We start from the raw sequence: 56,875 nt of genomic DNA, 5'->3' as shown, positions 1-56,875 counted from the left end.
GTTCCCACATGTTCCACGATGATCTCATCGGATGAACCACGATGTCAAGGACTTAATCAATCCCGTATACAATTCCCTTTGTCTATCGGTACGATACTTGCCCGAGATTCGATCGTCGGTATCCCGATACCTTGTTAAATCTCGTTACCGGCAAGTCTCTTTACTCGTTCCGTAACACATCATCCCGTGATCAACTCCTTGGTCACATTGTGCACATTATGATGATGTCCTACCGAGTGGGCCCAGAGATACCTCTCCGTCACACGGAGTGACAAATCCCAGTCTCGATTCGTGCCAACCCAACAGACACTTTCGGAGATACCCGTAGTTTACCTTTATAGCCACCCAGTTACGTTGTGACGTTTGGCACACCCAAAGCATTCCTACGGTATCCGGGAGTTGCACAATCTCATGGTCTAAGGAAATGATACTTGACATTAGAAAAGCTTTAGCATACGAACTACACGATCTAGTGCTATGCTTAGGATTGGGTCTTGTCCATCACATCATTCTCCTAATGATGTGATCCCGTTATCAACGACATCCAATGTCCATGGTCAGGAAACCGTAACCATCTATTGATCAACGAGCTAGTCAACTAGAGGCTTACTAGGGACATGGTGTTGTCTATGTATCCACACATGTATCTGAGTTTCCTATCAATACAATTCTAGCATGGATAATAAACGATTATCATGAACAAGGAAATATAATAATAATCAATTTATTATTGCCTCCAGGGCATATTTCCAACAGTTCCCTTGATTTTGATTCTGGACTATCAACTGCATCAATGTGTTCTGCTGCTGGATCAACTGGGTGAGCTCCGGTGGAAAGGCAAATCTGGGGTCACATCTCGGAGGCATCTGATGGTTTAGAAAAGATGAGATGTAAGAATAGAGGGGGTCTAAGGAGAAAACACTACCCATATGCACATGAGGCAAAAGCAAACAATTCACTTCATTCAATCAAACAAGGGCATACAATCGATCTAACTATCGCAAAAGTGCTCGGACTACTATATTTACATGGTGGACTACTACTACTGATGAGGTGGTCTACTAGAAATATTCTTCGATTGCAGACTCCATGATATCTGCTCCAGCTTCATCAATATAGTCATCATCGCTCTCATCTGGATCTGTGTCGGTGTCCTCGATGATGATGTAGTCTTCCGGGCTAATCTCCTTGGGTTCTTCGTCTTCATCTACTGGTGTAGGGCCTCCCATAAATATTCCAATCTTCTTGATTAGGTCGTCATTCTTCTCCACCAATATTTCAATTTCCTCTTCAAAATATTCACGTGTAGCCTTGAGTTCTTTCTCCAGTTCCTTGATTCTAGTCTTGGCCTTCTTCAGATCTATCATGTCGGTGCACATCTGGTTCTCCTGTCGTCGAATGTGCTGGTTTAACTCCTGGATAAAAGCTGCGATTGATCTATCCTTCCTGGTGCTGATCATCTCCCAGTGCTCATCTCGGCGCCCACAAATCTGGTAGATAGTGTCCTTGAGATCATTGTGGTAGACTTCTCCAATGCGTCCCATGGAGATGTGAGCTGCCATGCTCTTTCCTAGACTCCAAGTTGGTGCATCAAAAGAAAACTCTATGGGCTCAGTGACTGGCATGAACGTCCTTCCTGGAACTTGAACTTGAATCATCCAACGCTCTTCTTCACGTAAAGTGGCGTTGTAGGTTCTGGTGAAGCTTGGTACTCCTATGTTCAGGTATCTAGTGACTTCCTTCAAGTGACGTCCAAAGGGTATATCTTCATCCGGTTGTGTGAACTTGTTCCTTGCATCGCCATCCTAAAGAGTAGAAAAGATGAGAAGTCAGAAGAGAAGAGAGTGAATAGTGATCTAGGTCTTTAGCTTAGTGGTCGTGTCCTACAGTCAGTGTGTGCTCTGATACCATCTCTGTAGCGAACAGACCTCAAACAGTCTGATCTCTGTGCTCCGGTGTCATCCCTGGATCAGTAATGCTGACACCACATAGTACTCGGAGTATTTATAGCAGAGTAGCAATCACACACTTATTACATCGAGTGTCTCATAGAGAACTTAATACAATAAATATGGCTTAAGGCCATCTAATAACGATAATAGCGGAAGGCTTGGAAGATAAGTGAGTCCATCAACTCCAACGGCATCACTGAGTATAGAACCACGACCTAAAACTCCTTAATCATCGTCTGAAAAGTCTGCAACATTAACGTTGCAGCCCAAAACGGGTCAGCACATGGAATATGCTGGCAATGTAACATATAGAGAGTAATGGAATGAAACAGCTATACTATATGCATATTTGGCTGGTGGAAAGCTCTATGGTTACAGTTTTGCGTAAAGCCAATTTTTCCCTACTTCAAAGAAATAAATTTATTTAACTATCATGGTAGTTGTTAAACATTGAGAATGGTTGACAACATTCTCAATCCCAATTAAGCATCATCATTAAACAAAACAAAACAAAATTAATTTAGGGTAACATGTTGAGATTCACACGATAATCCAGGTACTAGATACTCAAGATGTCCATAACCGGGGACACGGCTAATCATGGTTAGTTTATTACACTCTGCAGAGGTTTGCACACTTTTCCCCACAAGACTCGACCGTCTTCGTTGGGTTTCTCGCACTACAGGATGTTTGAGAAGACGGATGACCGAGACATAGTCTTTCAGAAGCGCTAGCACCTTACGATCGGGTAGACCGTACCACCTACATCCCTTAAATCTGCTAGTCTACCACTGTAAGAGTTCGCACGACTTAGTTAACTATGCTAGAGCCCATAATAGCTTGTGGCTGCACACGGAAGTTTCTAGTATGAATAATCTCATGATCCCTTTGAGCCTGGGTGGCGGTCTAAAAGAAAACAGGCAAGTCCTGGAATACCCATGTGCCTCAATCCACCCAGATGTGTGTTTAAGTTGCCACCTTAGATAAACCATTAATTAACAAACTCACATCTGTCATGAATATCACTCACCCAATCCACGTCTACTAGCATAGCATGGCATAATAAACAAACGCAGAAGTAACTCCCAAAGGTTTGATAATAAACTGGTAATAGGTACTACCTCATCTACTTCCCATCCCATAATTTAATTAGATCCTAACCATGCAATGTGTGAGGATTTATCTAATGCAATAAAACTGGGTAGTAGGAAAGGTATGATCAAAGTGTTACTTGCCTTGCTGATGATCCGCGAAACCTAGAGATTCGAAGTAACATGCGGCATACTCCGGGTATTCTATCGCAGACAAACAAACAAGCATACAATAAGTACTCATCTAATGCACAGATAAAACTCCAATAAGAGATCTAACCAGAAGGTTCAACTTAAGAACTCCGGTTGGCAGAAAGAATGAAATCGAACGAAGCACGAAAGTCAAACGGCGAAAGAAAACAACTTCGTTCTACTAATCTGGATCTAGGGCAAATTTTACAGTAGCAAAAACTTGTTTAAGTTGATTAAACGGATAGAGGGTTTTGAGACGAAACTCCAGGCGTTTGAATCGCCTGATTCCGATAAATGAGCGAAAAGTTATACTAAAAAGAAAATCGGATCAGGAATCGCGATCAGAAAAATCACGGATTTAATCCGAGATAAAGAAAAACGACGAACGTTCGCTGGAACGAGCGAACGCTCGCTATTTAAATAAACCGGAAAAATCGATCTATTTAAAAAAACCAAATCTAAAAAAAACCGACGGAAAAAATAAAAAAAACCGGCACGTATTTCGAGGCGGCGGGGCGGCGGCGGCGGGAGCGGGCTAGGGTTTCGGGGCTGGGGCACTGGCTCGGCTGGGCCTCTCCCCCGGCTTTTAAAGCCTGCCCGGGCCGGTGTCCAGGTCGGACACGGCCGTAGGTCGGTGTGCGTTTTTTTAAATAATTACGCGCAGAAGAAAAATAAAAAGAAATACTAAACGGATTTCAAAAATTCCGAAATAAATTTTCACGGGCTTCTAAAACCAAGCCGCACAAGGTGAACATTTATTTGGGACCTAAATGCAATCTTGGAAAACACACATTTTTCCTAAATTCAAATAAAATACCGAAAAACTCCGAAATAAAATCTTATTTGATTTTGTTATTTAACCCTCAATATTTCTTTATTTTGGGAAAGTCATTTTATTCCCTCTCTCATATTTTTGTAATAGAAATAATTGATGATAAAATAAATAAAATCAAATGATCCTATTCTCAAAATTTGAGAAAACTCAAATATGGAAATAATGAAATCCCCAACTCTCTCCGTGGGTCATTGAGTTGCGTAGAATTTCTAGGATCAACCAAAAAGCAAAATAAAATATGATATGCAATGATGATCTAATGTATAACATTCAAAATTGAAAATTTGGGATGTTACAGCCCATCGGCCCGGCGCGCATGTCCGGCGGCGCCGGGCTGGAACAGGAGGCAAGACTCATGTTCGCGGAGCGAGCGGCGGCCGAAGCCATTGGCCGCCGCCTCATCTCCAGGGAAATGCTCGGCCATCGGGAGAGTGAGGTAGAGCGAGGGCTCGACGATGGTGCTCGGGAGAGGGGGGCTCGGCGGCGGCTCTCGGGAGAGGCAGAGCTCGGCTGCTAGGGCTAGGGCTGGTGTGGTCAGAGGCGAGGGAGGCTGCCGGCTTTATATAGCTGCGCCGCGCCCATGTGTACGCGTGCGAGGAAGCGGAGGCGTCGGCGCCGTCCCGTGACGTGCCGCCCATGAGGAATAAATGGTAAGGCTGACCGGCGGCAGCCTTGCCATTGATTCCCCGCCGCAAACCGAGGCGTGGGGGGAAGATGACGCGCGGTGTCGCTGACGCGGCGGGCCCACGGCTCTTTCGCGCCAAAACCGCTCGCCCCGGCATCCCCGAGCTCCCCCCAGCGCGCCGGGTTCGGCCTGGGTCCGCCGGCGCTAATTTCGGCCTAGGCCGGCGAAAATCGGGTTCCTGGGGGCGCGACTGGGCCGATTTTTCTGCGCCGGCGCGAAAAAATTGTTGGAAATATGCACTAGAGGCAATAATAAATTGGTTATTATTATATTTCCTTGTTCATGATAATCATTTATTATCCATGCTAGAATTGTATTGATAGGAAACTCAGATACACGTGTGGATACATAGACAACACCATGTCCCTAGTAAGCCTCTAGTTGACTAGCTCGTTGATCAATAGATGGTTACGATTTCCTGACCATGGACATTGGATGTCGTTGATAACGGGATCACATCATTAGGAGAATGATGTGATGGACAAGACCCAATCCTAAGCCTAGCACAAGATCATGTAGTTCGTATGCTAAAGCTTTTCTAATGTCAAGTATCATTTCCTTAGACCATGAGATTGTGCAACTCCCAGATATCGTAGGAGTGCTTTGGGTGTGCCAAACGTCACAACGTAACTGGGTGGCTACAAAGGTACACTACAGGTATCTACGAAAGTGTCTGTTGGGTTGGCACGAATCGAGACTGGGATTTGTCACTCCGTGTAAATGGAGAGGTATCTCTGGGCCCACTCGGTAGGACATCATCATAATGTGCACAATGTGATCAAGGAGTTGATCACGGGATGATGTGTTACGGAACGAGTAAAAGAGACTTGCCAGTAACGAGATTGAACAAGGTATCAGGATACCGACGATCGAATCTCGGGCAAGTATTGTACCGCTAGACAAAGGGAATTGTATACGGGATTGATTAAGTCCTTGACATCGTGGTTCATCCGATGAGATCATCGTGGAGCATGTGGGAGCCAACATGGGTATCCAGATCCCGCTGTTGGTTATTTACCGGAGAGGTGTCTCGGTCATGTCTGCATGTTTCCCGAACCCGTAGGGTCTACACACTTAAGGTTCGATGACGCTAGGGTTATAGGGAATAGATATACGTGGTTACCGAATGTTGTTCGGAGTCCCGGATGAGATCCCGGACATCACGAGGAGTTCCGGAATGGTCCGGAGGTAAAGATTTATATATGGGAAGTCCTGTTTTGGTCACCGGAAAGGTTTCGGTTGCTATCGGTAATGTACCGGGACCACCGGGAGGGTCCCGGGGGTCCAACAAGTGGGGCCACCAGCCCTGGAGGGCTGCATGGGCTAAGTGTGGGAGGGGACCAGCCCCAGGTGGGCTGGTGCGCCCCCCACAAGGGCCCAAGGCGCCTTCAAGAGGGGAAGGGGGCAAACCCTAGGCTCAGATGGGCCTAAGGCCCACCTAGTGGTGCGCCCCCCCTCTCTCCCCCCTTTGCCGCCCCCTAGATGGGATCTAGGGCTGGCCACCACCCCTGGGGAGGGAACCCTAGGTGGGGGCGCAGCCCCTCCCCTCCCCCTATATATACTTGAGGTTTGGGGCTGCCCAACACATGTGATTTGCTCTCCCTGTTGGCGCAGCCCTACCCCTCTCCCTCCTCGTCTCTCGTAGTGCTTGACGAAGCCCTGCTGGAGTCCCGCGCTCCTCCACCACCACCACGCCGTTGTGCTGCTGCTGGATGGAGTCTTCCCCAACCTCTCCTTCTCCCCTTGCTGGATCAAGGCGTAGGAGACGTCACCGGGCTGTATGTGTGTTGAACACGGAGGTGCCGTCCGTTCGGCACTAGGATCATCGGTGATTTGGATCACGACGAGTACGACTCCACCAACCCCGTTCACTTGAACGCTTCCGCTTAGCGATCTACAAGGGTATGTAGATGCACTCTCCTTCCCCTAGTTGCTAGATTACTCTATAGATTGATCTTGGTGATGCGTAGAAAATTTTGAATTTCTGCTACGTTCCCTAACAAAAATCGCCTGGGGAGGCCTTTGTGGGGGCGCGGCTGAAGATGCTCTTACTTGGTCCTCTCGCCGTAGTAGGGGAAGTGCCTGGGCAGGCCGTCCACGAAGAAGAGGACGGTGGGGTATCCGTCGACGCCGTGCGCGCGTGTGAGGTCACGGTCCTGAGTGGCGTCAACCCTGGCGAGTGCGACGTCGAGCCCCTTGTCGGCCAGGTGCGCCGCCGCCGCCGCGTACTCCGGGGCGAGCTTGCGGGACCAGTAGCATGTTAGGGAGATTGAGCTTTTTTATAGGGCCATTTGCATTTCTGTCCCTAACTCGAACCACCTAATCAGATATACCCCTAATTCCAAAGCCTACTCAAAAATGCCCCTCCGCCGTGATGTGCCCTTATAGAAATGCCCCTCCGAGCCGTTTCCATCCAGTCAAGGTTGTTTGACCGCTAACGTGCCGTTTCTTTGACATTTTCCCCTCCTGCCGTACATCTGGGCCCAACTAACCAGTTCACTCTCTCTCCCCTCTTTCTTCTTCCTCGCGACGACAGGGGCATTTTTGAGCACGTACTGGATCGGGCGTTTCCGCGGTCGGAGAGAGAGAGGGGCATGTCAAGCACGGCGTGGTGAGTGATGTCTACGGCGGGCACGGCGGGGATGTCTTCTACGAGCTCGTCCGTGGCCGCCAATGTAAGTTTCAGTGTCGATTTGGGGGAGAGATGGGCATATTGCGAAATTAGGGTTCATCAATTTGGGTTTTTTTGCTGTTGTTTGGTTGATGGTGTCGGCATAGTTCAGTTTCAATCGGAGTTTTACATCCCCGATCTAACATTCTGTGGCCTTGAGGTTCGCTCGATGCAGCGGTGCCCTGGCCACAGGCTTATTCCTGCTCGTCGTGTCGCCTGGGGAGGAGCAAGCTCCGGCAGAAGGTTTCTCGGCTGCCCTCTTGATGTAAGTGTTTGGCTTTTAAGCTTGATTCGATTCTGCTCTTTCCCCTCTTTCTAATTCGATCATTGATTTTGCAGCTTCCTAATGAATGTGAGTGGGTTGTATGGATTGACCCGCCACCGACCGAACGTGTTGCTCATGCATTTGAGGAGCTTCATGCAGGATTGGAGAAGAGCTGGCTAAAATCTCATGATTTAGAGAGGAGAGTGATGTATCTAACCGAGAAGAACAAGAAACTGAAGCTGAAGATGAAAAAGAGGAACGAGCTTATGCAAGCATGGGGATTTATCATAGTTCTTGGTATTAGCATTGTGGCCACATTTGTTTCTGGGTGGTCTAATAATCCATACTAAATGGATTTCTCTTTGTAGTGTATGTTGTGATGGAGCTTGGTGTGGGTATGTATTATCACAGGACAATGCTGTGATTTGGGAATGTTGTGATGTTGCTATTTGGAAATGAATCAAGAATCTTGCTTTGATCGATGACTAAAAAAATAGCATAGATTGAAATATTTGAACAAATGATCTGTTGTGACAAAATAGGAGCTCACAAAAATATTTGAAAGTAGCATCTCACAAGATAGCAGCTCACATAATATTCCAAACTAGCAGGTCACAAAAGGAGCATTGCACATTCAAGATAGTAGCTCACAAGTTCACCATTACATAAGTTCATAATTTCAGCATCACACACTTAAGGTAGCAGCTAACAAGTTCACAAATAGTTGTTGAACAACAAAAACAGCAGTGCCCTAAATGATTCCAGTCACAGGTCTTTCATCTTCTTGCTCCTGGTGTTGCAAGCAGGGTTAGTTAAGAGCCTTGAACTCCTCCTTGTGGTGACAGTTTTGCTCACTTCTTTGCTTAGCTGGTTGCTTCCAGTTACAGATCCTACTGTAGGATCTGGTGCAAACTTGAGCCTCTTCTTGGCTGGTGACATCCCTCTATCAGCTGCCCTTTTGTAGTTCTTCCTTGGGCTACAATTGAAATGAGAACATTAAATGCAGCAAAAAGGAAATGAGAACATCAAATAAAGCAAAAAAGAAAATGAGAACATCAAATAAAGCAAAAATTGAAATGAGAACATCTATAGCAGTTGCACCTTACAGCAGATGACACTGTTGGTGCATCTGTAGCAATTGGAGCATCAGGTTCAACCTCTATAGCATTTTCAGCATCAGGTTCAACCTCTGTAGCATTTTCAGCATCTGTTTCAACCCCAGTAGCATTTTCAGCATCTGTTTCAGCATCTAAATGAGCATCTGTTGCATTTTCAGCCCCCCAGTGCTCTTCTTCCCCAAAAGCTGGGTCAATGGATTCCTTGCAGTGAGTGCCACGATGGCCAAGCCTTCCACACCTGCCACATTTCTTTCTCCTTCCTCCAAGTCCTTTTCCCTCGTATTTTTCCCTAATTCTTGTCTTCCTAGGTCTACCAGGGGCCCTGTTTTGCAATGGAGCAGACAATTTAAACCCAGGGTCCACCACATCCCACTGTTGTTTGCCCTCCATTGCAGGCAAATTTTCAGCATAAGTAGCATTGAATCTAGCAACAGAAAAGTACTCATGTACATACTGATCAATCTCACTTACTGGGCCTCTCATTGAAGTAATAAAATACAAAGCATGTATGCAAGGCTGTCCAGTTAACTGCCACTTTCTACAACTGCAAGTCCCAGTGGCCAAATTTACTGGATATCTCCACTCTCTCTTTTCCTTGTCAACTGCTGTGATCTCTGCCTCATATGTGCTTCTCTTCACTATCTCCATATCAAGGTCCTTAGATTTTGCATGAAGCATTTTCATGACTTTGGGGATTATGATGTGGCCAATGAATGTAGCAGCTGCAATCTGCTATCTGAGATCAAACTTCTCCATTATAAACTGTCTTATTTTGTCTAGCAAGTCCACAATGTGTACACCCTTCCATTTTTTAATCTTTGAATTAAAGGACTCAGCTAGATTGTTATTAACATAATCTACTTTACATACTTCATTGAACAGTGACCTTGCCCATAGCTTGGTATGATGCTCCTCTAAGTACTCCTTCACACCAGCCTTACTGTGCAACTGCCTAAGATGGTAGTTGTGTTTCTTTATGCTGTATGTCAATGAACAGGGCCATAAATTTTCATCAAAGAATTTTCCTCTAAACTTTTTTGTGAAATTTGCAGCCAAATGCCTCATGCATTCTCTATGCTCCACACCTGGGAACACATCTTCCACTGCAGTCTCCAGGCCTTTACATGCATCAGTGTGGATAACAAGACCTGGTGGGTGTCCTATAAGCTCTCTTAAGTTCTGAAAAAACCAAGTCCAACTGTCTATGTTTTCACCCTCTAGAACTCCATATGCAACTGGGAAGATCCAATTGCAGGCATCCACAGCACATGCACTAACTAGTTGCCTCTAAATCTGCCATTTAATGCAGTGGCATCTACTGCAAGATAAGGCCTACATCCATTCAAAAAACCTTGCCAACATGCTTTGAAAGAAACAAATACTCTTCTAAAGCACTCTTTCTGTCTACTCTCCCCATTTAGTTTGTACCACACAGTGTGTTTATCAATGGTAACTACACTACCAGGAGATGCTTTCTCCACTTCTGCCTTGAAGGTATACAGTAACTGGAAAGAGTCAACCCACTTACCATAGATATTGTCAAGTGCCATTTGCTTCCCATAGAATACTCTCATATATGGAACTGCCAGGCCATACTTCTTCAAATTTTTCTGCAATTCTGTTGGTCCCACTTCTGAATCCTCTAAAACCCAGGTCTTCACAGCATCAGCAACCCATCTACTCTTAGCCGACTTCAATCTTTTTCTCCTGTTCACACTGGGACATGTATGAGCAGTTTTGTTCACCTTAACCTGCATTCATGAAAGTTCAGACACATGTTAGAACCTATGTACTGCAACAAGAAAACAAAATACAGTATCAATGCTGCTAACTATAAGCACAATGCAATGTTAGTTGCTATATATAAGATACCTGAAACAGTGTGCTATGTCTCATTAAGGAGGCATGCATCCTCCATTGACACCTCTTATAAGCACAATGCACTGTCAACCTAGTACTGTCACTCTTGTCTATCACAAATTCACTTTCAGTCTTTATTGAGAAGGTTGCAAGAGCATTTCTACAGTCTAAAGCACTGGAAAATATTGTTCCCTGTGCCAAAGAAGGATCATCTCTATTATATTGCACATCTGGTCTTTCCTCATCAGATGTTTCAGAGTATCCCATGTCCCTGTCCTCCTCCTTCTCATCTTCACCTGCCTCAGCAAACATGCCTTCATGGGGTGGAACATAATCTTCCCCCTCATCATCTTTCTCCTTGCCCTTCTTCCTTGTTACAAACTGTGGAAACAACTTTTCATCCTCATCATCACTTGGCCAATCATCTGGTAGTCCCTCTTCAGTATAGGGGTCAACTGAATCTCTACTCTGAGAGGGACATGCATTCTTAGGAACTTCTACAGTAGGTGTTCCTGGTGCCTGCATGGAACTGCTGCTGCCTCTACTATGAGCATTTTTTTCCTGCCCCTTGATTGGCTGGTCCTACCTTTATCTCTAGACCTAGACTGAGATCTTGTTCCTCTGCTCTCTGGCTCTCCTCTCTTCCTTTGTATGACACTGATTTCTAGTTTAGCAGGGAAATAATCATGTATTGCAAACATGATACCAAGCTCATCATCACACTGGACAGGGACCCAAGCTGTTTTGTCAATGTCCCAGTACCTGAATTCCACTGCATCATATAGACCCCATGGATATTGAGCACATATGGCAGATCTAAACTGATTAAAAGTCCATTGATTGCCAGCAACAAAAGGAAAAGAGAATCCTGTATTGGTTGCTTTTGTGCCAGCTCTAGCTAAAAGTGTGGTTTCCATTCTACATTCCATCCGAACTGCTCTATCGGGGTCGATCCTACGATGACCATGGAAAACAGAGACAGATCCCAACGCCATGAGCACTATGAACTAGGTCAACAAATCCCAAATCGAACTACAAATGGCATGAGACTCCGCCAGATTAGAAGAGAAACTTACCCCGCTGAAGCATGCTTCTGTGGCTGCGGTGTGCTCCCTCGTTCGCCGCCGCCGCCGCTGCCGCCGCAACTGCTATCCCCATCCATCCGTCGCAGCCGCTGCCGTAGTAGAGTGTCGCGCAGAGTCAAATCTGAAGCTCCACCATGGCTGCCATCAGGAGATCGAGCCTTGCGAGTTGGATCGAGTGAGCTAGGGTTAGGGTTACGGCGGGAGGCGATTTGGGGGAGAAAGAGAGAGCGTGCGGCTCAGGCAAGAGAATGAGAGGGAGAGAGAGTGAACTGGTGACCTGGGCCCAGGTGTAAGGACAGAGGGGCAAAAATGTCAAAGAAACGGCCGCTTACCAGTCAAACAGCCTTGACTGGACGGAAACGGCACGGAAGGGCAATTCTATAAGGGAACATGACGGCGGAGGGGTATTTTTGAGCAGGCTTGCGAATTAGGGGCAAATGTGAGTAGTGGGTTCGAGTTAGGGATACAGATGTAAAAGACCCTTTTTTATAATCCGTGAATATTTTTCCAAATCTGATGATTTTTTTAAATTCACATTTTTTTGTTGCCAAAAAATCTAAATGATGAACTTTTCTATTTTTGTGATTTTTTTATTGCATGATATTTTTTAATTGTTAGTTTTTTCCTTTTTCACATATTTTCTTATTTTGTGAACTTATTCTGAAAAGTAAACGGTCAATAACGACTGGTCAACTAGGAACATGCCAAACCTGGTGAACCAGGAAAGTAAAAAACCGAGCAAATAAGGACCAATTTTTTGAGCGAACGAATGAAGAACCGAGCCAGCGCTCACAAGATATATTGGGCCAGGACCGGCCCATGAGACAGGTCCGGTAGGGCCAGCGCGTCTGCTTCAACATGAGCCGTGCTCAATTGTTCATCAGTCACAACTCATAAGTACTATATGCTTGCTTGCGAAAACAAGATACTAATATGTTAAATCCAGTGGCGGAGCCAGGATTCGAGTATAGGGGGGGGGAGTACGTATATTGATCGAATCTTGTTGATAATTACTAGTTGCTTCTACTAAAATTGTTGATCGTTGGGGGGGGGGGGGGGGGGGCAGGCCCCTGCTCGCCCCCTGGCTCCGCCCCTGGTTAAATCATCAGTAAGACTGAGTGGATCATGTTAGGGAGATAGAGCATTGCACTAATGAGGTCGGTCTTTTTTTTTGTGAAATAAGAGCTTCCACACATTAAACAACGGGATCACAATCGTTTTGCAGGCAAACAACTAAAAAACATGGTACATAATTTATTCAAAGACATCTTCTCCTAGTTGATGTTGCCTGCTTAGCACACAAATGTGCACCTTCGTTAGCCTCACGACCAACAAAATTTAATTGAAAGACTACAAACTTCCGCTGAGCTCTTCTATTTCCTGGAGGATCGGAGCTATCACAGAACGATTTTGGTTTCTGTCCCTCCATAACTTAACAACCTCCTGGACATCAGACTCAACGATAACCTTTGATAGACCAATATCACAGGCGAGTCTAACACCATCACGTACGGCAAGGGCCTCCATAATTAAAGCATTGGCCGTCTGACCATACCAGATGGCTTGGCCCCGAAGTAAGGCACCACAATGATCACGAACAATCACACCTGTAGCTCCCTCATTATTGTTTGGCGAGAAGCTAGCATGCACATTGAGCTTAATAATGCCAGAAGCTGGAGGTTTCCACCTTGGCCGCTGCTTATGGTGTTGCTTCCCTGAAGCCTGTCCTGTTAGTGTAAGATCATAGGCAATATCAGCAGTCCACTTCACAGATTTAGACACGGATCCTACTCTCTCTTCATGGTGTCGAGCATTCCGCTCAGACCATACAGCCCATCCACCACATAATATAACAGCCGCATCTTCACAAGAAACTTTGCTGCTATCAATCAGATCTACAGTCCAAAAATCTGGGTGAAGCTCCGGCACCTTGACTGAAGTGAGATTCTTCAACTCCTGCCAGAAAAATTTGGCCCATGTACAGACGAACAAGGCATGTTTGATGGTCTCCTCTCTACCACATGATTGACAGAATGAGATACGATCCATATGCCTCTCATGGAGAATCGCTTGACAAGGTATAAATTTTTTAATGACCCTCCACCAGAAGTTACGTACTTTTGGCGGTACTCGTATTTTCCAGAGCTTTTTCCAAAACAATTGTTTGTCGCCATTCGATCTAGATATTGAACTGATAGAGTGATTCATTTCCAGAAGAGCTCGACAGGCAGACCGTACTGAAAAATTGCCATTTCTCGCCAAATGCCATGCCCATCCATCTTCTGCTAATCGGGCAGTCGGAATTTGCAAAATAGCCTGAGCATCAACCGGCATAAACTTTGCTTTCACCAATTCCACATTCCACTCACCCGAGTCCGGGTTTAATAATTCTTCCACCAAATTTATTCCTGATGATTGCCAAGCTATTCCGACATATTCCATGAGCTGTTTCAAGCTTTCTAAGAAGCTGTGTAAAAAGATAATAGCAGCAATTGCCCGGTTCTGGTGTGGTGGTGGGGGGGGGGGGGGAGATGAGACCAAAAGGAAGATGCATTGGGTCAAATGGAAGGATCTCACCATACCCAAAGTATGCGGTGGCATGGGTTTCAAAGACTTAATCCTCTTCAATAAAGCTATGCTGGGAGTATAAACTTAGAAAAATCGCTAAATGGGTACTATCTGTCGCAAATGCTAAACTGGGAGGTAATAAGTGAAATTAACTCTTTCTGCTATTATATGACAACCATTGGACACACGACACATACTACAAGACAATACATAATGACTAGACCACTACATGCACAAACAGTAGATCATGTAATATTTATTTCATTACCAATAACTGAGCATAGATCCACACGTACACAAGACAAACCCAACGCCACACCAGTACTACAAGTCAGTAATTAACTGTAATCCCATACATCCATGTCTCGTGGTGTGCTATGGAGTCTGATGACTACTGAGCTGACATGACAATCTGCCGAGTGACTCACCGGTGTGTATGCCAGCCCTGAAGACTACTTCCTAGAGAGATGCTAGACTAACAGGCTGTTTATGGGGGTTTATCTGGGTGGTTGGCATTGATTGGCTGAGATTTGGTTTAATGAGGCAGGCACACTAGTGAATAGGGGGGGGGGGGGGCAATTAGTGGAGGCATGTATTATCGCTACTTCCCACCACTCATCATCTCCGCTCTCCCTTGCTTGGTTTGTCGAGGAAGCGGAGCACACCATCTATAGGGATGTTATTCCAATGCTAAGTACAAATCATGCGTATATTGCCAACTTATTATTCAATCCAGCCGTCAAAGCAAATTTGCTAGAAGTTCAGTTTATACTCTATAACCTTCATTCTAGAACTCTTAGTATTTGTCTTATGAAATAATACACTAGAATCACAACTATGATAACAAATAAATTGCACGCTTAGATCTCAACCACGCTATTGAAATATCCATGAACAAATACATAGTCAAATATATATAATTTATGAAATTTTCTAAGAGAACTTTTGTTACACAAAATTAATTAAAGTTATCAAAAATAAAAATAAAAGTAATACACATGATGTTTTTAATTGTAAAGCAAAGAACAATATAATTTTTTGTGAGAAAATACATATACTAATATAATTAATATTTAGCGGCATTATTATATGGTAACTATTTTAGCAAAATTATAGAACATTATTCTCATCAAGATTGGATTATAGAAAAAATAACAATTTTAAATAAGTAAAAAAGTTTAGCATAGAAATATTTGAATACATTCATTTTGGCTGGTTATGCCACCGCCATGCTACAGATCGAGGCCTCCCCTACATTGCCATCGCGCTGCTGCTGAGGATTGCATCTGCTGGGGATCTAACCCAAGTCGTCCTATTGATGTATGCGCTGAGCTAGCCACTATGCTTAACTAGTTCTTATGCTAAATTGGCAGCGGAAACCTAAAAGAAACTAACAGTAGCGACAAAACTTAAAATATCAGTTCGGAATCTCAAACATTTTAAAAAAGGAAAAATAAATTGAATACCAAATTTTTTTCGACATTACGACGCAGCGAGCGGCGTATAGGATTTCCGCTAGAACGCGTGCTGGCTTCCACCTTAAGCGCATGTTAGAACCTTTTTTGTAAAAGGCGCACAACCCCTTCCTTCGCCATTCATGTAGAATGGGCCTGCCCACCATTTAGGCACGAGTGGGAAGCTCCCGGTTAGGGAAGCTTTAGGCCATTTTTTCTTCTTCTTTTCTTTGGTTTTGTGGATGTTTTTTTTTGGTTTTGTCAATGATTTTATTCACAATTTCCTTTTTCTCTTATCTTTTTATTTTTTACTATTATTTTTCCCTTTTCCTTTTCTTTTTTAAATACATGATTTTTTGAAATTTTAAACTTTCTTCAACTTTCTGATTTTTTCTCAAATAAGCAAATTGTTTTAGATTTTTTTACTTAAATTCATGAACTTTCGCCCCTCAAATCCGTGAAATTTGTTCAAGTCCATGTTTTTTATAATTCGTGATAGTTTTTCCAAATTTGATGATTTTTTAAAATTTACATTTTTCTTCAAATTTTGCGTTGTTTTTAAAATGATGAACTTTTCTATTTTGTGATTTTTTATTGCATGATCTTTTTTTTTGAATTTGTGAGTTTTTTGTTTTTCACGTTTTTTCTTACTTTGTGAACATATTCTGAAAAGTCATTGTGGTTCATCTCTCTAAGCCAGGGCATTGTGTGAAATCCCTTGCCGTTTCTTTGGTCTTGGCGGTGGCGACAAGTATGGTTTCTCTCATGCGAGCAATGTCGTGGAGCCTAGGCTATCTTCGACGTGCCGCGCAGCCATAGACCCTATCTTGAAGCTTCTTTGGCGCTGGCATGGAATGGTTGCACTTACCTCCTTATCTCCTACATGGGTCCTCATTGGCACACTCCTATTCCTCGATGTCCGTAGGCAGGCTTAGCCTCTACGATCCGAAGTGGGAGCGTGGAGGGCCTCTCTAGCGACAACTTGGTTGTGAGTGTTGCAAAACTAGGCCCGGTGCTTTCCCTTGGAGGCGTTGTTCCGTCCCTTGTCCGTAGTCTAGGTTACTTTGTTGTAGGGTGTGGATATTTTCCTGTTCTATTTGTTTTTTGGTTTGATCTGATTTGTAAGAGGATCTTCTCATCTCTTTGTATCGGTCTATATGACTTTATATATATAACGGGGTGGAAGTGTTTTGGGGCAAGTTTTTTGTTCACCCGTGACTACTATAGGGATGCTATTCCAATGCTAAGTACAAAATAGGCACATATTGTCAATTTACTATGGAATTCAGCTTCCAAAACAAATTTGCCAGAAGTTTAATTTATACTCTACAACCTTCATTCTAGAAGTTTCAGTATTTGTGTTATGAAATAATACACTAGAAATCACAACTAAGATAACAAATAGATTGTATGCTTACAACACATACATTGTCTTTTTTTGAAGGATCAACACATACATTATCAAATATATATACTTTATGAAATTTTCTAAGAGAACTTTTGTTACACAAAATTCATTAAATTTATCGTAACAAAAAATAGTAATACACATGACAATTATAATCTTGAAACAAAGTACAATATAATTAATATTTAGTGGCATTATTATGTGGTAACTATTTTAGCAAAATAATAGAACATTATTCTGATAAAGATTGGATTATGGTAAAAATAACAATTTTAAATAATTATAAAAGTTTAGCATGGAAATATTCTTTTAAATTTGTTCGGGCTGGTCATGCCACCGCCATGCTCTGGGCCGACGCCTCCCCTACCTTGCCATCTACCCGCTCATGCTAGGACGCATGTTGGCTTGCGCCTTAAGCGCCCGTTACAACCTTTTTCATAAAGGCACACACCCCCTCCTTCGATTCATGTAGAATGGGCCGGCGCACCATTTAGGCACGAGCGGGAAGCTCCCGATTTGGGAAGCTTCTGGCCGGTTTTTCTTTTTTCTTTTTTGGTTTTGTGGATGTTTTTCTTTTTCTGGTTTTGTCGACCATTTTGTTTGGGGTTTATTTTTATCTTTTTATTTTTTCCTTTTCCTTTTCTTTTTAAAATACATGAACTTTTTAAAAAATTTAAAATTTCTTCATATTCATGAACTTTTTCTCGAATCAGCAAAACAACTTTAAACGTATTTACTTAAATTCTTGAACTTTTTCCCCTCGAATAGGTGAATTTTTTTCATGTCCACATTTATTATAATCCATGATTATTTTTTCAAAATTGATGATTTCTAAATTCACATTTGTTTTCTTCAATTTTTGTGATTTTGTCGAAAATGATTTACCATTTCTATTTATGTGAATTTTTTTATTGGATGATATTTTTTTGAATTTGTGAGCTTTTTTGTTTTCGCATTATTTGAATCGAACTTATTCTGAAAAGTCAATGGTCAACGGTCATTAACGTCTGGTCAACTAGGAACCGGCCAAACCTGGTGAACCAGGATAGTAAAAAACCGAGCAAATAAGGACCATTCTTTTTGAGCGAACGAATCAGGAACCGAGCCAGTGCTAGCAAGGTATATTGGGCCGGGGCCAGCGCATGAGTAGGAGGTGCGTGAGCGCCAGTTCTCCTAACCAGCACAGAAGGCGTCCTGTCGAGTGTGTCTACGTACCCTCATAGACCGAAAGCGGAAGCGTTTAGTAACGCGGTTGATGTAGTCGATCGTCTTCGCGATCCAACCGATCCAAGTACCGAACGCACGGCACCCCCGCGATCAGCACACGTTCAGCTCGATGATGTCCCTCGAACTCTTGATCCAGCTGAGGCCGAGGGAGAGTTCCATCAGCACAACGGTGTGGTGACGGTGATGATGAAATTTACCGGTGCAGGGCTTCGCCTAAGCACTACGACGATATGACCGAGGTGTGTAACTGTGGAGGGGGCACCGCACACGGCTAAAAGATCAACTTGTGTGTTCTAGGGTGCCCCCTCCCCACGTATATAAAGGAGGGAGGAGGGGAGGGCCGGCTGGCCCCTAGGGCGTGCCCAAGAGGGGAGTCCTACTAGGACTCCTTGTACTAGTAGGATTCTACCAAAAGGGAGAGAGGGGAAAGGAAGGAGAGAGAGGGAGTAGGAAAGGGGGGCACTGCCTCCCTTCCCTTGTCCAATTCGGACTGCAAGGGAGGGGGGGGGGGCTGCCTGGCTGCCCTCCTATCTCTCCAATAAGGCCCATGGTGGCCCATTAGTTCCCTCGTGGGGTTCCGGTAACCCCTCCGGCCGGCACTCCGTTTTTACCCGAAACTATCCGGAACATTTCCGGTGTCCGAATAACATGGTTCAATATATCAATCTTTATGTCTCGATCATTTCGAGGCTCCTTGTAATGTCCGTGATCTCATCCGGAACTCCGAACAAACTTTGGTACATCAAATCACATAACTCATAATATAAATCATCATCGAACGTTAAGCGTGCGGACCCTACGGGTTCGAGAACTATGTAGACATGACCGAGACACATCTCCGGTCAATAAACAATAGCGGAACCTGGATGCTCATATTGGCTCCTACATATTCTACGAAGATCTTTATCGGTCAAATCGCATAACAACATACGTTGTTCCCTTTGTCATCGGTACATTACTTGCCCGAGATTCGATCATCGGTATCATCATACCTAGTTCAATCTTGTCACTGGCAAGTCTCTTTACTCGTTCCGTAATGCATCATCCCGTGACTAACTCATTAGTCACAGGCTCATACTGATGTGCATTGCCGAGAGGGCCCAGAGATACCTCTCGGATACACGGAGTGACAAATCCTAATCTTGATCTATGCCAACTCAACAAACACCATCGGAGACACATGTAGAGCATCTTTATAATCATCCAGTTACATTGTGACGTTTCATATCACATAAGGTGTTCCTCCGGTATTCGGAAGTTGCATAATCTCATAGTCTAAGGAACATGTATAAGTCATGAAGAAAGCAATAGCAGAAAAACTAAACAATCATTATGCTAAGCTAATGGATGGGTATTGTCCATCACATCATTCTCTAATGATGTGATCCCATTCATCAAATGACAACACATGACTATGGCTAGGAAACTTAACCATCTTTGATTAACGAGCTAGTCAAGTAGAGGCTTACTAGGGACACTCTGTTTGTCTATGTATCCACACATGTACTAAGTTTCCGGTTAATACAATTCTAACATGAATAATAAACATTTATCATGATATAAGGAAATATAAATAACAACTTTATTATTGCCTGTAGGACATATTTCCTCCAGTACCATGTTCATGCGTGCCTGCGTCCGTGTTATGTGGTGTACCCCTGTACCAATTCTTCTTCTTCTATCAGTGGAACTAGAAGTTGTCCCGTTTCTCTCTCTAGGGCTTCTCATCATACCATTCAATAGAGAACCCTTTTTTGTTTGTTATATTGCTTGGCATTTGATTCTTGATAGGTTGCTTGGTTTTTAGGGCGCAGTTGTCCTTGGGCCAGGCATCGTCTAAGTCACTTAGCCAACCAATCAACCGAGCCAAGGTCAATAGAGAAGAAATCATATGATCAAATACAGAGAAGAGGGGACCTTATAGATGAGTACATTGCAATCGTTGCAGCCAGCATAAATGGCTATTGGTGTGTGTGCAGTGCACATCAAAAGTAAAATTCCTAACTATCAATTGCACTGGAAAATTGTCTATATATGCTCATTGATTTGAGGAATAAAATCCTTGGACCAATGCAGGATTGGATTACATTCTCAAGAAATTTTCCGGTGTATTCAATTAATCTATTTTACTTCATCTCCCAAAAAATAGAGACAGAGCGCATTAACAACTCACGACAGTTGCAGCGGAGTAGTCATTTGCATACTTTGCATGACAGTACACAAAATTTGATCTATGTGTTTAGTTAGAAATACGAAGAACCAAAACCGTACAGGTTGTCCTTTAATTGAAATAACTTCTTTTGGTTCGTTACGATCTATTACCGCGAAAGGCATATATGAGACCGAGACCTAATTATACAACATATCTTGTAATTGCAAGAAAATGAACAGAACACTGAAAGTAGAGGTCACCAACATTTTTCATGGATATGTACGGTAGTTTGACTGTTTGAAAGATACTCCCCCCGTTCCACTCCCACATAGCCTGAAAAACAAACTTATATTGTGGTATGGAGGGAGTAGAAGATATAACCCTTAGATGCTTTTTCAGTTCACAATGAAATACCAGCATCCATACATACATTACAGGAAGTGAAATAAAATAACATCTATCTCAAAATAAAGGAAAAGAAAGTGAAAAAAGGGTATCCACGATGTTTCAATCATGTATGCTCTATCGTTGTACTACATAAACCTTTGAAAGCATGAATGAGGACTTCATATTTCTTTTTGGTGACAAAACCACACTTGATAGTTTTATCTCTTCAAGTCTTTTGGCAAACCACAAGGTTCTTCCATAATTATGAATGCTCTCTTCTTGACCGCTCTCCTTTCTAGATCAGCAAATCCTAGAAAAACACATAATTAATAAGTTGATAGTTGAATGACATGCTAGCTAGCAAAATGACCATAAAAGCCAGCAATGTGAGTGAAGTGAAAAAAAGTCACACTCGAGAACATGGGAACTTGACTATAATTAGATAGATAGCCAGTATAAACTAACTCTGGTGTAGTTTTGTCTTGGTACAACATCATTGTACATGCCAAAATGATATACCATAAAGCTCAGTAAGCAATTCCCATATATAAGAAATGAATCATGAAAAAGGAGAATTTGTTTTAACAAGCTAACTCTCTAAGGTGTACATAATCTTTCATTGTCAACGTTAGTACATAATGTTGGTTTCCCAGGGACCTAGCATAATTGACAATATCATCCTATATGAGGGCCATACTGAAGATCTACATATATTGATGGACATGTTTTTAGCCCCAGTTACCATATACAAAACTAGGCAATTAACAAAACAGGTTTGCTATTTCACATCTAGATGTGAAATAGCTATCTCACATCTAAGTCCACAGCCATTAGATCTCGTTCTATCTTTAGGATTCGCGCAAGTTGTTTCTCAGTTCTTGTCGCGCTTTTCGCTCGCGTCGCGCGTTGTTCGTAGGTGCGCGCGGCCCATCTTTTTAGCGGGTTTGTGTTGTTTTTTGCCTGTTGCGGGCCGTGTTGCTTGTTGGGCTGGCGGGCTGTTTGACTGAGATTTGTTTTGCCTGTTGCGGGCTGGCGGTGCTTTGTTGGGCTAGCGGGGCTGTTCTGAGCAGTTTTGATGTTTGAAGTAGCGAAGTCTCAGCCGGCCGGCTGTGTAGTTTGTGCGTTCAGATAATTCAGTGGGATTTCTGTCTTTTTCAGCACAAGTTGATCTTTTCTAGTTTTTAGTGATTTTGACAGTTTTAGTGGGGGTCGGCACGAAGCACATATTTTTTCCCCATATGAAGTGTCTTGTCTCTGTAGGTAGGAAATGGGGCATTAAGCATGCGGTTTTTAAGTTTCAGTACAAGATGAAGTGTCTTGTGTCTTGCTAAGCTAATTTTTCACACAGAGCTAGTTTACATTTTGTACGAAAAAGGTTTTCATTTTGTTCTTTCTTTTTTCAGTTTATATCCATGTTTCATGACAGTTTCTTTATTGTCAGCCAGTGGCGATTGTGGGGATCAACAAGGGAAGAGGAGGAGAGCGCCAGTTAAGTATCTGAACTACATGCGATTAATCTATATGCGTTTTTTTCATCTTTGTTAGGTTATATGTGTGTTTAATCTACTCTAATGTGGGGGATTAAGTGGGATGTTTGGTAGTTTGATTTTTTGTAGTGTTGTTTATATCTAATAGTATTCTACATATATAAGTTGGAGCACCAGCTAATGATTATCTTGTCTTTTGTAGTGCCCTGTACATCTACTATTTTTTTTTGTGGATGTTAAAGATGGTATGCTCAATTAAATAATCTTATCGGTCACCCCAAGGGTAGCAATAAATCGGACGATAAATCGTTGAATCAGAAGATTTTTTTTAACGGTGTTAAATACTAGTTGTGTAATACACTCCTAGCTTTTCTTGCTTATGTTTTTCTACCCTGTTTTGCTTGTTACTAATCTCTAGTTCCTAGTTTCTACTTGCTAGTTTTCGACAGCTTTGCCATGAGTACTTTTGACATTTTTCCATGGTTACTTACTAGTTACTGGTTCCAACAGTTTTCATTAGTGTAAGCATCAGCATGAGCACCATCAGTTACACTCTTGCGCTATGTTGATCTTTTGTTGTTTTTGGTATTATTTAGGATGGTGTGCCCAGTTTGCTTTGCTCATTGCGAGGCGGACAGTGGTGAGAGCTTTGGCATGTTTTTTCATGATGCCAACGAAATCTTTGTGGTAAAAAAATCTTGCCATCTTTACTTTGTACGTGTGCTTTTTGTGTGCTCTAGTTGATATGCATTTTTTCAGAGACTCCCATGCTCTGCCATGCAGCGGTTCCCACATAAGTTTTCCGGTGGGTTCTTGAACTTCAGTGCTCATGGCCGCCGATACGTTGTGGATGTTCTGATTGCGCATGGCAGCACACGCATCGGCGGCGATGACTTAAGGAAGTTCATCAAGGACTTCAACCTTGGCCATGGGGAGCTTGTTGTTTTTCTCATGATTGGACATATCGCCAAAACATTTGTGTGCTATTTCGGTGGAGGTTTTTCTGTCGGAGATCAAGCTGAAGCGGCAAAGGGTGTTGTATTCAATCATGATGAGGAAGGAGGAGAGCAAGGGCATGGTGGATAGGTGGATGAGGGGTTTAACAATGTCCAGAATGTGAAGAAACCGCTCTAGACATCATCTACAGCAGAGATGCCATTTTAGTGGAGCAGGAGGCAGATCGGCTTTGGTACGCTCATCGCTATCGATGATTGACTCGCAACTATGGGTGCCCGCATGCCACTTGCAGGTAGACAATTGAATTGCAACTGGTTTATTTTTTGTATGTAGTTTCCTAATTGCCCTAGTTGCAAGTCCATCATCGACTCACAACTATGAGGCCTGCATGCCAATTGCAAGTAGACCATCGACTTGCAACTGGTCTATTTTTTGTTTGTACTTTTGTACTTTTCCTAGTTGCAAGTCCATCATCAACTCACAACTATGGGGCTCGCATGCCACTTGCAACTAGACCCTCGACTTGCAACTGGTTTGTTTTTTTGTCTGTAGTTTTGTAATTGCCCTAGTTGCAAGTCCACGGTCGACTCGCAACTATGGGGGCATGCATGCCACTTGCAAGTAGACCATCACCTTGCAACTAGGGTTGTTTACTCGATGCCACTTGCACTCGACCATCGACTTGCAACTCATTTTTTTGTAGTTTGTAATTGCACTAGTTGCAAGTCCACCATCGACTCACAACTGTGGGTGCCTGCATGCCACTTGCAACTCAACCATTGACTTGCAACTCTTTGTAGTTTGTAATTGCCCTAGTTTGCATGTTCACCATCGACTTGTAACTAGTCTGTTTTTCTGTATGTAGTTTTGTAATTGGCTAGTTGCAAGTCCATCATCAACTCGCAACTGTGGGGGCCCGCATGCCACTTGCAAGTAGACCATCGACTCGCAACTGGTCTGTTTTTTGTCTGTAGTTTTGTAGTTTCCCTAGTCGCAAGTCAACCATCGACTCGCAACTGTGGGGGCCCACATGCCACTTGCAAGTAGACCATCGACTCGCAACTAGGGTTGTTTACTCGATGCCACTTCCAACTCAACCATCGACTTGCAACTCTGTTTTTTTGTAGTTTGTAATTGCCCTAGTCGCAAGTCCACCATCGACTTGCAACCGTGGGGTGCCCACATGCCACTTGCAACTCGATCATCGACTGGCGACTCAGTTTTTTTGTAATAAGTTTGTAATTGCCCTAGTTGCAAGTCCACCATTGACTCGCAACTGTGCGTGCCCGCATGCCATTTGCAAGTAGACCATCGACTTGCAACTAAGGATGTTTTCTCGATGCCACTTGCAAGTAGACCATCGACTCGCAACTGGTCTATTTTTTGTTTGTAGTTTTGTAATTTCCCTAGTTGCAAGTCCACCATCAACTCGCAACTATGGGGGCCCGCATGCCACTTGCAAGTAGACCATCGACTCGCAACAGGTCTATTTTTTGTCTGCAGTTTTGTAACTGCCCTAGTTGCAAGTCCACCATCGACTCGCAACTGTGGGGCTCGCATGCCACTTTCAAGTAGACCATTGACTTGCAACTGGGTCTTTTTGGTTGATGCCACTTGCAAGTAGACATTCCGCCAGCAACTGGGTCTTCTATTGTTCATGCCACTTGCAAGTGGACATTCGACTTGCAACTGGGTTTTTTTGTTTGATGCCCACTTGCAAGTGGACACTCGACTTGCAACTGAGTTTTTTTTGTTTAATGTCCACTTGCAAGTGGACCCTCGACTTGCAACTAGATCTTGTTGGTTGATGCCCTTGCAAGTGGACCCTTGACTTTTGCAACCGGAGTCCTTTGTTTTTCATGCCACTTGCAAGTCGACCCTCGATGTGCAACTGGGCTCTTCTATTTTCATGCCACTTGCAAGTGCACCTTCGACTTGCAAGTGGGTCTTCTAATCCTGATGCCCACTTGCAAGTCGACCCTCGACCTGCAACTGGGTATTTTTGGTTGATGCCACTTGCAAGTCGACACTCCACTTGCAATTGGGTCTTCTATTTTTCATGCCACTTGCAAGTGGACACTCGGACCTGCAAGTGATTATTTTTGTTGGATGCCCACTTGCAAGTGGTCACTCGTCTTGCAGCTAGTTTTTTTGTTTGATGCCCACTTGCAAGTGGACACTCAACTTGCAACTGAGTTTTTTTGTTATCCACTTGCAAGTGGGCCCTCAAATATTGCAATTGGGTCTTCTGTTTTTTCATGCCACTTGCAAGTGGACACTCAACTTGCAACAGTTTTTTTATTTTGATGCCCACTTGCAAGTGGACACTCGACTTGCAATTGTTTTTTTTGGTTGATGCCACTTGTAAGTCAACAGTCAACTTTGCAATTGGATTTTCTTGTTTCATGCCACTTGCCAGTCGAGGGTTGACTCAGAACTGTGGGACCATACTTTTTTTGTTTCTTGCCACTTGCAAGTCAAGTGTCATTTTTTGCAGTTTTTGTATTTTGCGATCTTGTAGTCAACCGAGTTTCCAAGTCCACCATTTTCTTTTGACTTGCAACTGAGGTTCTTTGTGTTCATGCCGCTTTTTTTGCAAGTCTTACTCACTCGAAACAGCAAGTCCAACCTTTCTTGATTCGATAGTTTATATTTCACAAACATTTTTTTCCGTATCTTTTTTAAGCTAAACTTTTGCAACCAAGCGCCAACTAATAACTTGAGAGCCCTTAGTTGTTACTCCTTAGTGAACACACAACTATGTTTTTTTTCCTTTTCATCTATTTTTTTCTTGATTTTTTTAGGCGCACTAGTGTTTTTTAGTGACCCTTTTTTTTAATCTCAATTTTTAGTCTCGCAATTTTTTTACAAGGCAGACCCCCAAAATGCTTTTTCTATGTGTTTTTAGACTAAACATAGTGTTCTGTACTCAACTGCCCCTTTTAAAGTTTATTAGGGGGGTTTTCTGCAAGATCTCCAAAACAACAACGGATCTCCAATGTTTGTCCACACAGACACATTTATTTTCGCATTTATTTTGTCTCCCACTGCACTGTTTGAATCGGCGGAGCAGATGAGGAGGAGACGGGGACGACAAGCTCGAAGCCTCTGGCGACAGAGATGGCCGATGACGAGCCTCCCGCTCCGCACCTCTCCTCGACGCACGAGGCATCCCAAAATGATATCTGCTTGTTCATCTACATGTAGTCTGCTTTTAGTTCTGTTTTTTTCCTCGAGAAATCAAAGCAAATTCCCTCTTGCTACACACTGACGGCAGTCAACTGCTGTGTTGTTTCTCTACAGACCAGAATCAAGTTTGTACAGTCAACTGCAGTCAACTTCTTTTACAAGCAAGCAAGATCTTTTTCTACTAATAACAAACAAGGGCCAGGCCCGTGAGCAAATTTTTAGACAAAGAAAGAGACAAAACAAAAGCCCAACTAACAAGGCCCACAGGTGGGGGGGAGTCGGGATGGGTGGCAGAGTGTTGACGATAGAGAAACAACAGGCCGGGTGGGAGATCGACAAACAAACAAGCTGGATTTTTTGTTTGTCAACGAGGTGGGACAGATTTTTAGAGGATGATGTCGCCTAGATGTGAGGTATTATCTCACATCTAGATGTGACATAGACAGACACCCTTAACAAAATTAGCATGTAGTCAAAACATAACAGTAATGAACTAACCTAAACCTTGCCAAAACGTGGGCTCGTGCCTCCATGGCCTACACCATCTTCATCCTTCTACTGATCCTCTCCATCATCTCCTGGAGGAAATAAAATTCTAGAACAGATAAGGAAAAGAAGAGGCCAGAAGAAACAAGCTAAGCTAGCAACACTAAAATTCAAGAAAAAATATAGCGAAGAACATCAGTACACTCTTCAAAGGTTGTCGCTTTTAATACATACTACAACAGTCCCTTATCCCCAAAACTCAATGTCACACAAAGAATATTCAAGTACAATTCATCCAAAATTTTGATTAGTACCTTTATTGGTGAATGGAATTTGTCATATTAGCACACAACCCCGATCAGCCAGAGAACTTCCTTTGTAGGGAGCTCAGAAGCTGTAAAGACCATGCACATCCACACACACGGCTCACCATCGTCACCATGAACGGCAGGAGCAGGCGCAACCACCCGAACCTCAGTACTGCCATCATGACCAGAAGAACCAGGCACATCGACCTGCCCCTCAGCCCCAGCATCGCCACCATGGGGCACATCAGGAAAACCATCCAACCAGTTGACGACCATCGTAACCCAATTATTTTTTGAAAGTTCCGGCGACTATCGGCGTTTCATTGATTAAGAAGGTAGAATTAATATTTACATTGCCACACGGCAAGGATAAATAAAATTAAGAGAATGTAAAAAACAAGGGACAGGAGGTCTATGTCTATCTACAGACCCCCGAACGGTCCAAGCAAACACTTGGCAAGTTCTTCAGTTGACCGTTCAAGACAAGGAAAAAAACTTAGTGAAGTATATATACTCGACTGAGTCTTTTACTCCATTAACTACTTTTAGGCAATCGGTTTGAGTTGGCATAAGATTAGTAATCAATCTTGGAGAGGGAGTCGAGAAAGGCATGCCGTGGCCGTTGATGATCTTCTTGGCCTCGTCGATGGTGGTGACGTTCTGCACCTCAGGGCCCAGCCTCTGGGATATCCAAGTGACCATGGCGTCCCTGCAGCGATGGAGAAATCGCAACCATGATATGATACAGTAGTAGCCGGCGAGGGGAATGAAGAAGTATTTTTCCTGCTACTTACTTGGTCCTCTCGCCGTAGTAGGGGAAGTGCCTGGGCACGCCGTCCACGAAGAAGAGGACGGTGGGGTATCCGTCGACGCCGTGCGCGCGCGCGAGGTCACGGTCCTGGGTGGCGTCGACCTTGGCGAGTGCCACGTCGAGCCCCTTGTCGGCCAGGTGCGCCGCCGCCGCCGCGTACTCCGGGGCGAGCTTGCGGGACCAGTAGCACCAGGGCGCGTAGAAGTCGACCACGACGTGGCGGCGGACGGCGAGGAAGGAGGAGAAGTTGGCGGCGGTGAGGACGACCACGTGGGCCTCGTTGTCGTTGACCGCCTTGGGCAGGATGAGGTCCGGGTGGGAGACAGAGGCGGAGGAGGGGTTGGGGAGGAGGAGGAAGAAGGAGGTGGCGAGGAGGAGCAGGAGAATAGATCGGGGAGTGCGCATCGGCATCGTCGCCATGGCCGGCCGGCGAGGAGTGGGATAGAGTGCGTAGATGTTAGGACTTAGGAAGTGGAATGGATGCAATAGAGAGATCAACGGGGACTTTGAGGACATTGAATCGAGTTTTACGGCTTCCGTGGACATCGGCATCACCGCCGGCCGGCCGGCCTCGTCTGCACGAGCGCTCGGCGCCGGACGCGTGAGGCCAAATGACTCCTCAATCCTGATACTCTGGGTTAGGTTCTCCTAATTGCCCCAGGAAAAAGCTAAGGCTATCCTCGACACAAAAAACAAAACCTAAAAATCCACTACGCAGTCCCAAATGGCAAACTCATATAGTACTCTCTCCGTTCCCAAATATTTGTCTTTCTAGAGATTTCAACAAGTGACTACATACATAGCAAAATGAGTGAATCTACACTCTAAAATACGTCTACATACATCCGTATGTTATGTCTATTTAAAATGCCTAGAAAGACAACTATTTGGGAACGGAGGGAGTATTACCGACATGTACATCTTGCCATTTTCTGAAACGCGGTTCCTTAGGGTCATGTTTAAAAAAAGAAAGAGAAATCGCCCCTAGCCTCTACATCTAGGAGATGCATGCGGCCATATTATTTATTATTCTCAATGACTTTACAAAGAAATACAACAGTAAGGCCGAGGCCATCATCTAGACGACATCTGTCGCTACTCCTATCCTCTTGATAAAGGGGTGCCGAATGTCCGGGCCAAATACCAAACAGACACCGCACAAAAGCCTAACATCTAACGCCGGATGCCCCATCCAAGCCACATAGGCGAGACTGGGTAACACTCCGGTCCGGCGCACTCTCAGTGAGTACCACACGCACACGCTGCAAAGGGCCGTCATCTCCGTCTTCCCTCGATCCATACTCAAAGCATGTACCGACGCATCGACCTTGTCAGGCCTCTCTGCCATCGACGCCACCACGACGGCGGACAACATCGACCTCCTGCGCGTGTCCATCGCCATACATCTGACCCAAGCCTCCACTGCTCCATGCCGCCGAGAACCGCCGCCATGAATATGTAGAAATAAACACCGCTCCACCGAAGAAGCCATCCGCTGATCCCTCGAGCCCGAGTGCCTCTCCAAGAATGCCGCCCCCAAGGGAGTAACGACACATTAATGCCGCCGTCATCCGATCAGCTGATCTAGGGTTTCCCCCGGAGGTAATGGGTGAGGTTGGGAGCTTCACCTTGATGATGCCTTCATGAATGAAACGATGATAAGGGCATCGTCATCACCGGCTCCGGCCAACGACCGAAGACCAAATTTTCACCTGGATCCGTCCCAAGAAATCCACCCGACAACCTATGCACGGTCTCGACCGCCTTCAAAGCCCCAGATCTAGCCGCCTAGATCCGGCGACCAACCACAACAACAGTGCCACCGTAGGAGCCCTGGCGCACCGGCCACTTCCTGAGTGCGCCACCACTAGAGTCTGGGAGGAGGGCTCTCACCCCACCTCGCCAAACCGCGAGAGCCGCCGAGATGACCCCGCACACTAATCACCGTCTCTGATCTGAACCAATCTGCGACAAAACCACGGGATCGGCGATGCAGATCCGCCTTGGATAGGGACAGCACCACGCCATGCCGCCGCGGGAAGCCTGAGCTTCACCTGCCGCCACCTTTCAGGGCCGCCGCCCGGGATCCAGCCGCCGCCGACAGGCCGAGCTACCGGCCACCGCGACCAAGCCCGCATGACCCGTGAGCTCATCGAACGACTGGCGCCACCAGATCTTCCTCGGAGCCTAGCAGCTCCGCCGCCCCCGCCCAGCACCACGCCGCCGCCTAGACGCGCCGCGACGACGCAGATAGGGGGAGAGCGCCCCGGCGCCATGGGTGACCCGCCTCACCTGATCTGGCGCGGGAGGGAAGAGAGCCTCCGCCGTCGCCATCAGCCGCCTGGGGCTTCGCTCGGCGACCTCCTCTAGCGGCGGCGGAGGGGAGGGGGAGGATGGACGTGCCCGGCGGCGGGGGCTAGGGTTTCCACCCGAGCCGCCCTAGAGGGAGGGCGTCGCGAGCTTACCTAGATGAGTTTGTTATGGAGGTTGTTAACTTAGGGTCCATGTTAGCTAGTGTGCGGCCATGCTTCTCTCTTTCTCAACCTTATCGACATGATTCAAATTCTAGAGTTTCAGAAGAAATGAAGGAAGGTTACAAGAGCCTTAGGGGCACGCGCATGAAGACTTCCCGGGTGTCATCGAGGCCAGGCCGACTCCGGTAGGTGAGCGGTGACAGTGGCTCGTCCTGGTCGCGGTAGTGACTGTTCGATGGTCCAGAGATTTCTGGATTCCCACGTGATTTTATTATGTTGGGGATGCTCTACACTTCTGGTGAACCTTTATAGTAGATCTGAATCCTTTTCGCAAAAAGCAGCACTGCTACGAGAAGAGAGGATGAGGGGGTGCTTCAAGAAGTTGATAAAATTTTCCACAAACTTGGTAAAAGTTTGTATAGTTTGACAATGAAAAAATTCAAATATTTTTTTGGAATGGACGGAGTACTTGTAGCAAGACTTGCACAGGGAGAATAGACCCAATAGTGCGTTATCTATAGAAAACGTAGTTCTTTTTTGGGCGAGATAAGCCCAAAGTAGTTTGTGAAAATATTCTCCATAAATTCAAAATTTAAATGTAATATATATAGTTAATCAACATTTACCACCTAATTTGTAACTTGTGGCAAATGTATGCCCAAATTAGAATCCCGGCCACTTCATACCTCAAACTTTCATTCTGCAAAATGTTTCCCCTCATGTTACAGATTTGCACCATGCTTTTATTCACTCTTAAGTTTAAATTTACGCCAAGATTTACCCTGTAAATAAGTTTCCACCTTTCTTATTGGCACAAGTGTAAAGCTTGGGGTAAATCCTTTCCACATAATCCCTGTCAAAAATGATAAAACTAAAGGTACAAAGTAATTTTTTTAGTATATATCATCACACAATCATAGTACAACCAGCACACACAAGCCATCATCCTCCGTACAAGCCAGAAAAGTAAATAAGAACAATCACAAGATTTACATGGGCATCATGCCCTAATCTTGATTGATCTTGACATTATATAGCATGGGATGACTTAATGGTGGTGGGTTACAACACACCACTTATTTAATCCAACCGGCAATATAAGTAATGACGATACTATGTCTGGCATGGTTGATGTACCCGAACATCTCATGCCAACAATTACTCTTGGACGTTTGCTTCACCATTTCCTTTTTCTGCTTGAGTCCCAAGTGGTGGTTTTGGTTGTGCATTCGGGTCAGGCAGTGGTTGTGGATTCGGGTCTGGTAATGGTTGTGGGTTTGGATCAGGTTGCGGTCCTGGTAATGGCTGAGGGTTTGGGTTTGGCTGTGGGTCCGGCAATGGCTTCGGGTTTGGGTCTGGTAATGGTTGCGGGTTTGGATGAGGTTGTGGTCCTGGTAATGGCTGAGGGTTTGGGTTTGGCTGTGGGTTCGGCAATGGTATCGGGTTTGGGTCTGGTAATGGTTCTGGGTTTGGATCAGGCTGTGGTCCTGGTAATGGCTGAGGGTTTGGGTTTGGTTGTGGGTCCGGCAATGGTTTTGGGTTTGGGTCTGGTAATGGTTGTGGATTTCGATCAGGCTGCGGTCTTGGTAATGGTTGAGGGTTTGGTTTTGCTCGTGGGTCTGGTAGTGGCCGCGGCTTTGTGTTTGGCTGTGGGTTCATCAACTGTTGCAGGTTTTGTCCTGGCAATAGTTGTGGATTTGGGTCAGGGTGTGGTCCTGGTAATGGTTGAGCGTTTGGATCAGGTTGTGGATCTAGCAGTGGTTGTGGGTTTGTATGAGGTTTAGGCTCGGGTAGCGGTTGCGGCTTTGGGTCTGGTTGTGGTCCCGGCAATGGTTGAGGGTTTGGATCTGGCTGTTTTCCTGGTAGTGGTTCTGGATTTGGGTTCGCCCGTGGGCCGTACTGAGGGTCTCTAGTGATCAGGTTGTGCCTCCCGGCAGCAAGAGCAAACACTGGAAGAAGCATAAGCAGCAACGGTGCTACGAGAAGAGAAGACGCGGATGGGCGCTTCCTCATCGTCATGGCTAAGCTTGTGTTGGTACGAACTTGCAAGTGCGTGCGTCTCGATCTTCCTATTTATAAGCGAATTCAGCCATCAAGGCTGGACAAGCATGTACGTTGTTTACTCCAACTCTGATTGGGCTTGTTAGCTTTGCCTTTTTGAAGATGCGGGACTGCACGCCTCCGCTTAGTGCTCTAACCAGCAGCTAGCCACAATAAAAAGTCATTTAGAAAAGTTTTGAGTTATCATCATAAAGAAAAAGTTTGTGTAGTTTTCGTCTGGATAGATGTGACATTTTTCAGTTGATCGTAGGAGAGCAACATGCAGAAGCATACAGTTGCCCAAGTTGTGAACAACCTGATCACTTTCAGTAATTCTGTTGAATTCATAGCAGGGTAGCAGATGGCTGTGAGCATGGAATTTGTAAATCATGTAATTTTTTTTAAAATAAGAAAAATCATGTAAACACGTATACATGTTATTTGCGTGTCCAAGAAGTTTAATTAAGCCATACACAGATTTGTAGGCTACATAAAAAAAATCCAGCCCAAATGCAATAGAAATAAGCCTATTTTAAATTATGTATTTGTCGTTTTCCCCTTTGTGTAGACTATATATGATTTTTTTTCAAATATATTTTGTTGAAATTTTGTATGAACACACTATACCTTTTTTATTGAAAATTTTGAGGTGCAAGAATAAAGTTCTTGATAAAAAATAAAGAAGCCTGTACGATGTATTGTTGTACACAGGAATATCGTGGATTCTAAACTTGAGGTTTGCATGGATGGATTTTTTTTACGGAATCTAGTTTAAATGAGTCCTATTGTTTCCCGTATGAATTCCTATTCTATGACTCAAACAACACATACAGAAAAATTTTCTAAGGATTAGATTCCTCCAAAATTCTATTAAAAGTTTAAAACCCCTTTGAATCAAAGAAGCCTATTCCCCCCAAAATAAAGAAAAGAATCAAATGAGCTCGGGTGAACAGTAAAATCAAAACTAAATCAATTTTTTTTTAAAAAAATCCAATTTTTTTTGGGAGAAAAAGTTCTAAGTGCTTGCAAAAATTCGCCATGAAATCACATTTCTAGAAGGCGTGGCAAAAAAAAAAAACAAAATCAGTACTCTGAAAAAGCTACTTTCAAAAGCATTTTGGAGCACTGAATTTGTTTTTTTTGCCACGCTTTACAGGAATGTGATTTCATGATGAATTTTTGCAAGCACTTAAAACTTTTGTTAATGTTTCTCCCAAAAAAAATTGGGAATTTTTTGAATTTTTTTTGAATTTTTTTCGATTTTACTGTTCACCAAGCTCAAATGAGCTCGGGAGCAGAAAGGCACTTTCGATCAAAGAAGCCTATTTCGCAGCAAAGCTAGTGGCTGTCCTATCGGACAGTGATGCACCTTTAAGTACGCGGTTTCTAATAATCACGATCAGTGCACGCCGTGCACAGTGCACTCATTTCGGTTGTAGATGTAACTTTCACATTTCATACACCAATCACGATCAGTTGCTTGTTGGCACGGGCGGAGCTCCGTAGGGGCAGACCTGGGCCATGGCCCGCCCAGGAATTTGACAAAAAAAGTTTTTACTACTAGTCGTCTTAGCCCAGCCCACTAGCCCACGCACGCACTGAATATCCCCCCATCGGCCATCGTCTCCTCGTCTCGCGCACGCTGCACGCACAGGCACACTCACGCCTTCCCCAATTCCCCATCCTCTCAGTCCCAGACTCATGTAGGTTGTAGCCACGCCGCCGACGACTACCGACGTGGACAGGGAACACGTCCACACGGTCCACCGGAGCGCGCCGCCCGCCATCTCTCGGAGCAACCGCCATGGCAACGCCCGCCGGGATCTCGCCTCGCCCCTGCCCTGCTCCCTCCTGCCGCCCATCATCCGCACACTTACACAGGTAAATTCCCCCCCCCCCCCCCCCCCCCCCCCCCAAATTCTGAATTTGATAAGCAATAACCTGATTTTGTTCATTTCCATACACCCAGTGATCAGTCCTGCTAGTGATAAATAATAGTCTGATGATCTGATCTTACGCAAATTTTAACATAGGTAGTCGGGAAAGGAAAATAAGACTCAGAGAAGAAGAAGATCACTGCACAATAAGATGGAAGATGAGAATCTGGCTAATAACTTGTTAGTTCACATAGATGGTGGAATTCTAGAAAACTACAGCCACGAAGATGTCATTGCAGATTTTATAAACAAGAAGATCGGAGAGTTGATTGTATGTGAGTAGGTCCATGTCTAATGTCTCTGACACTTTTGTATTATCTAACTCAATAGTGAAACATGGTTGAACTGTACTTTGGTACATATATATATTATATATATACATATCTGCTAGCTCAATCTTGTGACCTGGGTGCTTGTAATATGTCCTTATGGGTAAGAATTTAGAAAAAATTGTGTTCTTCTTCAGTCTGGCCCGCCCAACTTTTTCGTTCAAGCTCCGCCACTGCTTGTTGGTGCACATCCAATGCTCTAGAATAAAACAAAAAGTACTCCTATATACAAAACGTACTTTACCTAACCTACCGATTGAATCGTATACATAGATGAAAAAGAAAAGACATCCGTAGAGTCCCAAGTTACCTACCGATTGAATCGTATGTATAGATGAAAAAGAAAAGACATCCATAGAGTACCAAGTTACCTACCGATTGAATCATACATATAGACGAAAAAGAAAAGACATGCATAGAGTACCAAGTTAAAGACGATATGACCTCACAACTAGATTGGGTTGGGTGAGTGGAGTGCCACTTTAATCCTTGTCTGGAGCACGCGCTATGATATTTCTTCAGAGGCGCTGAAGTGGGGAACAAGACTGATAGAACAAACAACAAGTGAGATATTTTGAGCTTCACTAGGTTGGAGGCCTGGTGTGCTCAGAATTTATCAGGGTGTATTCAGGTTGCAGCACTGCTGCCAAGGCATTTCTCCAGCTTCGCTCTGAAGATCTTTTGCTTTGCTTTGTTCCTCTGTTTGTTTGTAATGAAGTTCCCGTGTTTTGTGATGGTTGCAAGTTCCCTGTAGTCTTTATATATTTGGCTCAAGGGTGCCTGAAAATTTCATAGTTATGTTTAAAAAAATGCCGTAGTTGTTAGTTTTTGGACCATCTATCTAAATCTATCAAAGACCCTGTTGCCCGAGCTAGCCAATCAAAGTTGGGCCATTTGCATCAAGCTAGGTAGGATGCGTCGCCGGAAAACCCAAATCGCTAATTAAGGAGTACTCTTTGCAAAGGTCACTCCTACCATGTCGCAACTAGTGAGTTTTCCTTTTTTTGTCGATTCGTTTATTCAACACGTTTTATCGGTTAAAACATGCATTCACATCTTGAATCGTTTTCTCCATTGTATTCCTCGCACTGAGATCTTGAAAATTAGATCCGATCTGATAGGTTTTGATGAACGTTTTACTTTACGAAAAATACCGAACAAAAAACAAACCGGGAGCACATTTTTTCCTTTCTGAAAAGGGCACAATCGTGCCTCTCGTGTCGTTACAAATCTTATCTCTGTTCGTCGTTACAAATCCTATGAATTGCTATTCTATCTTCACAACATCCTATACTCCCCTTGTGTCGTTACAAATCTTATCTCTGTTCGTCGTTTTTGCATTGACAATTCAGTAACAATTGAGTTTTACCCCCTTGACTTTGTTGTGAAGGATCTAGCCACTCGGACTCCTTATGAGCCGCAGTAGCTACGGCCAGCTTTACTCCTTCTCCGGCGGCACCACCAACCACCAGGCGGTGCTCTCTATGGACGTTGGAAACTTGTGGCATCAGCGATTAGGGCACCCCAGTGCTGCCTCCCTTTCCCGTTTGGCGAGCAGTTTTTAACCAAATTGTAATAAGCCAGTCCACCCCATGGTACTTGTCATGCATGTCAATTAGGCCACCATGCTCTCCTTCCTTTTTCCAGATTCTCTGTCATTTACTACTTTTCCTTTTCAACTAGTGCACTATGATATATGAACCTCAACAATTGCGAGTTTTTCCGGCTTCAAATATTATTTGTTTGTCATAGACGACTTCACTCACTTCCCTTGGAGCTTCCCGCTACACCATAAGCCCCATGCCGCTGCCACCCTTGAACGCTTTTACCAGTACGTGCTCATACAATTCCGTGTTTACATACAGTGTGTCCAATGTGATAATGGGGGCGACTTCCTCAACGTTCACCTATGCACTTTCTGTTGGGGAACGTTGCAGAAAACAAAAATTTTCCTACGGTTTCACCAAGATCCATCTAGGACTTCATCTAGCAACGAGTAATCGGATTGCATCTACGTACCTTGTAGATCGCGAGTGGAAGCGTTCAAAGAACGGGGATGAGGGAGTCGTACTCGACGTGATCCAAATCACCGGAGATCCTAGCGCCGAACGGACGACACCTCCGCGTTCAACACACGTACGGTCAGCGTAACGTCTCCTTCCTCTTGATCCAGCAAGGGGCAAGGAGAGGTTGAGGAAGATGGCTCCAGCAGCAGCACGACGGCGTGGTGGTGATGGAGCTGCAGTACTCCGGCAGGGCTTCGCCAAGCTCTATGGAGGAGGAGGATGTGTTGGAGAGGGAGAGGGAGGCACCAAAGGCAAAGGTAAGAGGTCCTCCATCCTCCCCACTATATATAGGGGGGCCTAGGGGGGGACGCCGGCCCTAGGAGATGCAATCTCCTAGGGGGGCGGCGGCCAAGGGGTGGGGGACTTGCCCCCCAAGCAAGGGGGCGTCCCCCCCCTTTAGGGTTTCCCCCACCCTAGGCGCATGGGCCCTAGGGGAAGTGGCGCCCCAGCCCACTTTGGGCTGGATCCCTTCCCACTTCAGCCCATGGGGCCCTCCGGGATAGGTGGCCCCACCCGGTGGACCCCCGGGACCCTTCCGGTGGTCCCGGTACAATACCGGTGACCCCGAAACTTGTCCCGATAGCCGAAATAGCACTTCCTATATATAATTATTTACCTCCGGACCATTCCGGAACTCCTCGTGATGTCCGGGATCTCATCCGGGACCCCGAACAACATCCGGGTTACTGCATATACATATCCCTATAACCCTAGCGTCACCGAACCTTAAGTGTGTAGACCCTACGGGTTCGGGAGACATGTAGACATGACCGAGATCGCTCTCCGGTCAATAAACAATAGCGGGATCTGGATACCCATGTTGGCTCCCACATGCTCCTCGATGATCTCATCGGATGAACCACGATGTCGAGGATTCAAGCAACCCCGTATACAATTCCCTTCGTCAGTCGGTATGTTACTTGCCCGAGATTCGGTCGTCGGTATCCCAATACCTCGTTCAATCTCGTTACCGGCAAGTCACTTTACTCTTACCGTAATGCATGATCCCGTGACCAGACACTTGGTCACTTTGAGCTCATTATGATGATGCATTACCGAGTGGGCCCAGTGATACCTCTTCGTCATACGGAGTGACAAATTCCAGTCTTGATCCGTGTCAACCCAACAGACACTTTCGGAGATACCCGTAGTATACCTTTATAGTCACCCAGTTACTTGTGACGTTTGGTACACCCAAAGCACTCCTACGGTATCCGGGAGTTACACGATCTCATGGTCTAAGGAAAAGATACTTGACATTGGAAAACTCTAGCAAATGAACTATACGATCTTGTGCTATGTTTAGGATTGGGTCTTGTCCATCACATCATTCTCCTAATGATATGATCTCGTTATCAATGACATTCAATGTCCATAGTCAGGAAACCATGACTATCTTTGATCAACGAGCTAGTCAACTAGAGGCTTACTAGGGACATGTTGGTGTCTAAGTATTCACACATGTATTACAATTTCCGGATAACACAATTATAGCATGAATAAAAGACAATTATCATGAACAAGGAAATATAATAATAATGCTTTTATTATTGCCTCTAGGGCATATTTCCAACAGTCTCCCACTTGCACTAGAGTCAATAATCTAGTTACATTGTGATGAATCGAACACCCATGGAATTCTGGTGTTGATCATGTTTTGCTCTAGGGAGAGGTTTAGTCAACGGATCTGCTACATTCAGGTCCATATGTACTTTACAAATATCTATGTCTCCATCTTGAACATTTTCACGAATGGAGTTGAAGCGACGCTTGATGTGCCTCGTCTTCTTGTGAAATCTGGGCTCCTTGGCAAGTGCAATAGCTCCATGTTGTCACAGAAGAGCTTCATAGGCCCCGATGCATTGGGTATGACTCCTAGGTCGGTGATGAACTCCTTCACCCAAATTGCTTCATGCGCTGCCTCCGAGGCTGCCATGTACTCCGCTTCACATGTAGATCCCGCCACGACGCTCTTCTTGCAACTGCACCAGCTTACTGCCCTACCATTCAAAATATACACGTATCCGGTTTGTGACTTAGAGTCATCCAGATCTGTGTCGAAGCTAGCATCGACGTAACCATTTACGACGAGCTCTTCGTCACCTCCATAGACGAGAAACATTTCCTTAGTCCTTTTCAGGTACTTCAGGATATTCTTGACCGCTGTCCAGTGTTCCTTGCCGGGATTACTTTGGTACCTACCTACCAAACTTACGGCTAGGTTTACATCAGGTCTGGTACACAGCATGGCATACATAATAGAACCTATGGCTGAGGCATAGGGGATGATACTCATCTCTTCTATATCTTCTGCCGTGGTCGGACATTGAGCTGAGCTCAATTTCATACCTTGCAACACAGGCAAGAACCCCTTCTTAGACTGATCCATATTGAATTTCTTCAATATCTTATCAAGGTATGTGCTTTGTGAAAGACCTATGAGGCGTCTTGATCTATCTCTGTAGATCTTGATGCCTAATATATAAGCAGCTTCTCCAAGGTCCTTCATTGAAAAACTCTTATTCAAGTAGGCCTTAATGCTGTCCAAAAGTTCTATATCATTTCCCATCAAAAGTATGTCATCTACATATAATATGAGAAATGCTACAGAGCTCCCACTCACTTTCTTGTAAACACAGGCTTCTCCATAAGTCTGCGTAAACCCAAACGCTTTGATCATCTCATCAAAGCGAATGTTCCAACTCCGAGATGCTTGCACCAGCCCATAAATCGAGCGTTGGAGCTTGCACACCTTGTCAGCATACTTAGGATCGACAAAACCTTACGGCTGCATCATATACCATTCTTCCTTAAGGAAACCATTAGGAATGCCGTTTTGACGTCCATTTGCCATATTTCATAATCATAGAATGCGGCAATTGCTAACATGATTCGGACGGACTTCAGCTTCGCTACCGGTGAGAAAGTCTCATCGTAGTCAACCCCTTGAACTTGTCGATAACCCTTAGCGACAAGCCGAGCTTTATAGATGGTCACACTACCATCCGCGTCTGTCTTCTTCTTAAAGATCCATTTATTTTCTATGGCTTGCCGCTCTACGGCCAAGTCAGTCAAAGTCCATACTTCGTTTTCATACATGGATCCTATCTCGGATTTCATGGCTTCCAGCCATTTGTCAGAATCCGGGCCCGCCATCGCTTCTTCATAGTTTGAAGGTTCACCGTTGTCTAACAACATGATTTCCAAGACAGGGTTGCCGTACCAATCTGGTGCGGAACGTGTCCTTGTGGACCTTCGAATTTCAGTAGGAGCTTGATCAGAAGTATCTTGATCATCATCATTAACTTCCTCTCTAGTCGGTGCAGGCACCTCAGGAACATTTTCTTGAGTTGCGCCATTTTCCGGTTCAAGAGGTAATACTTCATCAAGTTCTACTTTCCTCCCATTTACTTCTTTCGAGAGAAACTCCTTCTCTAGAAAGGATCCATTCTTGGCAACAAAGATCTTGCCTTCGGATCTGAGGTAGAAGGTATACCCAATAGTTTCTTTAGGGTATCCTATGAAGACGCATTTTTCCGACTTGGGTTCGAGCTTTTCAGGTTGAAGTTTCTTGACATAAGCATCGCATACCCAAACTTTTAGAAACGATAGCTTAGCTTTCTTCCCAAACCATAATTCATACGGTGTCGTCTCAACGGATTTCGACGGAGCCCTATTTAAAGTGAATGCGGGAGTCTCTAAAGCATAGCCCCAAAAAGATAGCGGTAAATCGGTAAGAGACATCATAGATCACACCATATCTAATAGAGTGCGATTACGACGTTCGGACACACCATTACGCTGAGGTGTTCCAAGCGGCGTGAGTTGTGAAACTATTCCATATTTTCTTAAGTGTGTGCCAAACTCGTGACTCAAGTATTCTCCTTCACGATCTGATCGCAGGAACTTGATTTTCCTGTCACGTTGATTCTCAACCTCACTCTGAAATTCCTTGAACTTTTCAAAGGTCTCAGACTTGTGTTTCATTAAGTAGACATACCCATATATACTCAAGTCATCAGTGAGGGTGAGAACATAACGCCACCGTGAGCCTCAACAGTCATTGGACCGCACACATCAGTATGTATGATTTCCAATAAGTTGGTTTCTCGCTCCATTGTTCCTGAGAACGGAGTCTTGGTCATTTTACCCATGAGGCATGATTCGCACATGTCAAATGATTCGTAATCAAGAGACTCTAAAAGTCCATCAGCATGGAGCTTCTTCATGCGTTTGACACCTATGTGACCAAGGCGGCAGTGCCACAAGTATGTGGGACTATCATTATCAATCTTACATCTTTTGGTACTCACACTATGAACATGTGTAGCATTACGCTCGAGATTCATTAAGAATAAACCATTCACCATCGGAGCATGACCATAAAACATATCTCTCATATAAATAGAACAACCATTATTCTCGGATTTAAATGAGTAGCCATCTCGAATTAAACGAGATCCTGATACAATGTTCATGCTCAAAGCTAGCACTAAATAACAATTATTAAGGTTTAAAACTAATCCCGAAGGTAAATGTAGAGGTAGCGTGCCGACGGCGATCACATTGACCTTGGAACCATTCCCGACGCGCATCGTCACCTCGTCCTTCGCCAGTCTCCGCTTATTCCGCAGCTCCTGTTTTGAGTTACAAATGTGAGCAACCGCACCGGTATCAAATACCCAGGAGCTACTACGAGTACTGGTAAGGTACACATCAATTACATGTATATCACATATACCTTTCGTGATGCCGGCCTTCTTGTCCGCTAAGTATTTGGGGCAGTTTCGCTTCCAGTGACCACTTCCCTTGCAATAAAAGCACTTAGTCTCGGGCTTGGGTCCATTCTTTGGCTTCTTCCCGGCAGCTTGCTTGCCGGGCGCGGCAACTCCCTTGTCGTCCTTCTTGAAGGCTTTCTTACCCTTGCCCTTCTTGAACTTAGTGGTTTTATTCACCATCAACACTTGATGTTCCTTTTTGACTTCTACCTCAGCTGATTTCAGCATTGCAAATACGTCAGGAATGGTCTTTTCCATCCCCTGCATATTGAAGTTTATCACAAAGCTCTTGTAGCTCGGTGGAAGCGACTGAAGGATTCTGTCAATGACCGTGTCATCCGGGAGATTAACTCCCAGCTGAGTCAAGCGGTTATGCAACCCAGACATAATGAGTATGTGCTCACTGACAGAACTGTTTTCCTCCATCTTACAGCTGAAGAACTTGTCGGAGACTTGATATCTCTCGACCCGGGCATGAGCTTGGAAAACCATTTTCAGCTCTTCGAACATCTCATATGCTCCGTGTCTCTCAAAACGCTTTTGGAGCCCCGGCTCTAAGCTGTAAAGCATGCCGGACTGAACGAGGGAGTAGTCATCGGTACGTGCCTGCCAAGCGTTCATAACGTCTTGTTCTGCAGGGAGAACAGGTGTGTCACCTGGCGGTGCTTGTAGGACATAATCTTTCTTGGCAGCTATGAGGATGATCCTCAGGTTTCGGACCCAGTCCGTGTAGTTGCTGCCATCGTCTTTCAGCTTGGTTTTCTCTAGGAACGCGTTGAAGTTGAGGACTACGTTGGCCATTTGATCTACAAGACATATTGTAAATTTTTTAGACTAAGTTCATGATAATTAAGTTCATCTAATCAAATTATTCAATGAACTCCCACTTAGATAGACATCCCTCCAGTAATCTAAGTATAACATGATCCGAGTTAACTAGGACGTGTCCGATCATCACGTAAGACGGACTAGTCAACATCGGTGAACATCTTCATGTTGATCGTATCTTCTATATGACTCATGCTCGACCTTTCGGTCTTCTGTGTTCCGAGGCCATGTCTGTACATGCTAGGCTCGTCAAGTCAACCTAAGTGTTTGCATGTGTAAATCTGTCTTACACCCGTTGTATGTGAACGTTGGAATGAATCTAACACCCGATCATCACGTGGTGCTTCGAAACAACGAACTGTCGCAATGGTGCACAGTTAGGAGAAACACTTTCTTGAAATTATTATGAGGGATCATCTTATTTACTATCGTTGTTCTAAGTAAACAAGATGCAGAAACATGATAAACATCACATGCAATCAAATAGTGACATGATATGGCCAATATCACATAGCTCCTTTGATCTCCATCTTGGGGCTCCATGATCATCTTGTCACCAGCATGACACCATGATCTCCATCATCATGATCTCCATCACAGTGTCTCCATGAAGTTGCTCGCCAACTATTACTTCTACTACTATGGCTAACACGTTTAGCAATAAAGTAAAGTAATTTACATGGCGTTTCTCAATGAAACGCAGGTCATACAAAAAATAAAGACAACTCCTATGGCTCCTGCCGGTTGTCATACTCATCGACATGCAAGTCGTGATTCCTATTACAATAGCATGAGCATCTCATACATCACATGTATATCATTCATCATTCATCACAACTTTGGCCATATCACATCACAGAACACTTGCTGCAAAAACAAGTTAGACGTCCTCTAATTGTTGTTGCAAGTTTTACGTGGCTGCAATAGGGTTCTAGCAAGAACGTTTTCTTACCTACGTGAAAGCCACAACATGATTTGTCAACTTCTATTTACCCTTCATAAGGACCCTTTTCATCGAATCCGCTCCAACTAAAGTGGGAGAGACAGACACCCGCCAGCCACCTTATGCAACTTGTGCATGTTAGTCGGTGGAACCGGTCTCACGTAAGCGTACGTGTAAGGTTGGTCCGGGCCGCTTCATCCCACAATACCGTTGAAGCAAGATAAGACTAGTAGCGGCAAGAAAGTTGACAACATCTACGCCCACAACAAATTGTGTTCTACTCGTGCAAAGAGAACTACGCATAGACCTAGCTCATGATGCCACTGTTGGGGAACGTTGCAGAAAACAAAATTTTTCCTACGGTTTCACCAAGATCCATCTAGGAGTTCATCTAGCAACGAGTGATCGGATTGCATCTACGTACATTGTAGATCGCGAGCGGAAGCGTTCAAAGAACGGGGATGAGGGAGTCGTACTCGACGTGATCCAAATCACCGGAGATCCTAGCGCCGAACGGACGGCACCTCCGCGTTCAACAGACGTACGGTCAGCGTAACGTCTCCTTCCTCTTGATCCAGCAAGGGGCAAGGAGAGGTTGAGGAAGATGGCTCCAGCAGCAGCACGATGGCGTGGTGGTGATGGAGCTGCAGTACTCCGGCAGGGCTTCGCCAAGCTCTATGGAGGAGGATGTGTTGGAGAGGGAGAGGGAGGCACCAAAGGCAAAGGTAAGAGGTCCTCCATCCTCCCCACTATATATAGGGGGGCCTAGGGGGGGGGGCGCCGGCCCTAGGAGATGCAATCTCCTAGGGGGGCGGCGGCCAAGGGGTGGGGGACTTGCCCCCAAGCAAGGGGGCGCCCCCCCCTTTAGGGTTTCCCCCACCCTAGGCGCATGGGCCCTAAGGGAAGTGGCGCCCCAGCCCACTTTGGGCTGGATCCCTTCCCACTTCAGCCCATGGGGCCCTCCGGGATAGGTGGCCCCACCCGGTGGACCCCCGGGACCCTTCCGGTGGTCCCGGTACAATACCGGTGACCCCGAAACTTGTCCCGATAGCCGAAATAGCACTTCCTATATATAATTCTTTACCTCCGGACCATTCTGGAACTCCTCGTGATGTCCGGGATCTCATCCGGGACCCCGAACAACATTCGGGTTACTGCATATACATATCCCTATAACCCTAGCGTCACCGAACCTTAAGTGTGTAGACCCTACAGGTTCGGGAGACATGTAGACATGACCGAGATCGCTCTCCGGTCAATAACCAACAGCGGGATCTGGATACCCATGTTGGCTCCCACATGCTCCTCGATGATCTCATCGGATGAACCACGATGTCGAGGATTCAAGCAACCCCGTATACAATTCCCTTCGTCAGTCGGTATGTTACTTGCCCGAGATTCGATCGTCGGTATCCCAATACCTCGTTCAATCTCGTTACCGGCAAATCACTTTACTCTTACCGTAATGCATGATCCCGTGACCAGACACTTGGTCACTTTGAGCTCATTATGATGATGCATTACCGAGTGGGCCCAGTGATACCTCTCCGTAATACGGAGTGACAAATCCCAGTCTTGATCCGTGTCAACCCAACAGACACTTTCAGAGATACCCGTAGTATACCTTTATAGTCACCCAGTTACGTTGTGACGTTTGGTACACCCAAAGCACTCCTACGGTATCCGGGAGTTACACGATCTCATGGTCTAAAGGAAAAGATACTTGACATTGGAAAACTCTAGCAAACGAACTATACGATCTTGTGCTATGTTTAGGATTGGGTCTTGTCCATCACATCATTCTCCTAATGATGTGATCTCGTTATCAATGACATCCAATGTCCATAGTCAGGAAACCATGACTATCTGTTGATCAACGAGCTAGTCAACTAGAGGCTTACCGGGGACATGTTGGTGTCTAAGTATTCACACATGTATTATGATTTCCGGATAACACAATTATAGCATGAATAAAAGACAATTATCATGAACAAGGAAATATAATAATAATGCTTTTATTATTGCCTCTAGGGCATATTTCCAACACTTTCCTCTACGAGGCATCACCCTTTGTCACTCTTGCCCGCACACCTCCCCTCAAAACGAGAAGGCCGAGCACGGCATTCGCTCCATGAACGACATTATGCGCACACTCCTCCAAGCTCACATGCCACCTTCGTTTTGGGTCGACGCCCTCAACACCACCACATACTTACTGAATTTCGCCCATCCCGAGCCATCGACCACATCCCACCCTACTACGCCCTCTTTGGTACCTCTCCAGATTACAGCTCCCTACGCACGTTCGTCTGCCTCTGCTACCAAAACCTCTATGCCACTATGCCCTACAAATTAGCTCCCCGCTCCGTTCGCTGCATTCTCCTCGGTATGCCACTTGAGCATAAAGGCTACAGGTGCCTGGACCTCTCCAATCGATGACTCATTACCTCTAGACATGTCATTTTTTGACGAAAACACCTTCCCATTCATTGATGCCCCGAGCGGCCACACGCCTGCACGAGCAGGGTCTGCTCCGGCCGCAGAAAATCAAGCACCCACCTCCATCCCCCTCGGATCACCCACTCCACCAGTCACGCACCACCTCCCATCCCCAAGCATGCAGCCCGACCCCACCTCCCAAACCCATGCAGTGATTCACCCATCACCTGCATGCGGCGCGCCTCCCCTCGTGTCGACTCCACGCCTAGATGCAGTAGCCCGCCACTTACGCCTCTGCATGCAGCGCCCCTCACTCTATGCCGCCCACGCATGTAGTACGATCCCACCCTGAGTCGTGCCGATTTTACCTGCCAAAAACTTGCATGCCAGGCGCACCTGCGCAAAGTCCAGTTTTCTGCAGCCAAAGAAGCTTCTGACCGTCGCTACCTCTCCCGCCCCCATCTCTCCTATTCCCGCAAACTACAAAGAAGCTCTCAAAGACCCCAACTGGTACAATGTTATGCTTGAAGAATTTAACGCTTTGTTGCAAAGCAAAACGTGGTCTTTGGTTGCTTGCTCTGCAGGTGTCAACTTGGTGTCTGGGAAGTGGATATTCCGCCACAAGCTTCATCTCGACGGCTCCCTCGCTCGGTACAAGGCGTGTTGGGTACTTCGTGGCTTCACAAAGCAGCCTGGCATTGACTACGGGGAGACCTTCAGCCCCGTGTGGTGAAACCGGCCACCATCCGCGTCATCCTCAGTGTCGCCATCAGTAACCGTTGGGCCATTAACCAGCTGGACATGAAGAACCCCTTCCTCCACGGCACTCTCGATGAGCTCGTCTACAGTCAGCCGCCGGCTAGCTTCGTCGACACCGCACACCCCTCGACCATGTGCAAACTCCAAAAGTCCTTGTATGACTTAAGCAGGCTCCTCGTGCGTGGTTCCAGCGGTTCACCACATTCCTTCTCTCGCTCGGCTTCACGGTGTCAAGATCCGACACATCCCTATTTATTCTCCGCCGTGGCACCTCAGTGGCATACCTCTTGCTATATGTTGACGATATCATTCTCACCGCTAGCTCCTCCGGGTTACTCACCATCGTTACCGCCGCTCTCACCTCTGAGTTCTCCATGGCGAACCTCAGCTCGCTCCACCACTTCCTTGGCGTCAATGTTCAGTGCAGCCCCACTGGTTTGTTTCTTTCCGAGCAACAGTATGCGCTCGAGATCCTTGATCGCGCCTCCATGCTCAACTGCAAACCCATCACTACCCCCGTCGACACCAAAGCAAAGCTCGCCACCTCGCCACCTCAGCTAACGACTCTGCTCCTGACCCATCCCTCTTCCATAGTCTCGCCGGTGCCCTGCAGTACCTCACGCTCATGCGCCCGGACATAGCCTACACCGTCCAGCAGGTGTGCCTCGTCATGCACTCGCCGCGCATGCTACACGCCGCCCTCCTCAAATGTATCATGCGTTATCTGCGTGGTACCACCCACCTTGGCCTTCATATTCGTCTGTCTGCTTCATCCCAGCTCATGTCTTACACAGACGCCGACTGGGCCGGTTGTCCCGACACCGTACCTGACGCTCGATGTCTGGCTACTACATGTACATCGGTGACAACCTCGTCTCCTGGTCTTCGAAGCGACAAACCACCTTGTCGCGATCGAGTGCGGAGGCAGAGTACCGAGCTGTCGCCAACGCGGTCACGGAGTCGTGTTGGCTACGAAGCTTCTTCAGGATATCGGATGGCCTCCATGGTGCTACCACTGTTTACTGAGACAACGTATCGGTGACTGAAGGAAATATGCCCTAGAGGCAATAATAAAGTTATTATTTATTTCCTTATATCATGATAAATGTTTATTATTCATTCTAGAATTGTATTAACGGAAACATAATACATGTGTGAATACATAGACAAACAGAGTGTCACTAGTATGCCTCTACTTGACTAGCTCGTTGATCAAAGATGGTTATGTTTCCTAACCATAGACATGAGTTGTCATTTGATTAACGGGATCACATCATTAGGAGAATGATGTGATTGACTTGACCCATTCCGTTAGCATAGCACTTGATCGTTTAGTTTGTTGTTATTGCTTTCTTCATGACTTATACATGTTCCTATGATTATGAGATTATGCAACTCCCGTTTACCAGAGGAACACTTTGTGTGCTACCAAACGTCACAACGTAACTGGGTGATTATAAAGGTGCTCTACAGGTGTCTCCGAAGGTACTTGTTGGGTTGGCGTATTTCGAGATTAGGATTTGTCACTCCGATTGTCGGAGAGGTATCTCTAGGCCCTATCGGTAATGCACATCACTTAAGCCTTGCAAGCATTGCAACTAATGAGTTAGTTGCGGGATGATGTTTTACGGAACGAGTAAAGAGACTTGCCGGTAACGAGATTGAACTAGGTATTGAGATACCGACGATCGAATCTCGGACAAGTAACATACCGATGACAAAGGAAATAACGTATGTTGTTATGCGGTCTGACCGATAAAGATCTTCGTAGAATATGTGGGAGCCAATATGAGCATCCAGGTTCCGCTATTGGTTATTGACCGGAGACATGTCTCGGTCATGTCTACATAGTTCTCGAACCTGTAGGGTCCGCACGCTTAAAGTTTCGGTGACGATTGTATTATGAGTTTATGTGATTTGATGTACCGAAGGTAGTTTGGAGTCCCGGATGAGATCGGGGACATGACGAGGAGTCTCAAAATGGTCGAGACGTAAAGATCGATATATTGGACGACTATATTCGGACATCGGAAAGGTTCCGAGTGATTCGGGTATTTTCGGGAGTACCGGGAGTTACGGGAATACGAGGAAGAAGTAATGGGCCTCATGGACCAAGTGGTGGAAGAGAGGAGGCAGGGCGCGCGGCCCTCCTAGCCCAAACCGAATTGGACTAGGGGGCCGGCCCCCCTTTCCTCCTTTTCCTCCTTCTCCTTCCTTCTCCTTCTCCTCCTTCCTTTCCTCCTCCTAGTAGGAGTAGGAAAGGGGAGTCCTACTCCTACTAGGAGGAGGACTCCTCCTCCTGGCGCGCCCATAGAGGGCCGGTCGGCCTCCCCCCTTGCTCCTTTATATACAGGGGCAGGGGGGCACCTCTAGACACACAAGTTGATCTTCGTGATCGTTCCTTAGCCGTGTGTGGTGCCCCCTTCCACCATATTCCACCTCGGTCATATCGTAGCGGTGCTTAGGCGAAGCCCTGCGTCAGTAGAACATCATCACCGTCATCACGCCGTCGTGCTGACGAAACTCTCCCTCAACACTCGGCTGGATCGGAGCTCGAGGGACGTCACCGAGTTGAACGTGTGAGAACTCGGAGGTGCCGTACGTTCGGTACTTGGATCGGTCGGATCGGGAAGACGTACGACTACTTCCTCTACGTTGTGTCAACACTTCCGTTGCTGGTCTACGAGGGTACGTAGACGACACTCTCCCCTCTTATTGCTATGCATCACCATGTTCTTGCGTGTGCGTAGGAAATTTTTTGAAATTACTACGTTATCCAACAATGACGTACCTCTCCACCAACCCGGTACAACACCAACGCACCAAGCACGTGGAGATTGATCTTCATTTCGTGCGCGACCGCGTTGTCTTCGGAGATGTTCGTGTTCTGCATGTTCCGGCAACCTCCCAGTTTGCCGACGTTTTCACCAAGGGGATACCAACCGGCGTCTTGACAGAGTTCCGGTCCAGCCTCAATGTCGTCGAAGACCCCGTTGCGGCTGTGGGGGGCTGCTGGAATTGTAAAACGCCTCCTGCATGTACATTACCGGGTCCCTCGGCTGGACAGATCGGCTCGCGCAAGTAGCATGGGACACCTGCGTCTGTTACACACGATCCCCTTCTCCGTTGCTTGTAGCTGCTGTACCTAGGCGTATATATATAACTCTGTACAATCTGGAATAGACACGGTGAAGATCACCTTTCAACTGTTCGCACTGTGCGGCCAAACCTTGTTTGGCTGGGACTGACAAATGAAAATGATGCACCCGAGCACATCCAGAAGGATCTGAACGCTCGCAGTCCAAACCAGCTTATCGGCATTGGTACAGAGTTGAGGCAAAACCGAGCAGTGAAGCAAGCTCCAGCATTTTCAACATGAAGGAAACGAAAAAGACGAAACAGGCTCCAACATTCTCGTCAAAAAAGATAAGAAAAGGAAAAAAGAAACAGGCTCCAGCATTCTTGACACAAAAGAAATGAAGAAGGAAAACGAAACAGGCTCAGGCATTCTTGACACAAAAGAAAAGAAAAAGGAAAAGGAGAAAGGCTCCAATATTCTTGACAAAATAGAGAAGCAAAAGAAAAAGGAATCAGGCACAAGCATCCTCGACACAGAAGAAAAGAAAAGGGAAAAGGAAATTGGATCCAGCATTCTCGATAAAAAGGAAGAGAAACAGGAAACAGGTTCAACCATTCTCGACAAAAAGGAAAAGAAAAAGAAAACAGGCTCCGACATTTTGGACAAAAGAGAAAAGAACAAGGAAACGAAAACAGGCTCCAGCATTGATCTCGACAAGAAAGAAAAGAAAAAAATTTGAAAAGCAAGCTCCGTCAGAACGGTAACAGTAGCACCAATGCTAAAGAAGAGCAAATTGAACAGTAGCACCAAGGTGAAGGAAGCTCAAGACCGATGAGATGTCCTGGTTTCTATATATCCAATTAATATACCATATTTTAATTATTGTAACAATATGATTGTATTTTTTGTGATGTAATGAGTCGTTTGATTCGAACCTCTGTTTGTTCAGTTTCTGCTTGCTGCTGTTGTAATCACAAACCGTCATGTCAAATAAATGGAGTGAATAGCAAAAAACTACCATATTACGGGCTATCGTTCCGGAAAACTATCGCTTGTTTTAATTTTTCAAAAAACTACCACAAAAGTGGCTGGCTGTTCCAAAAAACCCAAGTGGCCGAACGGTTAAGTTTTAACTGGGGTTATGACATGTGGGGCCCGCCCGTCAGGGTTTTGTCGGCCACAGTGCTCACGGCGCGCGGGTGACGGCCGTTAGGGCGCACGGCCCGTCCCGACGAGGTCAAAATGGATCCGGCCCTCACTCTGTCTCCCTCTCGCTCACTCACTCTCTCCCCCCTCACTCTCACTCTCCCCCCTCGCTCTGTTTCCCCTGGCCGAGCTCTCCATCGTCGCTGACCACCTCAGTTCCTCGTCGCCGGCCAGGATGCCTTCTTGGAATGATGGGGATGAGAGCTCCGACGATAGCATGGGGGGCAACCTGATGGACATGGAGTACTTTGTAAGCCTCATCGTCCTCCTCTCTGTCATTATCTAGGGTTAGGGTTGAATCGATTTGGGAATGAGGGTTGATGAGCTGTATATTTGTATGCATGGATTCATTTGGTTTGGTTATCTATTAGTTTTGATCTAGGGTATGGATGGCACTGTGATGTCTGATCTGACCTTGAGCAAGGCAAAGCTTGACTCAAGTTGAACTAGTTGATGCATTGGTTCTGATCTACCTTTTACTGCATGTAGGACACACCTGACACCATCCCTGAGCCACTCTGGTGTGGTGCTCCCATGGAGGAAGTTGCCAAGTGTACTCTGCATGATATGAAGCCTAGGAAGTGTGTTGCTTTTGAAGGTGCTAAGACTGGGAGGAGGTTCTATGGATGCCCTGTTCAGGTGAGTAATTGAGTATCCTGGGTGGATTCAGTTATGCCTAGTGGATTCAGTTATTCCTAGTGGTTACTGAATTTGTACATTAACTCTATTTGAACTGAATTTAGTACTGAATTTATGGTTACATGTCCTCCTTGTGTACCAACCCTCTTTTTGAATTGAAGTTAGAACTGAATTTCTGCATTTTCTGAAGTATGTGTTCTCTGATCAAACTACAGGGAGGTGTGAATTGTGGTGTAGTTCAGTGGGTTGATCCTGCCTGGCCTGATGTACTTAAGAACTGCCTCATCAAGTTGTGGGAAATGTTCCATGAGCAAAACCTTGGAAGGTTTCAAGACAAGCATGCATATGAGGATGAGGTTGCCAAGTTGAAGAAGGACTATGATCTGCTCTGCACTGAGTATCATAAAATGGTTGATGATGTTAGCAAGATGTTTGACTGGCATGATGGTGTTGGCAAGATTGACTACCAAAAAGCAATGGATGCTGGGAAATTTGAGAAGCAGAAGGAAGAGCTAGAGCTGGAGATGAAGATGGAGAAGCTAAGGCTAGCAAAAGAACAGAGGTGTATCCTTCAGGCCCAGGCAGACATAATTCACAACACCAGGAAGGCAATGAAAGAGATAAAGGTGGACAGGGATCTTCTTGCACAAGAGAAGACAGAGCTTGAGAAAGTAGTTGCTGATCTGCTGAATGCTGGCCATGGGAGCAAGGAAAAGCTTGAGAAAATCAAGGCCATACTGGAGGCTTGAAGATTTGGACAATGGTGGTTAAGTAAGTAAGGTGGCCTACACATATAACAGGCCTTGCAAGATGATGGTAGGAGTATATTTTGTGCAGTCCTATATGAACTGTTTAAGTTATGGTAACTAGAGTGGTGGAGAACCTTTGCTAAGTCTGGCTTATGTTATTGTACTGTTAAGAACCTATCTATCTTAAGTAATGCAGTGAAGAACTGTTTTATTTCTTTAGGTTGTTTTCCTGAAAGTAGCAATGCTGAACTAGTATATTTTTGGGCCTAAAACCATTATGTACACATTGTGGGCCTAGACTGGGCTGTTTTATTACTCCACCTACCTACCACCAACCATTAGTAGTCTATAAAGCCCACCCCTTGAGTGAAACCGCAGTCAATCCCCCCATCCCCACCCTTCTCAACCCCCCAGCCGCCAAAGAAACCCTAGAATCCAAGGGAGAGATGGATCCTGGAGAGGTCATAGATGGAGAAGAAGAGGTGCCCAGACAAGCCAGGCGCAGAGATGCAAGGAGGAGGGCGAGAAGGCAACTTGCTGAGATGATCCTTGCAACACGCAACCGCAAGGACATAGAGCAGTTCCTGGAGGCATTCCCCCTGGTTCCAACCCTAGTGATGATGATATCATCTACTGGGCAAGGAGGAGGGCAAATTTCCATCCCTTTCAGGTCACTAGGCAAAGGTGGACTAGGATTTTGTACCCATGATGCTGCTGTTATGTTTCTTGTTCCTAGATCTGTCTTTCTATCTATGTGATGTTTGAAGTTGGTGTAAGAACAATGTTGAATGAGCTATGTATGTGACGAATCAAGTTGTCTATGATGCAATGCAATGTATGAAGCTGGTGAAAGAAAAATGTTGAATGATCTATCTATGTGATGAATCAATCTGTCTATGATGCAATTTATGAGTGAATCTTTTATCTATATTTGTATGTATGAATGAATTGATCTGGTGATCTTGATGTTTTAAGTTAGATATGTTATGGTTTGGTCAGATGGCCATATCTTGTTGTTTTAGGTTTGATCTCTTAGGGTTTGGTGCCTAGATGGGAAAATCTTGATGTTTTAGCTTTGATATGTTAGGTTTTGGTCCTAGATAGCCACTTTGGGGTTGGTCAACAAGTAGCCACCCAAAGTGGCCAAATTTGGGTGGCTTTAGGGTTGGTCGACAAGTTCCACCCCAAAGTGGCCAAATGTGGCCACTTTGGGGTTGGTCGACAAGTAGCCCCCCAAAGTGACCAAATTGACCTAATCATATCAATCAATTATCAACAAAATAAATCACTTGATCTACATAACAATGCTCAGCATAAGAAATAATTTCATATGAAACAATTCATAACCTAGGACATATCAAATCAAAATAAAGCTTGACAACAGATAACTTAATTGTTCCAAGCAGTTCAAACACAGACCATATAACTTAATTGTTCCAAGCAGTTCATACATAGACCACATAACTTAATTGTTCAAATGAAAAAAAAGTTCACTGCAAATAACACAGATAGCAAGCATGCCTAGCAAGTAGAGTTCAAGGCATAAAGCATAGTTGAGTGCAACACATTCAATGGTTGCCACTGGCTGTGAAATACAAAGCAAGTTTGCTTGGGGCCTTCCTCTTCCTCTTAGAACCAACATCAGCTTGACCTGATGTTGATGCTGCCCTTGGAGCATTGAAACCTCTTGCACTTGACCTGGTGTTCTTTACTGGAGATGATGCACTTGACCTGGTGTTGTTGGCTGGTGCTGAAGCAGGTGGTGGGTTCTTTCTCTTTCTTGATCCACCTGTTGAAACTGCAGTAGATGTGGTTGCCCTTGTTGTAGCAGATGTGGTTGACCTTGTTGAAGTTGTTGCTAGTTTCCTGCCCCTAAGTGGTCCTAAAGCTGGAGCTGGACCTGAAGCTGGAGCTGGACTTGAAGCTGGAGCTGGACCTGATGATGTGGCCTGGTGGTTGTTTTTCCTTGTCATAAACTTGGCCTTAAGTCCGTCTCCATAGATTGTCCACCTGTGGCCTTGCAGACCACAGTTACTGCATGTTATTGTGCCCATCCTTGATGTATCCTTTGGAGCTGGCACCTCAAATTCACCCTTTCTCCTAGCTGTCTGCTTCTTGCCTTTCTTCTCCCTGAAAACTGGTGGTTCTATGTCTGGTGTGTTGGTGTTGGGCCAGAATTCAGGGCCAGGGACAGGGTAGATGATGTGCTGGTATGCAGCCTTATACATTGGCTTCTTAAAGAATGGATGCACATAATCTTCTGGGTGAACTTTTATCTTCTGCATTGCAGATATTGCATGGTGGCAAGGTGATCCAGTCATGTCCCACCTCCTGCAAGAGCAGCTCCCTACATCAAGCTTCACACAATATGTGTTCTCTCCACTAGTTACTTGCCAGATGTTGGGACCAGCCATGTTTGCTTCACAGTATTTAGCCCACTTCTTGCTCTCCTCAAGCTTCTCCATGTAATCTGGGGTTATTTCCCACCTACAGCTCTCTGTTTTCTCTCTGATGCCCTGGTACTTAACCATTAGTTTGGTCCTCAACCCTTCAAACATGGTCTTAATTGGTTTTGACCTAACATCTAGAATCATTTTTTGAAAACCTCACTAAGGTTGTTCACTACCAAGTCAGTCTTGCACACATGATCCATTGCATATCTAGCCCAACACTCCTTAGGGATGCCATTCAACCACATGTAGGCTGGTTCACATGCTGCTTTCAAACCTGCCATTCCTTCTTTGTGACCATGTTTAGTGAAGGAATAGCTAGCTTTGTCAACCCATTTCTTAAGTTCTTCTGCTCTAAAGCCAGCTGACTGGAAGTTGGCATATATGTGTCTTAGGCAATATCTTTGTGGGGATTGAGGAAATACTTCATTAATTGCTTTAAGAAGGCCCTGTTGTTTGATTACATAAGGTAGTAATGAGATAACTATAGCAGCATTGCTATGTGCATAAGAATAATACAGAGCCAGAGAAAATACCTTCTGCCTGTCAGACATGATGGTGTAGTTTCCAAACTGGTTGCTGGTGCCAATGCAGACTCTAAGTTGGTTTAAAAACCAGGTCCAGCTAGGCCCATCCTCTTTGTCAACCACCCCAAAAGCAATTGGGAACACATTGTTGTTCCCATCTCTCCCAGTTGCTGCCAATATCTGCTGGCCTGTGGATAACTTGATGAAGCAACCATCAAGTCCTGCATAAACAGAGATAGTTAGGGCAAAATTGAATAACTTGATTACATTTGTAACATGATTAAATCACTGATTTGTACCTATGAAAGGCCTACAACCAGCAAGAAATCCATCTTTTGATGCCTGGAGGCAATAGAACATGTACTTGAACCTTGGTGTGGGGGCTGGGTTCAAAGGATCCTCAAAAGTTGTCACTATGCACCTGCTTCCAGGGTTTGTGTCAAGCACACATTGTAGGTAGTCCCTCAACCTCAGATACTGCTTTCTATGATCACCTTGCACAACATCAACAGCCATCAGTCTTGCCCTATATGCCAAACTCCTAGGTACATGCACCCCAAACTTCTTCTTAGTATGTTTGAGAACTGTCTCTACATCAGCCTTTACATTTGATCTAACTGTGTCCTCCACAGCTTCTGCAACCCATTCAGCAGTAACCTTTGTACTCTCTCCACAAGCTCCACAACTATGATCCATGTGGCACTTCTTGATTGTGAATGTATCTTCATGGGCTACTTTGGATGCAGTCATGAAAAAATCACATCCATTCTTCCTCTCTGGGCACCAAACAATAACCCTTGATGGTTCATTCCTATGGTACTGAAAGTTTCTCAAAGTCCTAACATGAAAATTTCTCAATGCCTTTCTAAACTCATACACATTGGTGAAGCAAAGGTCCTTGCACAGCTGCTCATGTGCATCAGGTACCTTTGGGTCATACCATTTCCTCTCTTTCTTCTTCTTCAATCTTCTCTTCCTTCCAGAAGGTAGTCTTGGAGTCTCCCCATCTGAGTCAGAAATGCCCACATCACCAGGGAAGCAATACTCATCAGCTTCAGGTACAAAATCTTGAAACTTTGGGATCTCTGGCTGACTGTGAGCTCTGGAAGTTGGACCTGGATTTGCTGCTGCTCTTCTCACAGGCTTGAGTTTCTCAGGCCTGCATTTTTCCACAACTATTTCCTCTCCACTGTCTGCCTCTTTCTCCTCCTGCCAAAACTCTGAAACATCACTGTCACCTTCAAACTGTGGTCTGTCTTCTATAGCATCTCTTTCTTCTTCATTTCCAATATTTTCTTCACCTCTCTTCCAAGCCTTGTAAGACATCTTTATCCCTCTATAGTCACCCCTATCAATCTCAAAGTCTGAGGATGATTTGTCAATATCATCATCCTCTTGACCAGCAGCCTGTCCATCATCATCTCCACCATTAGCTTCTGAAATG

The 56,875-nt window shown here is 45.2% G+C and overlaps 2 protein-coding genes and 1 long non-coding RNA gene across 3 annotated transcripts; 1 reads left to right on the top strand and 2 right to left on the bottom strand.

The window, feature by feature from the left end:
* Nucleotides 1-20,813: 20,813 nt before the first annotated feature.
* Nucleotides 20,814-28,858, bottom strand: LOC123131553 (protein disulfide isomerase-like 1-4). Its single transcript, XM_044551195.1, has 4 exons — nucleotides 28,172-28,858; nucleotides 27,992-28,086; nucleotides 27,082-27,161; nucleotides 20,814-21,260 (listed from the first exon to the last, which is right to left on the bottom strand). Exons 1-3 carry the CDS (start codon nucleotides 28,738-28,740, stop codon nucleotides 27,139-27,141), a joined length of 687 nt encoding a protein of 228 aa, XP_044407130.1. The 5' UTR covers nucleotides 28,741-28,858; the 3' UTR covers nucleotides 20,814-21,260; nucleotides 27,082-27,138.
* Nucleotides 28,859-31,534: 2,676 nt separating this feature from the next.
* Nucleotides 31,535-32,719, bottom strand: LOC123131552 (protein TsetseEP). Its single transcript, XM_044551194.1, has one exon. The coding sequence runs from the start codon at nucleotides 32,679-32,681 to the stop codon at nucleotides 31,821-31,823; it is 861 nt and encodes a 286-aa protein (XP_044407129.1). The 5' UTR covers nucleotides 32,682-32,719; the 3' UTR covers nucleotides 31,535-31,820.
* Nucleotides 32,720-34,283: 1,564 nt separating this feature from the next.
* LOC123131551 (uncharacterized) lies at nucleotides 34,284-35,035 on the top strand. Its single transcript, XR_006464190.1, has 2 exons — nucleotides 34,284-34,583; nucleotides 34,736-35,035. It is a non-coding gene; the product is annotated as an uncharacterized lncRNA (long non-coding RNA).
* Nucleotides 35,036-56,875: the final 21,840 nt, after the last annotated feature.

Source organism: Triticum aestivum, chromosome 6A, assembly GCF_018294505.1.
Source record: "Triticum aestivum cultivar Chinese Spring chromosome 6A, IWGSC CS RefSeq v2.1, whole genome shotgun sequence".
Taxonomy (NCBI): domain Eukaryota; kingdom Viridiplantae; phylum Streptophyta; class Magnoliopsida; order Poales; family Poaceae; genus Triticum; species Triticum aestivum.
Note: the sequence above shows the minus strand (reverse complement) of the source record. Positions and strands in the feature narration are given on the sequence as shown.

Bases quoted from the DNA above. Each gene is read 5' to 3' on its own strand.
- LOC123131552 (XM_044551194.1), bottom strand. From the start codon at position 32,681: ATGACGATGAGGAAGCGCCCATCCGCGTCTTCTCTTCTCGTAGCACCG.
- LOC123131553 (XM_044551195.1), bottom strand. From the start codon at position 28,740: ATGCCGATGTCCACGGAAGCCGTAAAACTCGATTCAATGTCCTCAAAG. The intron at 28,087-28,171 runs GTAAGTAGCAGG...CCATCGCTGCAG, and splicing joins TACTACGGCGAGAGGACCAA to GGACGCCATGGTCACTTGGA. The intron at 27,162-27,991 runs GCATGCCTTTCT...TATTTCCTCCAG, and splicing joins GAAGATCATCAACGGCCACG to GAGATGATGGAGAGGATCAG.